At 35.3% G+C, this 59,325-nt stretch overlaps 1 protein-coding gene across 1 annotated transcript; it reads left to right on the forward strand.

Moving 5' to 3' along the window:
- Positions 1 to 3,689: 3,689 nt before the first annotated feature.
- On the forward strand, positions 3,690 to 39,076 carry LOC140243583 (uncharacterized). Its single transcript, XM_072323249.1, has 20 exons — positions 3,690 to 3,768; positions 4,810 to 4,929; positions 10,013 to 10,120; positions 12,789 to 12,839; positions 13,405 to 13,437; positions 15,918 to 15,950; positions 16,810 to 16,842; positions 18,006 to 18,047; positions 18,426 to 18,542; positions 19,120 to 19,161; positions 21,226 to 21,342; positions 23,410 to 23,451; positions 33,149 to 33,265; positions 34,229 to 34,342; positions 35,830 to 35,946; positions 36,427 to 36,543; positions 37,132 to 37,251; positions 37,954 to 38,118; positions 38,561 to 38,601; positions 38,954 to 39,076. Exons 1-20 carry the CDS (start codon positions 3,690 to 3,692, stop codon positions 39,074 to 39,076), a joined length of 1,731 nt encoding a protein of 576 aa, XP_072179350.1.
- Positions 39,077 to 59,325: the final 20,249 nt, after the last annotated feature.

Raw genomic sequence — 59,325 nt, forward strand, 5'->3', positions numbered from 1 at the left:
GTGTGCATTTTTTTCTTGATCCTGCATAAAGAATACTGTTGTTGGTTTTTTTTTCTGTTTTCTGACAGTAGAATTCTTATATTATAATATATCGCTATAAATAGTTTGAATTCATATAAACATGATTATAGTAATTTTCGACTTATGAAATGCTAAAGTAACTTTCAGTCAGCAGCAACTTCGATACATGGGTATGATTTTGATTTATTCAACATACAAGCAGTTTAAGGATAATGTTACCATCCATTAGAGTTGTTCCAATGGAGTCGCCAATCTTCAATGTGTTCCAATCATGATAAAGAGTGATCAGTGCTCTTGAAACACTATAACTTAGAAGCCTTCTAATGTAAAGTAAGATCACAATCTGATATAGATTATTTTCAATCGTAATTGTGTATAGCAGGATCACCTATTTGGAGGAGTTGCAAATTAAGTTTTAAGTGACAATCAAGAGGATTTTAATCTGTATCTTCTCTACGTGATGCATTGTCGTTTCATCTGCAGACTTTAGATACAACTGCAGACCTATAAATGCAAACACACAAAGACATACACATAAATATGGTTACATAATTGTCACGACTCAACCCAGTCACCACATCATCACATGCAAAATGTTCCGCTCCATTCTAGGCAGATCGCACCCAAACCATGCATCACAACAATGTCGTTAAAGACCACGATTGGGAAGCCATGTCTTGATCTGAGAACGATAACAATTGCTGCGGACCTTTTTATTGGTATTAGCCTTGTTCAAGGCGCATCACAATATATACATATCATATTTATATCAAACTGTAAAGCGTATTCTTACCTTGTACTAAAGCTCCCACTGATTTGCTTATGATAACAATAGTGTATTGTTTAGCATGGGCAGCCTCTTCAGTGTTGCCACTGCTCTACCAGAGCGCCCTGCAATAATCATTACCCTATAGCGTTGCCAGGTACCCATATACCTGGGTCGAGAGGGACGTGGTGGGTTAAGTCATCTTCTCAAAAACAAAAACAAAAACAAACAAAAACAAAAACATCAAGGACGTAAGCACTGGGCGGGAATCGAAATCGGGGCCTCTGATTGGGAGTCGGGAGTATTATCCACTATACCACAGCTTGAGAAGACACCGTCAGTAAACGTTAATTTCACACATCGCATTGCGCGCTGATTGTTGCTGGTTTTTACTTTGTTAGGTTATCAAAATTTGGTATGGTATGACAATTTGATTCCTGATAACACATCGGAGATACCCTTGAGGGCATTACCGTTTTTTATTTTGATATTGTGTCTCTATTCAAAGCAATTTTGGTTATATTATATAAAGAAGCGTATGTACGACGCTTCACTTCACTTCTTATGTATGTGGCAAACAAGCATGTGTGTATGAGGTACAATGATAGTCATAATATTGCATTTGTGCATGTATAGTGTATATATAAATATATATATATATATATATATATATATATATATATATATATATAGGCCCGATATATATGCACATAAACACATGTATGTATTTTACTCAAAACATCCATTCCATCCATATTTGTATGAATAGACAATAAAGCTGAGGAGAACCTTATATATATATATAATAGACAGAGAGAAAGAGATGGAGAGAAGTACATGTGAATAATGTATCAATAATTACCTTTAATTTGTATCTTCGCCTTGTACTGCCATTATTGCCATATAAAGAGAGAAATCACGCCGTTGATACAAAATGAAAAAGGTTATTGCACATGCACTTCAGATCGTCACAACAATATGAATTCAAAGACAGAAATCTCATCCCAGAGACGATGGATTTGACCATGACAATGAATTTTGTTTCTTAAAACAGCCCGCAATGGGACATGGAAGAAATGCAATAAGTATAGAACTATAGAATACATAGAAAAAAGAAAAGATAAATCTTTGGCAGTCAAAGCACATAATTAATCGGCAAAATTGAACAATAAATGTAGCACGTTGTGTCAACTGACACACTTTGCAGTTTACAACACTATAGTGTACAGCTAAACTTAAAACAAATTCCGACATAATTCCCTTTTAATGACAAACATCTTTAATACCCGGGTATTCTCTAGCGGCTATCCTGCGTCTACCCAGGTCAATCGCAGGGTGAGATTTACTTGGAGGCTATACACAAGAGGCTACCCGGAGGTTGCCCACTGTGTTGCATCTTAGCAGTCACAATCTTACCCGGAGGCTAACCGGAGGCTGCGCTGCTTTTTGCGGCCTGTTAAAGACGGGATATAGAACACTTCTTCTGCCCCACAACTGTGGGAAGAGCTGGCATGACTGCTTCCTTGTCTTCCTCACATTCTTTACAGCAAATCCATGATCCTAAGTTTTTTTTTAATGTTTGAGGGACAGGGTAATCATGTTGACTTGTTTTCTCATTGGCAGTTTGCGAAATGCTAATTATTGATCCGAGAAGTATCCCTGCTGAAAAGAACACAGTGTCCCACAGTGTGAGAGTCACACTGCGAACACAGTGTGAAATCTATTCATACTGTTAAATTCGAGCGTTTTAACAGTGTGAAAACAATGTGATTCGTCAATTCACAGTGTGAAACAAAGCATTAGTATGTGAACACTCTGTGAAAACCACACCACAGTGTGAAATCACCTTCACACTGTTAAATTCGAACGGTTTCACATAGTCGACTATGCGAATACACTGTGAACACACTGTGGGACACTGCATTCTTTCCAGTAGGGATTTCTGCTCCCTCATAGTAATATTTAGATAGTTGCGGAGATCAGAGATATCAACACAGCAAGCACGCGATGACAAATCGCTAGTGGTCTATATAAGACGCAGAACATTAGCCAGCAAGACGCCAATCTTTTGAGAGTAGTAGGCCCTATCCTATCTCAAATTACGAAAGAACTGTTTGGGAAACTCCATGGTTTGAGCGGCAGTTTAATTTCACCGTTTGTTTGTTTGGCTGTTTGATTGTTTGTTTGTTTATTTGTTTGTTTGCTTGACTGTTTGTTTTTTAGTTTTGGGGGTTTACTTGGGGTCACCGACAACAAGCATTACTTCCTGTATCTATCTCCAGATGAAACAGTTCAGCTAAAGCATCAGTAATGCCAACAGCTTGCCAACAGAGCAATTAACATTAAACCCGGGTATAATTGATGGAGAAATGTATGCTTTCTTTATTTGCCATGAGTGTCAATCGAATCAAATTAAACTTTACACAACGAAGTAACCCCCTGTTAGTAGAATACTTATGAGCTATACTTCAATGCATCAAGAAACACTAAAACTAACACACAAGTCGAGTTTATGTAAGCCCACTTTGCAGTGTAATAAAGGAGAGTACACTAAAGGTTCTAATTAATCATGATATTGATTGGACAACTTATAGTGTGTCAGATTGTACTTTCTTTAAGAAGAACCAGTGCGAGAATACCCGTTTCCTTTTGAAACAAGAGAAAAAGTAAGTCGATAAAAGTTTATATTAAACAGCCTCACTGTTTTAATCCTAGAGAAACTGTCTTGTAATTCATATCTGCAAGCAGCTGAGTAAATATACACTACATCGTTGTTGGAAGTGATTACTTTCGTATGACGTTAATTACGTTGTTACTAAAAATACTAAATACCCGAAGACATAAATTGTCCTGTACATTTGGGGTTACAACATTTCTTTCTTCTAGGCATCAAATGTGCAGAATGATGGCTTCACGGAGTGGATTCGTTTTCGGCGCAGTGGTCGTAGCTCTTGTGATATCAATCGCAAATGCTGAATCCGGTAAGGGAACCATGTGTTCTATTTCAATTTAATTTTCAATGTATTTCTGCAACTTTCTTTTCAAGAATACCATGATCAAACAATAATGGAATAATAATACGGAGATTGTGGTAACATGATTTTCAACCAAACTCGAGAAATCATTCAGCTACAAAAGTTATTAGATTGTTGATCCACGTTGCAGGCCAGGTAATTGCCCAGGGGGTCATTGCTCTTGACCCATATTTGATGAAGCTTAATGGAGCAACAGCCCTTCCCTTGTGACAAAACTACCAACGAAAATAAAATCACACTTTTGGGAGGTATTATAACGTCAGTATTCAGATATTGAAATAGAACAAAAACGTAATGTCGTCCTCATGCACTCAAAGTAAAGAGATGCAAACCATTCTCAACCAAAACCACCGTCACACACAGACATACAAACTAGAAACAAAAGAAATAAAAACAAAACTCAGTACATGTCTGAATTCCAATCGACGTGGGTGTTATCCTCTTGTCTACCTGTAGGTGAAACATATTATATTTTCTGCTATCTCATTTCGGTCATTTGTTTTACCCCATGATGACTTCTTTGTTTTTGACAGTCCTGACATGAGGCATAGTTAGAATTACTGTCAGTCATCTGTCGTGATTGTTGTGTATCAAAAAGTATCATAAAATGGGCTTTAGAATATCTTTAATCTGATTGGTTAATTATCATGCATTGAATTTTACTGATCCACACTGAGCCGTGCGTTCGGTAAAATCCGGACGCATGGTTCAATCCTTGTATAGTGTTGTAGATGTATACCGGACGCATGATGGGGAAAAAGATTGATTGTCATGAATTTAAGTGCCCATTAAAAAGAAAAGCACACCAATTATGCACAGGCCTATTTCGTGGATCGGTGAGAATTGGTATGCTCTCTTTTAACTTTGGAAAAAGTCTAAAACCCACTCGCTGCACCCCAAAGTTAAACTCGTGCATCCAATTCTCACCGACCCACACTGTCCTGTACATCATTTGTATATTGACATTTCATTATATTCCACTGACAGATTGTGTGGATGACAGCAACGATTGCGAAAGATGGGCCTCGGAGGGAGAATGTGATTCCAATCCCGGCTGGATGTCAAAAAACTGTCGCCTAAGTTGTGGAGTGTGCCAGGGCGTGATAGGTAAATGATTGTGTATTTGACTTTTCTGACAAGAAAGATTTTTACAAAAAGAATAATAATGTACTCAGAGAATGCGTTTCAATACTTGTTAAGTTATCTTTTTAAGACCTCGTGCTCGATCATCATTCTTAGCCGTCCACCTTATGTACCTTGTTCAGAGCGACAACTTCAGAATGTCATGTCCCTAAAATGAGATTCGACAGAGCTGCCCAACAAGGTCGTTATTAAATGCATGATATTCACATTCAAGGCGTGATTCATTCAAAACATAGGAAAGAATTGATGACTTGATTATAATGGTTAATAGTTTTCAATACTCTTTATTTCATTGTATTTTTCATTTCAATTCTGCACTTTCACAAAGTAAATAATAATATGACATACAGATTTTATTTTGAATATCAATCATACGTGGGACAAAATGCAATTATATGCATGTGTAATCGTGTGTATACACCAGTCATAAACTAAAGTATAAGCAAGCTGTTACACGACCGAGTGAAAAATCGTTGATTATTCAATCCAATTATTAGTAACAAAATGTAGGAGATCTCTGTGTTTAGCGTAAGCTTCATTTTGACTACAGCCTCTGAGAATATACGGTTTACTTATCTTTACAAATCGTTTCATATGTATATACACTCAGCAAAAAAAAAAGTAAACACTTTTTCAAATTCATTATTTCTCATAACATTTTTAGCTTAATATATATTGTTTTATATACCATGCTAAATGAAATTTAATTGGCAATCAACCTGGTAGGTCAAAAAGGGGGATAATTTACGCATGAGTGAACACATTCATTTTTTATTCCAAGGTACAAAAGTAAAAATTGCACAAATGGACAAGATGTCATTCATGCGTACGTGCTCTTCCATGTAACAATTAGAACAGAAGACAATCTTAACACAATAAGAAACACAAATTAATTTTCAAAATCAACCTTTGATCTGTGTAATGTCTTTGTAGCCCCAAAAGATAAAGAAAGGCAAAAAATAATGCAGGAAAATGAAGAATTTTCGGTCAAATCCAAATTCAAATGACAGAGACGAAACAATATTAACAAAAATGGTAGAAATTTGAAAGTTTCAAATTAAAGAAATTTAAAATAACATTTGATTCTTGAATTTGTCTCATGAATTTCTAAATTCCTAAATTAAACGAATGAAATGAAGGAATTCTGTCCATTTTGTCACCTTTTCGGCCTACTCCCTATGACATGTCATAGGGAGTAGACTGGTCCTGTATCTTTGATACAGATGATGTTAATTTGTCTTATGAATATTTTATGAAGATTTTTATCCAACATTTGGACATTTGTATTCCAAAACGTAGAGAAAAATCAGCTAATTACAAAAAAATACCCAGGCTCCCATGGATTTCAAAATCACTCCTGCGTTCAATAAATAGAAAGAATAATTTATATTACAGATTTAAAATGAAACGTACTGAGCAATCAAAGTTGAAATACACTAGTTACAAAAATACTTTGACGAAAATTATACGAATAGAAAAGAAAAAATATTATACTAATCAGTTACAATTTTACAGGCATGATATGCAAAATACATGGAAAGTTTTAAAGCAAGCCATGAATATATCAAATGTTAAGTCAAATATTACAAAAATTAGATTTGATGGTGAAATTGTTGAAGATTCTCAACAAATTTGTGATATTTTGAATAACCATTTTTCTTCAATTGGGGAAAGCCTGGCAAGTAATATTCCTCCCTCCACAAAACATTTTTCCGAATTTTTGGGTCCCCCAAATTCTAGTTCAATATTTTTTAATCCAACATACACTCAGGAGATAATTAATATTGTCTCTGATTTCAGTTCCAAAAAAAGTGCTGGACACGATGACATCAGCAATTTTCTTTTAAAGGGGGTAATATCGTCAATTGCGGATCCCTTAGCTCATATATTTAATCTATCCCTTTTTAATGGCACCTTCCCCGAAAGTATGAAAATAGCAAAAGTCATCCCCTTGTTTAAAAAAGGTGACAAATTAGATGTAAATAATTACCGACCAATTTCTTTGTTAAGTGCATTGTCAAAAATTCTTGAAAAAATTATTTATAAAAGAACTATTAATTTCTTTAAATTTAATAATATATTTACGAATTCTCAGTTTGGATTTAGGGAGAAACATAGCACCACACATGCATTATTGAGTTTTATAGAAAAAGTGGCACATGCTATCGATAAATCTTCTCATTTGATAGGTTTGTTCCTGGACTTCTCCAAGGCCTTCGACACCATCAATCATGATATTTTACTTAACAAATTACACCATTATGGAGTGCGTGGGAAGGCCTTGGAGTGGTTCAGGAGCTACCTCATGAACAGGAAACAATATGTTTCTTTAAATGGTTGTAATTCACAAATATTAAATATTAAATGTGGGGTGCCACAGGGAAGTTTATTAGGTCCACTGTTGTTTACTGTTTACATAAATGATTTTTGTAGATCATCAGATGTTCTTTCTTTTATTCTTTTTGCAGACGACTCAAATCTATTTTTTTCACACAATAATCTTTTTACCCTTGTTAATACAATAAATTTAGAATTAGAAAATGTTGCCCAGTGGATAAAAGCAAATAAGTTATCTCTTAATCTTCAAAAAACTAAATATATGCTTTTTAGCAATTCTACTGAGGCATTACCTGTTGATATTGTTTTAGATGGTACTCCACTCGAAAATGTTTCCCATATAAAATTTCTTGGAGTAACAGTTGACAATAAGCTGTCCTGGAAATTTCATATTGACAGTATATGTAAAATTATTTCACGTAATATTGGTATAATTAATAAGCTTAAGTTTTGTTTTCCTTTGTCGTCCCTGCTCGTATTATATTCATCCTTAATATTGCCATATTTAAGTTACGGTATTCTCGCGTGGGGAAATACATATAAAACATTCTTAGATAAATTACTTTTATTGCAAAAGAAATCACTCCGTGTTATATGTCATACTGCATTTTTGTCCCATACTGACCCACTATTTTATGAGCATAAAATATTGAAAATTAATGATTTGTATTTGTTTAATCTAGGACAATTTATGTATAATTATAATAAAAATAATCTCCCAAATATATTTGAAACAATGTTTCAAAGAAATCAATCCATTCATAATTATCCAACACGGCGATCAAATGATTTCCATTTGCCATTTCTGAGAACTTTGTTGGCTCAAAACACATTTATTTACGACGGGCCAAAGTACTGGAATTCACTTCCCAGTAACATTACTACAGCTCAATCTCTGAATTCCTTTAAGAATAAATTAAAATCATTTTTATTGAAACTTTATAACATCCAACAGAGTTAGTTTCCCTTTATCATCTCAGTCAAGTCATCATTCTTTTTTACATAAGTCCTTCTATTAAACTATGTCCCTGTTTGTGTTCTATATATAACGATGTGGTTTTTTTTTTTCTCCTGCATTCTTACCAACATAACTACGTATAAAAAATGTTTTGCATTACATTCAATCCAGCTTGTATTTTATCACTTATTTTACATTATGAAATCCAGATTGCTTGCGTCCACGATGGCACATGCTGTAGTTCCCTCTTTTTTCTCCCTTTTTTTCCTCTTTTTTTCCTCTTTTGTTTTCCTTTCCTTTTCTCTCTTTTTCCTCTTCCCAATCATTTTGATGTCAGTTGACATCGGTTCGTTTATTGTGTTTTATATTGATGTTTTGTGTATTTTTCTGAGGGTCCCATATCGTACAAGCTTTGCTTCTTAGTGGGACCCTCCACTTCCATCCTCATCCTTAGTTGACTTGTATTATACGCTTTATGTATTTAACAAAGATGTAATCACATCTACTTTTCATTTTCATAATTTTCTTATGTACCTTTTCAAATTTTGTTCTATATCACAAATATCCCGTGTATATGCAATGTAAATAAATTTCTTTGTTCATTTTGATGGAGGTGAAAATAAAGTTGAAATTGAAATTGAAAAAAAAAAAAAAAAGTAATGAGTTGACAGAAAATCCTTATTTTCCCCTTTAGCTTCCACTTTCTTTTTTGTTTGTGGATATAAAGAGATACAAGGGCACGAAAACTTATTTTTTGCTTTTTTATTTATGTCTGTAATTGTGCGAAACTGATCTTTTGTTGTCATTGATATCATGAAGGGCATTTGCAAATGAATGACAAAATGTCAATTTCTGTAGTTTTTACTTTTGTGCCTTTGAGGACAATAATGAATGTCTTTGATCATGAGTGAAATTTCCCTTTGTATTCATCTATTAGGTTGATAGCCAATTGAATAAACTTTGATATGGTATATGACACAACGATTGTTATCGAAATCTTCTACGAAAAATATTTTCTCGAAAAAGTGTTTTTTGGGTGTTTTTTTTTTTTTTTTTTGCTGAGTATTCGCATGAGTAAACACTTTCATTTTTGTCCTCTAAGGCACAGAAGTCAAAATTGCAGAAAGTGACATTTTGTAATTCATTTGCGAATGCCCTTCAATATACTACTTTTTATTGCCGGGTGAGGTGAGCAGAAACCTTATCAGTGCATGGATGAGTTTGGGTGCGTGAATGGAGATGCAGTTTTGTTGTTAATAACTTTTTTGTGTGTTGCCAACTCGAAATATTTCCACGTACGTGTCTCCAGGGTCCTGATTTCTATGGTAAGTCTGTGCCAGCATGTGTGGTGAGGACATTCATAATTGATTATATATTTGATAAAACGGGGCCCAGGAAGCGCAGCGTAAAAAGGAAATAAACAAATCGAAAAGAAAAAAATCGCCCTGAATGATATATTTATATATATTATATCAACCGATCAAAACAAGAATCAACGAAATGCCTATGTCAGCTGGGGGAAAATGGTGTGTGTGTGCTAGTGGGTGTGTGTGTGTGTGAGAGAGATGGAGAGTAGGCGCTTGTGTACCGTGTACAGAAATTAAAACCTCTAGTTGTAAAAATGCAACGAACCAAGGAAGGCAGAAAATTATGACCCTACAAGGAGTCTCTTAAATGAGGCCATTTTATAATGGAATTATCAACCCTTTTAAATCAAGCTTTCATATTACTATTTTTTCCAAATCGTTTTAGAGTGCATTGACAAACACCATAATTGTGCGAACTGGGCTGGAAGGGGCGAGTGTGAGACAAACCCGAGCTGGATGAAATACAATTGCAAAGTCAGTTGCAACCAATGTGGTAAGTTATCTACCCTGCAAATCACCATTATCCATTAAGCTTGTCATATTAAAGTATGTTAAAAGTCTATCATGTTCTTGTTCTAAAAATAAGGAAGAGAAACAGAAATACAAGGTAGTTAATAGTATCATGAGTATTTTTTAGAGAGCACTTTACGCGTCTTAATGATGATGAAGATAATGATAATGATAATGATATATACATATATATATATATATATATATGCACAATGTATGCATTTCATAGAGAAATGACGCATTTCATAATTTGATGATTTACTAAAGCAGGGCAGTATAATAGTGCTTATCAACTACATGACATCTTTTCCATCAATGGGCTAGAGCATCAGTAATAACTGTTAATAATAAAAGTTTTTTTTTTTTTTTTTCCTGGAGACATCCGTAGTAATAATCACATCGCATACAAAATTGATACAGATATATAAAGCAACGGAACGGAAACTATGCGGAATATTTTCCTTACAAAACAATAGCAAAAGTGTTTGAACTGAGTACAAAGAATAAACCAGCCACAGACCTGTGAATAGCTGTGATGTTCAAAGGGAGTGTAGTACTTCACTGTATTCATTATCATCAGAATTTAAGAGCAAGATCTGCGGTCATCATTATGAAGGGATCATTCAAAAAGGGAAATATATAAGGGAGACCTCAGGATGATTTTCAGATTATTACATTTGAACAACTATAAATTAGTTATACCGAGGACAGAGTTTCAGAATTTGTGATAATTAGGATGAAGAATAAGAATATTTTCAAAATCTATAGAACAAATTGCAATGAACAAGGATGATGACATGGCAGAGTCACCATAAGAATGCATGAGTTGGGGCTCAAGGAACCTGAACAAAAGAAGAAGGCATGCATAGATTATACAATGTACACAGGTGAACTCGCAAACAAGCGGTATTGTAATGGAACTACACTGCTACATTAATTTTCTGAAATATGTGAACCTCCTATGTTTGTTTGTTTGTTTGTTTTATTTTATTTAATCACGGGATAAAATGCCCTCGATCAGCCAGGTGAGGCTGTTTTTCAGAGAGGCCGTGAGTACAGTGTTACAGCAATAACAAAAACAACACAACAGTTAACAAATCAATCAAAGCAAATTAACAATAATTGCAAAAGAAAAACCCATAAAAAACAACAGGCATGACATAATGAAATACATTACAATATAGCAGAAACTAGATACCAAGAACAAAAAAGAAGAGGAATATAAACGTAACCACTAAACACAAACGCTACAAAAGAGGGTGACCCAAACAAGTTCACGTAAATTCAGTCAAATTAGCTCAAACATAGTTATGAAATCCACACTATAACACATACTCTAACATTCTTTCAAAAGCCTTCAAATTACTTAGTATTCTTACATTTTCGGGGAGGTTATTGAATATTTTAACACTGGAATAAATGCCTCCAAATTTCATGAAATTTGTTCTGGGTTTTGGAAGTATGATAATATTACTTGAATTACGTAAATTATATTTATCTATTTTAATAACTACTTTTTTACAGATAAATAATGGCAATAACTGGTGTAACAATTTAAAGATAAATATTGCCGCGTGTTTTTCCCAGCGATTCGTAATTGCTTCCACGCCAGATAATTCATATAAGGCTCGACTACTGAAACGATTATCTACTAAGAGAATGGTGCGGAGAGCCCTCTTCTGCAAAACACTTATTTGGTTTACTAGACTTTTACTGGCGTTCCTCCACACAATTGAACAATAATTCAAATGGGGCTGAATTAACCCTTTGTATAAAATAAGGGCGGTGTCTTGCGGAATATATGGCCTTATGTCATCATCCTTGTTCAGTGTAATTTGTTTAAGATTTTTCAAAGTATTGTTTGTCTACTCAAGATCCACAATAAATCCCACAAATCTATACTTGGAGTTGTCGATTTATGTACTACATGATGTGAAATTATGAAAATCGTCTGGACTGTCCCTTTAATTATTTGTTCGTAGGCCCACACAGGGGTTTTGAGTCTTAGAATTCAGTTTGGGTCATTCACAATAATATTGCATTGGATTTGATAAAATCATGATCTTTCCGCTTTGAATTTAAGAAACATTCGCCATTCATTCAGCAGTATATGGTTAGTTAATACTCATGACACGAAGCATTTCTATAGCTGCATTATGAATATTCAAGGTAGTATGTTTTGTATGATAGCTGCTCTGTCGCAGCCTACATGGCACGTGATAATTAGATTATGAGTTAAAGAAATCGTTTGTGATTGCCTGTACATCATTCTTCCCCTTCAAGTGACTAGGCCTGTGACCAATTAGTTTATTGATCGCGGGTGCTCTACAAACTAAAGCCCGGTCGTTTATTTAGAATCATCCAGCCACGCGACTCAACCTCCTGGACTGAAAACCATAATTGCATGATATTTTGCCAGTCCTTTGAAGACAGGTACTTTATCAATTGACATCCTATATGTCTGTTCACTCGCTTTTTGAAAATCTGGAGACTGTCATTTTTATTTTTCCCCCTTCATGCAGACCATGCAGTGTTTGAGAGTATTCTATTATAATCTTCTAATCCGATGTTTACTTTCAAGAATCCACATTTTCAATCTAATTGCGGGACTCGGCTTTGTTTTTTTAAATATCTTTTTTTCCCTTATAAAGTTCCAGGTTCTACCACTGGGAGTCCCTCCTACGCCACAACCATTATCATAGGTAACACAATTCAGGAGACATTTTGCATTTAACCCATGCATGCAGTAACGTTTTGTGTTCTGATATTTTAGTAAGTGTTCTTGGTAATCTTATAAAAGGTGGAGTTATTAATCTCTCATATACCGTCGTGAATATCACGAGCTATGGTTAACTTGGATTATTTTATCTTTTTTAGATCACTAGCTAACTCCGATATACAAACAAAGTTACGCGTCCATTTTCCTATATTGTTTCATATAATACTGGATTTTGAGAAATATACCTGTATGATAACAGTCGATTATAGTAGCTAAACCTGGTATGTATAAGCCTTTCAAATATACATAAATTACACAGGAGCAGGGAGGTGAGATTCATCTCCTTGATGAGAGCAAAGAATTATGTAAAGTATACCCAATCAACCCACTTTGGTAGTATAAAAACAGAATTAAGTTGGTGTTTCATTAAACCAGTAAGGTGTGCACGTAGTGACTGTTCCTACTTTCAGTTTTTAAGGCTATATGTTATATATTCCTGACACGATGTTTCAAATTCATTTTATAACGAAATGCATTTGAACTTTCAGATGATAGTACCACAGAGTACGCCAGTACGCCAGGTAAGTCATAATAATATTTAACTAGAGCATTTTTTGTATTTAATACAAATGAAAACTTTGTCATGCATTTATCCCCTATATAAGTAAGTTGAGCAATAGCTTTCTTCGGGCTCCTTGTATCTCATTCAGAGAACTACACGGCAGGACAGTATACCAGGTCAGCAAATCATCTGACAATTTGTCTTAACCTGATGGATATGAATAACAAAATATCAAGGTGCTCTAGGTGTTTAAGTAATGATAAATCATATTCGAAAAAAAAACAGGTCGTTTTTACAAACTTAGAAATTGTGTTACTGCAGATACATACATGTACTACCAGTCCTGTTTGAATAGCAGTGATTGTTTGCGAACAATTACCTGAAATGTAGTTAATATCTACATTCTACTAAGAATGTCAACTCTCTGATCTCACTTATATTACAGATTAATGAAGTCCTAATACTCATTAAAAAATATATTAGTTTGCATCAGATCGTATGCTAGACATAATTTGGTTACAGCTCGTTATTCCGAAGGTTCGTTATTCCGAAGGCTCTTTAGTCCGAAGACTCGTTAGTCCGACGGTTCATTATTGCGAATTTCATTTTCGGATTAACGAATCTCTATGTATAGGGAATTTGTGTGTTTCGGATTAACGAACCTTCGGAATAGCGAAACTTCGGAATAACGAACAGCACCCGATTTATTTAAGGCTCATATACACAAGTGTGTACTCTAATTAATTTTCTTTGCTTCATGTCACCATGTTTACCACAGAACAGAAGGTATTCATTGTAATTTCAGAAGTAGGGAGAGCACACAACTGTCGCGACTCAACGACAGTATCGGCACGCGTTTGACTTCTGACTAAACTTAAGAGTCTTCGGAATAACGAACCTTCGGAATAACGAGCTGTAACCAATAAATTGGGGAGGCCTCACCTCCCTGTGCCCACTCCTTTTCCTCTCACCTCCCTGAATAAATATACTGTGAAACAAATTGCCCCAGTGAAAAATGCTGCTGAACTCCTAACAAAAATAATCTCATTTTATCGAAAAAGCTACAAATTTTGTCAGACTATCAGTAGACAGTTGTATTAAAATGAAAAACTTTAGATCATTTATGGTTCTTTGTATCCCAAATTTAGTGATATGTGAAGCAAAATTTGAAAATGATAGCCAGCTGGAATGAAATGTGGTGCTTGCAAGCACATGGAAACATGTGCTTACTTTTTCCATGTGTGTGCATTTTACCCTTTACAGCGCATTAATTCAGACTAGCAGTACCCAGGGCAATCCACATGAATTATTGATTAAGCATTCATGTGCATGGGAGCTCGAGACTGACGCCTAGTCAACAGGTGGTTCAGGCATGTCCATTGTTTAGGGCCATTGTCAGCACACACTCACATACACATCATTGGTTCCTGTGCAAAGTTCAATTTTTTTACAGAGGGTTAAAATTTGACCAAAATCTAAAACGTTATTTCAAAATCAATCTTAGATTTAATGAAACTGATGTATGCTTTCACATTCAAATAACCTCCAACAAAATTGTACACTATTCAGCTATTACTCATATCAATGACAGTTATATCGAATGAATAGTTTTTGAACAATTAATGATCAAAAGTGGGAAATCTTTTTTTAACCACCTAGCACAATAGTCGGCCTGCTATGAATCGATTCTTTATTTCGAAAGAAAGAAGAGCTATATATTGGTATCCTGTTTCCTTTTCAAAGAACGACAAGATATTTTAAACTTGAAACAAATCATTCAGATAACATCATGTCAGAAAAATGGTATGATACGGCGTTTTGGTCTAAACCTGGTACGTATCAATTAAATGGACTTGGATCCGTTTATGTTTAAACAATGATAGACATTTCAGACAAATTATATTGCGCTATTGAACATTGTATATCTAACAGGACTTTCTAATGGGCTTACGAAACAAAACTTTTCTCGGCAAAAGCAAAGGATATATGATATTATCATTGTTATATTTCATTTGCAGGCGATCTCACTACTACAGATTTGCCCACCACAGGTAAGCTACGCAATATCCACAATACTTATTTGCTCAATCTGATAAGCTATTTTTGTGATAAAGCAAAAACAGTGTGTGATTGTGTTTTTCTTTGCAGTGAGATGATATGATATAAATATGCAAATTCATTTTTGTTCGTGAATAATTTCTTGCGATCTCCCTGAGGTCTTTCTCTCTAACGTCTTTTTCTTCATCAATAAATGATAATTAACGTTTATCTTTCGCAGTACTCCTTATAGATGCAAGTCCTGCCATCCAGCTTATTTTTTTCAAAATATCTGTATAACATCTTGCTGTACATATTTTGCGATGTATAATCATATTATCATACTGGTGTGAAAGATTATAAGAATGACATTTATCTCTCTTTAATTTTGTACTTTTTGTATGGAAATAGAATTCATGGTATGGTAGTAAAAGCAAACGAATAAATGATTTGAAATTTCAGGTGTTTTCACCACAAAGTACGTCACTACGCCGGGTGAGTTATTCAATACGATTTTTTTTATTTTTTTTTTATTTACTAATGATGATTTTCTTTTCTTATGAATATATGTCCTAGAAATAAGAATTTTTTCTCGGCATTACCTTCGTGCTTTTTTAATTCATTTTTTTAAATAACCAACTTAAGTCTTTGTAAATAAACTGCAACTTTGTTAACCGTATAATGCAACAACTCACACCACATCCGTTTCTATTACAACTTGAAGACACAAGTAACAATATATTTACTGCAACAGCTGATTGACAATTTGGCTTTCATCAATGTAAATAGTGTACAGAATAGTCATTGTATGTAGGGATGAGTTTATATTTTGTTAAATGGAATTGTAATTTCTGGAATCAAACTGAAAAACAACAACAAAGAAACAAATGATTTTGAACTTGCAGGTGTTTTCACCACAGAGTCAGTCACTACCTCAGGTAGTATTCGATACGTCATTTATTTGGTTTATACATGTACATTGATATTTTTTTCATGCGTGTATTTCCCAAGTATTTCATAACCGTTTTTAATTGTTCTGTATTCCCGATAGAATTTTCAGCATGTTTTCCTTACCACACATTAAGATTAGTCAAAAAATTAAACTGAAACGTTGTAGACCGTATAGATGCCGCAACTCAACTTGACATTCTGATAGAAAATTTGAAGAGAGAATAGTAACACTATTTTACTTGAATCTAATGGACAAATTGGCCTTCATCGACGTAAATAATCACCTACTAGTCAGTGTTTGTATATATGCATACTCTTACATTAACATTTGTTAAATTGAAATATGATTTGTGAAATGGAGTTAGCGAAAACTAACTAACAAACGACTGATTCGATCTTTCAGGTGTTTCCACCACAGAGTACCTCACTACCCCAGGTAATCTATTCAGTACATCTTTAATTTGGTATATATGATTTTTTTTTAATTCGTTTTCTAGCGCGAATCTCCAAGTTCTTTAAGGAAGTTTTGACTTTTTCTGAATTTGTATGTTTTCAATGTTTTTTTAATGAGACATTAAGCTTGTTAAAATGACCTGCTGCGTTGTTGGCCGTACAATGCAGTAGCTCAACCCCGTTTACATCTTGTTTTATAATTTATAATCAATAGACAACTTTAAAAAAAAAGTAACAACAATGTATTCAAACTGATTGACAAATTTACATATGTTTTATCCAACTCTGGTAAAATCATTCGTTTTGATTCACACAAAGCAACGGTTTATTTTTGCGAACACTCTCCATAAATAAGAACGACCCAAGTCCACGGAAGACCTTTTCGAGTAAACTTAAAAAAAACTTCATGTCTTTTTTATTTGTCCAATAATATTCTAATTGTGATGTAAAGGCAACATTGTATATACAAATCAGAACATATGTAATTATGACAATTAACATTTTGTGTGATGGACTTGGGTCGTTCTTATATTCAGGTCTTCAATTATTACAAGTAATAACTCTCATAGCTATCATTCGGTAGAGTTCAACTACTTTTCTCATTTCACTAATAGGCATGGACTGATGAACGCGGTACTTATATATGTATATTATATATATATATATATATATATATATATATATATATATATTGTTTTTGTTTTTGGAATAATCTCCTTGTGGTCTATAACCTGCCTCTGTACTCTTTGGTGCAAACCTGCAATGTTGTGTGTTCAGTTTCGCCACAGGTTCAGACAAATGCTGTCCTAAAAACACGAAGACAAAGATTAATTGTCAACTTAACTACCTGGCTCATCTACGTTCATTGATACAGGTACTACAGAGAAGAGGAAAAGATGGTTTTAAATCAACAACATGTCACACATAAACTCATGCAGTGACATCAAACAGATCACCTCCATGTCAGGCTTTCTTGGAGTTACGGCAACTTAACTTTATTCCTCCCCTCGAGCGCCAGAATCAGTCCGCAGAGTCCCGAAACTTCCTCTGCCCCTTGTGGGCTTAACACGTTACTCTAATTTGAATATCTTACATATCCATAACAAAGGCATACTATCCTTAATTATCGGTATTGCTTTTTTCTAGGCTATCCAACCACTGAAGAGCCTGATATAAGCACTACACAAGGTGAAACGTGGAATTTGTTGCATTCACATGTCGGATCGTGATTCTAGGATAAAATAGACATACAACAGACAAGGGCCATGAAGTCCAGATTGTGTGCATGTGTGCTTTCAAAAACAATATTATTTCAGAAATCCCTCTATGACATTCACTTCAAATCGCCAAAAGGCAAGAAACCTTTACATTCAAACTTTCAACGAAAACTGAATACAATATCACTGCAAAATCCAGACTTTTGTATAGCATCAACAATGAACAATTTCCACGTCAACGTACCGTATGCATTTCAAGTGTTTTCTTTATGCACATAATAATATTTGCCAAATACATTAACTGTATTCTTCTCGATAATTTCCGAACATAATTTCCATCTCTTGAAAGGTGTTCCTTCTTGCAGTGACTCGCAATTCGCATGCCCTAACGGTAATTGTATACCAGCATGGTGGGTTTGTGATGGGGACAATGATTGTGGCGATTTGAGCGATGAAAACAATTGTGGTAAGTTGTAAGCAACAAGCCTTATGATCAATATCCCTGTAGACTCTAGGAATCGATGAGCTTGGAACAATTACTTGAAACAATTATGCTATGCTGACAGTGCATAGATCCTGGACGTCGATGTTGGAAGAATTACATCTTTAATAATAGTTGGTCCTTTCAGGATATATCTCAACGTTGCCACAAAATTAAAAGACAATTCAGTGCCAGATTAATCTGGAGTTCAAGTAGATTACATTAAGATTTGTTGTCCTTTTAAAATCAGAAAAACATTACTTTAGGTCTGCACGAATTTTTTTTTTTTTTTTTGGCAAATAGTGTCAATCTCAGTGGATGAAACGTGTAACTCTCGTATCTATCGATACATACAGTTCAACTACTTTTTTCTTTTAAATAAAAGGACTTTTCGACGTGCTAGATATTTTTTTACTTTCTTGTAATCTCTTACTTGATAAGACAAATCAATAACTGTCATGAAACCACGAAGACAAATTTCCATTGTCAACTAAACTAACTGACTCATCTATGTTTATTGATAAATGCATACAAACCTTAAATACCACTTGTTTTTGCCTAGGCTATCTAACTACTGAAGAGCCCGAGATAAGCACTACACAAGGTGAGAACATGGAAATTGCTGCATTCATATGACGGAACGTAATTCTAGGATGAAATAGATATATAATAGAGAAGAGCCATGATACCCGGGTTGTATTCATATGTGCTTATAAAAACAACAGGATTTCAGTGATCGCTTTATGACATATACCTTCAAACCGCTGAAAAGCAAGAAAAAAAAAAGAACAAGAAGAAAAAAAGAGAATCAGCTCACATGATACCGTAAGCTGACATTAATAAGCGTTTTAGTTTTTCTCTTTTTTTCAGCGTTAGGTTTTGGTTTGCTATCTTTTTTTTTTTTTTTTACTTTTAAAGAGACACCAAAGTAAAGTCAACCTCTCCCCTGAAGAATTAATTAATCAACGTAAATTCATAAGAATAATTGCTGAATTTGTTGAAATCGGAAGTTTAATGATGATAATGCTCAAAATTATATATAATTTCTCATTCAACAGACAAAGAGAAAGGAATATAGTATCCCTCTGTGAATTCTAGACTTTTGTATAGCATCAATTATGAACATTTTCCAGGCCAACGTGCCGTAACCATTTCACGTGTTTTATTGACGCTGCTTATGACATTGATACAAAGAACCAATATCATGCACATAATAATATTTGGCCGATACATTAACTGCCGTCTTCTTGATGATTTCCCCAACATAATATTTATCTCTTGAAAGGTGTTCCTTCTTGCAGTGACTCGCAATTCGCATGCCCTAACGGTAATTGTATACCAGGATGGTGGGTTTGTGATGGGGACAATGATTGCGGCGATTTGAGCGACGAAAACAACTGTGGTAAGTTGTAAGCAACAAGCCTTATGATCAATATCCCTGTAGACTCTAGGAATCGATGAGCTTGGAACAATTACTTGAAACAATTATGCTATGCTGACAGTGCATAGATCCTGGACGTCGATGTTGGAAGAATTACATCTTTAATAATAGTTGGTCCTTTCAGGATATATCTCAACGTTGCCACAAAATTAAAAGACAATTCAGTGCCAGATTAATCTGGAGCTCAAGTAGATTACATTAGGTCTGCACGAAAAAAAAAAATTGTTGCAAATAGTGTCCATCTCAGTGGATGAAACGTGTAACTCTCGTATCTATCGATACGTACAGTTCAACTACTTTTTTCTTTTAAATAAAAGGACTTATCGACGTGCTAGATATTTTTTTTTCTAAGGAATAAATTTCTTGTAATCTCTTACTTGATAAGACAAATCAATAACTGTCATGAAACCACTAAGACAAATTTCCATTGTCAACTAAACTAACTGACTCATCTATGTTTATTGATAAATGCATACAAACCTTGAATACCACTTGTTTTTGCCTAGGCTATCTAACTACTGAAGAGCCTGAGATAAGCACTACACAAGGTGAGAACATGGAAATTGTTGCATTCATATGACGGAACGTAATTCTAGGATGAAATAGATATATAATAGAGAAGGGCCATGATACCCGGGTTGTATTCATATGTGCTTATAAAAACAACAGGATTTCAGTGATCGCTTTATGACCTTACCTTCAAACCGCTGAAAAGCAAGAAAGAAAAAGAACAAGAAGAAAAAAAGAGAATCAGCTCACATGATACCATAAGCTGACATTAATAAGCGTTTTAGTTTTTCTCTTTTTTTCAGCGTTAGGTTTTGCTTTTCTATCTTTTTTTTTCTTTTGTTTTGCTTTTAAAGAGTCACCAAAGTAAAGTCAACCTCTCTCCTGAAGAATTGATTAATCAATGTAAATTCATAAGAATAATTGCTGAATTTGTTGAAATCGGATGTTTAATGATGATAATGCTCAAAATTATATATAATTTCTCATTCAACAGACAAAGAGAAATGAATATAGTATCCCTCTGTGAATTCTAGACTTTTGTATAGCATCAATTATGAACATATTCCAGGCCAACGTGCCGTAACCATTTCACGTGTTTTATTGACGCTGCTCATGACATTGATACAAAGAACCAATATCATGCACATAATAATTGGCCGATACATTAACTGCCGTTTTCTTGATGATTTCCCCAACATAATGTTCATCTTTTCAAAGGTGTTCCTTCATGCGGTGCCTGGAATTTTCAATGCGATAACGGTAATTGTATAGCAGCATGGTGGGTTTGTGATGGGGACAATGATTGCGGCGATTTGAGCGACGAAAACAACTGTGGTAAGTTGTAAGCAACAAGCCTTATGATCAATATCCCTGTAGACTCTAGGAATCGATGAGCTTGAACAATTACTTGAAACAATTATGCTATGCTGACAGTGCATAGATCCTGGACGTCGATGTTGGAAGAATTACATCTTTGATAATAGTTGGTCCTTTCAGGATATATCTCAACGTTGCCACAAAATTAAAAGACAATTCAGTGCCAGATTAATCTGGAGCTCAAGTAGATTACATTAAGATATGTTGTCCTTTTAAAATCAGAAAAACATTACTTTAGGTCTGCACGAAAAAAAAAAAATCTTTCTCTTTTTTTGTTTTTAGGCAAATAGTGTCCATCTCAGTGGATCAAACGTGTAACTCTCATATCTATCGCTACGTACAGTTCAACTACTTTTTTCTTTTAAATAAAAGGACTGATCGACGTGCTAGATTTTTTTTTTTTTGTTTATTTTTCTTTGGAATAAGTTTCTTGTAATCTCTTACTTGAGAAGACAAATCGATTACTGTCATGAAACCACGAAGACAAATTTCCATTGTCAACTAAACTAACTGACTCATCTATGTTTATCGATAAATGCATACAAACCTTAAATACCACTTGTTTTTGCCTAGGCTATCTAACTACTCAAGAGCCCGAGATAAGCACTACACAAGGTGAGAACATGGAAATTGCTGCATTCATATGACGGAACGTAATTCTAGGATGAAATAGATATATAATAGAGAAGAGCCATGATACCCGGGTTGTATTCATGTGTGCTTATAAAAACAACAGGATTTCAGTGATCGCTTTATGACATATACCTTCAAACCGCTGAAAAGCAAGAAAAAAAAAAGAACAAGAAGAAAAAAAGAGAATCAGCTCACATGATACCGTAAGCTGACATTAATAAGCGTTTTAGTTTTTCTCTTCCCTTTTCAGCGTTAGGTTTTGCTTTTCTATCTTCTTTTTTTTTATACTTTTAAAGAGACACCAAAGTAAAGTCAACCTCTCCCCTGAAGAATTAATTAATCAACGTAAATTCATAAGAATAATTGCTGAATTTGTTGAAATCGGATGTTTAATGATGATAATGCTCAAAATTATATATAATTTCTCATTCAACAGACAAAGAGAAAGGAATATAGTATCCCTCTGTAAATTCTAGACTTTTGTATAGCATCAATTATGAACATATTCCAGGCCAACGTGCGGTAACCATTTCACGTGTTTTATTGACGCTGCTTATGACATTGATACAAAGAACCAATATCATGCACATAATAATATTTGGCCGATACATTAACTGCCGTCTTCTTGATGATTTCCCCAACATAATGTTTATCTCTTGAAAGGTGTTCCTTCTTGCAGTGACTCGCAATTCGCATGCCCTAACGGTAATTGTATACCAGGATGGTGGGTTTGTGATGGGGACAATGATTGCGGCGATTTGAGCGACGAAAACATTTGTGGTAAGTTGTAAGCAACAAGCCTTATGATCAATATCCCTGTAGACTCTAGGAATCGATGAGCTTGGAACAATTAGTTGAAACAATTATGCTATGCTGACAGTGCATAGATCCTGGACGTCGATGTTGGAAGAATTACATCTTTAATAATAGTTGGTCCTTTCAGGATATATCTCAACGTTGCCACAAAATTAAAAGACAATTCAGTGCCAGATTAATCTGGAGCTCAAATAGATTACATTAAGATCTGTTGTCCTTTTAAAATCAGAAAAACATTACTTTAGGTCTGCACGAAAAAAAAAAAAATCTTTCTCTTTTTTTTTTTTGGCAAATAGTGTTTATCTCAGTGGATCAAACGTGTAACTCTCATATCTATCGCTACGTACAGTTCAACTACTTTTTTCTTTTAAATAAAAGGACTGATCGACGTGCTAGATTTTTTTTTTGTTTCTTTTTCTTAGGAATAAATTACTTGTAATCTCTTACTTGATAAGACAAATCAATAACTGTCATGAAACCACGAAGACAAATTTCCATTGTCAACTAAACTAACTGACTCATCTATGTTTATCGATAAATGCATACAAACCTTAAATACCACTTGTTTTTGCCTAGGCTATCTAACTACTGAAGAGCCCGAGATAAGCACTACACAAGGTGAGAACATGGAAATTGTTGCATTCATATGACGGAACGTAATTCTAGGATGAAATAAATATATAATAGAGAAGAGCCATGATACCCGGGTTGTATTCATGTGTGCTTATAAAAACAACAGGATTTCAGTGATCGCTTTATGACATATACCTTCAAACCGCTGAAAAGCAAGAAAAAAAAAGAACAAGAAGAAAAAAAGAGAATCAGCTCACATGATACCATAAGCTGACATTAATAAGCGTTTTAGTTTTTCTCTTTTTTTCAGCGTTAGGTTTTGCTTTTCTATCTTCTTTTTTTTTTACTTTTAAAGAGACACCAAAGTAAAGTCAACCTCTCCCCTGAAGAATTAATTAATCAACGTAAATTCAAAAGAATAATTGCTGAATTTGTTGAAATCGGATGTTTAATGATGATAATGCTCAAAATTATATATAATTTCTCATTCAACAGACAAAGAGAAATGAATATAGTATCCCTCTGTGAATTCTAGACTTTTGTATAGCATCAATTATGAACATATTCCAGGCCAACGTGCCGTAACCATTTCACGTGTTTTATTGACGCTGCTTATGACATTGATACAAAGAACCAATATCATGCACATAATAATATTTGGCCGATACATTAACTGCCGTCTTCTTGATGATTTCCCCAACATAATATTTATCTCTTGAAAGGTGTTCCTTCTTGCAGTGACTCGCAATTCGCATGCCCTAACGGTAATTGCATACCAGGATGGTGGGTTTGTGATGGGGACAATGATTGCGGCGATTTGAGCGACGAAAACAACTGTGGTAAGTTGTAAGCAACAAGCCTTATGATCAATATCCCTGTAGACTCTAGGAATCGATGAGCTTGGAACAATTACTTGAAACAATTATGCTATGCTGACAGTGCATAGATCCTGGACGTCGATGTTGGAAGAATTACATCTTTAATAATAGTTGGTCCTTTCAGGATATATCTCAACGTTGCCACAAAATTAAAAGACAATTCAGTGCCAGATTAATCTGGAGCTCAAGTAGATTACATTAGGTCTGCACGAAAAAAAAAAATTGTTGCAAATAGTGTCCATCTCAGTGGATGAAACGTGTAACTCTCGTATCTATCGATACGTACAGTTCAACTACTTTTTTCTTTTAAATAAAAGGACTTATCGACGTGCTAGATATTTTTTTTTCTAAGGAATAAATTTCTTGTAATCTCTTACTTGATAAGACAAATCAATAACTGTCATGAAACCACTAAGACAAATTTCCATTGTCAACTAAACTAACTGACTCATCTATGTTTATTGATAAATGCATACAAACCTTGAATACCACTTGTTTTTGCCTAGGCTATCTAACTACTGAAGAGCCTGAGATAAGCACTACACAAGGTGAGAACATGGAAATTGTTGCATTCATATGACGGAACGTAATTCTAGGATGAAATAGATATATAATAGAGAAGGGCCATGATACCCGGGTTGTATTCATATGTGCTTATAAAAACAACAGGATTTCAGTGATCGCTTTATGACCTTACCTTCAAACCGCTGAAAAGCAAGAAAGAAAAAGAACAAGAAGAAAAAAAGAGAATCAGCTCACATGATACCATAAGCTGACATTAATAAGCGTTTTAGTTTTTCTCTTTTTTTCAGCGTTAGGTTTTGCTTTTCTATCTTTTTTTTTCTTTTGTTTTGCTTTTAAAGAGTCACCAAAGTAAAGTTTTGTTTGTTTTTTATTGTTCCATATTCCACATTTCAAGAAATACATAAAACATAAACATCACAATACAAAAGCCTGGATGAATTGTCAAGTACAGCTTATAAGACAATAAAACATGTGAAATATGAGGAATCTACATAGAAGCATTGCTTGTAGGGTGTAGATTCCCAGATGCGGATGTGAGATTATTTCTTACTTGGTATATGTAATTAAAGGAATGACAATTTGTGAATTGGAGAAATATAATCGCCAAAAAGTAAAAAGAAAAAGAAAAAAACAAAGAAAACAATGTCCGCGGCACAAGACTTCTTGAGAGTTGCGTGATCACCCGAGCGAGGTACAAGTCAGATGCAGTGTACAATAGCAGAGATACCAAATGTGTACAAAGGAAGTTCAGGAGATAATACAGAAATCACGAGCGAGGCACATGTTACATAATCGATAATGTCAGTAATGTGAAGCATGATCAGAGAATGTCGAGGAGGATTGAAGAATAGCTATAGATATGAATTCAGAAAAACTAGTTTAAGTTTATGCTTAAATGAATAGAGAGACTGGGATTGGATTATTTCTCTATCCAACTCATTCCAAAATTTAGGTCCTGTAGTGGTTATTGTTTTTAAAGCAGATACGGTCCGTACAGGAGAAAGATGAAAAGAATCTTTTTGTCTAGTAGGGTAAGAATGAACTTCAGTATTTTTGACGAACATCGAAGAAAACACATCAGGGAGACCACCTGAGTTTAACTGATACATAAATGACCCGATATTGAAATGATATAAATCCTGGATTTTAAGTGTTCTACTGGAAAAGAATAAGACATTAGTGTGTTCCAAAAATGTGGCGAAGTTAATTATCCGTATAGCTCTTTTCTGTATCAGTAATAAAGAATTGAGTCTAGTTGTACAGCAGTTTCCCCATGCCAGGATTCCATAACCTATATAAGGCAAAAATAGAGTAGAATACAATGAATGGAGAACATGTTTAGGAAAATACTGTTTTAACTTATACATAACACCTACATTTTTGGATAGTAATTTACGCAATGAATCAACATGAACTTTCCATGTCAACTTACAATCAATATAAAGACCAAGGAATTTTATATATTCCACCTGGTTCAATTCCACGTCGTTAACAACCAACTTACCCGGTAAAATATTGATTATATTACTAAAAACCATAAATTTTGTCTTGGTCAAATTCAATGACAATTTATTAGCCTTAATCCACTTAGATACTGATTTTAATTCAGTATTAATGGTATTCAGTAAAACATGAGGGTTTCGATTTGAATAAAAAATGCTGGTGTCATCGGCAAAAAGTAGAAAATAGAGCAGAGAGGACGAACTGCGAAAGTCATTCATATAAAGAATAAACAATAAAGGACCTAAAAGGGATCCTTGCGGTACCCCACAAGTTATAGGCTGTGAGCTGGACACATGGCCATTCAAACTAACAAATTGAGTTCTTCCAGTAAGGTAACTTCTAAACCACTCCAAGGCCCTTCCACGAATCCCATAGTGATGTAATTTGTACAATAATATTTCATGGTTGATTGTGTCAAAGGCCTTGGAGTAGTCAAGAAAGATACCTACTGTGTGACACTTGGCATCGATCGCTTTGATAATTTTCTCTAGCATGAGTAAAATAGCATGAATTGTGGAATGCTTTTTACGAAATCCAAATTGATTATCATCTATTACATTACAGTCGTTTAAGAATCGGAATACACGTGTGTACACAATCTTTTCAAGTAATTTAGAAAAAGAAGTTAATAACGATATTGGTCGATAATTTCCCAGTTCGTCCTCTCGGCCCTTTTTATATATCGGGATAACTTTAGTGATTTTCATCCTAGTAGGCACTACACCGTTCAGTAATGACAAATTAAATATATGGGCGAGGGGTACAACAATCTCATGTACAACATATTTCAGGAGATAATTAGAAATTCCATCATAACCAGTACTTTTTTTGGCTTTAAGATTATTTACAATGTCAACAATTTCGGATTCTAATACAGGCATAAAAAACAAAGATTGATTATTGCGATGACTTAAATACGTAGAAAACGGTATGTCCGTTTCCGGAATAACATCAGCTAAATTAGATCCAACCTTCACAAAATATGAGTTAAACGCTTCAGAGATTTCATTATCATCTCTTAACTCGATGTCATTTAAACAAATCTTATGGATATCCGATTTATTTCGTTTCTTCTGAAGAACATCATTAATGACTTTCCACGTGGATTTAATGTCCTTCTCATGGAGAAGAAACAGTGAAGAAAAATATTTCTTTTTTGCCTCACGCAACACAGAAGTAAGAACATTACGATAACTAGTATATTTGCTTTTAGCAGCATCAGTTTTGTGAGACTTGAATATATAAAAAAGCTTATTTTTCCTATTGATAGACCTCAACAAAGATTTCGATATCCAGGGGGATCGTGGTATCTTTTTATAATTTGATCTAGATTGTGATCTTATTGGAAAATGAAAAGAGAAAAGAGGAGCGATCAGATCAACAAACTTATCATATGCATCATTAGGCTCATTCGCATTGAGAACCACTGACCAATCAATATTTAACAGGCTTTCCTTAAATCTTATAATATTTTGTTCAGACATAACACGATCTGTAGAATTCATTTCCCAAGTTGCAGGTTTAAAACGATTTAGTATAAATGGACTGGAAGCAAACACTGGGAAATGATCAGACATATCCGAAACTATTATACCTTGATCAGTTGGATAATGAATATTAGTGAATATATTATCAATAATTGTATACGCTGAATCAAATATTCTGGTAGGTTTAGTTATACATGGCGTAAAAGCATATGAAAACATAGTGTCCACAAAATCCTGGCAGCAGGGCTTTTCGTGATACTGCAGTAAATCAAGATTGAAATCCCCCATTAAAAAACAATGTTTATTATACAAAGACTCAGAATTCAATACGGAATTCAGTACATCAAAAAAAGCAGTATGATTACAGTTTGGTGGTCTATAAATCTCACCAATCAAAATATTCTTTCCAGCTGGTATGTCGATTTCAATAAAAATGCTTTCAAAATCTTCAGTCATATGACATAAATTCTGAATCAAATCAAAATTGAATCCTTTCTGAACATAAAGAGCCACACCCCCTCCATGTTTATTTACTCTATTATTAAACACAAGAGAATATCCATTCAAATGAACTAGGGGAAATGACACGTCAGACAGCCACGTTTCGCACAAACCTATAACAGAAAAATCCACATTGTGTAAATTCAAAAATGTCTTCAGTTGGTCAAGTTTCTTATACAAACTTCGTATATTGAAATGAAGAATAGAAAAGTTGTTCTCCATCTTGAAAAAATCACGTGTACATATGTCCTGAGGGGAAATATAGTCGGAACCTCTACCTCGCAGTAATGTATCATTCTCATCATAAGACAAGTCAAATTCTGGAGTTTGTTTGTTTAACCTTTTTATAACATGTGAATCAGAGATCTCATTATCATCACCATAATAATGCATATCCATACGACTGGTCATTAAGTCACTGCTCTCTCCATTAGTTACCATAATGGAGGAGTAAACCTTCGGATTTGAAAGACATTCAAGATAGGTGAATCAGGGAAACAGAGCTGAATAAAGTACCTCGCCAGATGAAAGAAAAACGTGTGTGTGTAATTACATAACAAATGGCGTATATGGAATAACTCGCTCGGGTGACTCACGCATACCGCTAGGGATGATTGACCTTGTATATGCACAGCACTATATGCATTACAAACTGTGTCAAAAGGGTAAATGACATAGCTGAATTCACGGACATGTTTTGACAGAAACTGAGACATTGATAGGAATGTGAACTTGAACATCGTTTCAAAAACGGCTACGAAACACAACAGTAAGTGCATACATACGTATGCATTGTACACTGAAAAAAATCTATTCCACGACATTACTGACATGACTGAGTGAACCGGAGGTTACGCCTGAACTAACACTGCCTCTCTCCTGAAGTCAACCTCTCTCCTGAAGAATTGATTAATCAATGTAAATTCATAAGAATAATGCTGAATTTGTTGAAATCGGATATTTAATGATGATAATGCTCAAAATTATATATAATTTCTCATTCAAACAGACAAAGAGAAATGAATATAGTATCCCTCTGTAAATTCTAGACTTTTGTATAGCATCAATTATGAACATATTCCAGGCCAACGTGCCGTAACCATTTCACGTGTTTTATTGACGCTGCTCATGACATTGATATAAAGAACCAATATCATGCACATAATAATATTTGGCCGATACATTAACTGCCGTCTTCTTGATGATTTCCCCAACATAATGTTCATCTTTTCAAAGGTGTTCCTTCATGCGGTGCCTGGAATTTTCAATGCGATAACGGTAATTGTATAGCAGCATGGTGGGTTTGTGATGGGGACAATGATTGCGGCGATTTGAGCGACGAAAACAACTGTGGTAAGTTGTAAGCAACAAACGTCTTGATCGATATACTCGTAGACTCGTGATATCGATGAGCTTGAACCTTTACCACAAACAATTTGCAGTGCTTACATATGACAGATCCTGGAAGTCCGTATTCAGAGAACTTCTTCAAAATGATAATTTCTGGATATGCCTTTAAGTTGCCACAAGATTAAAACAACAATTCAGTGCCAGACTGTTAAATTTGGAATACAAGTAGATTCAAACAAATATTTCCGACCCGCCTTGACAAAAGAATCCGAAAGTCGTTGACGGCTGACTAGAGAGAATCGAGTTTAAAGTCCGATCTTCAAAATCGGTCAAAACCGGTCTAAACCATCCAATTTCTATTTCGGCATAAGTCTGCAGTCTAATGTTTCGTCTACCATCTGCTGAAATTTCAAAGCTAAATGATCAAAGGAGAGGCAAGATATTGGCATTTTTCTAGTCCATGATTTTCAACGGAACAGAAACGTGTCCGAAGATTTGGACTTAGCGCCGCCGATAGACTCTGCCCCTAGCAACGAGGGAGTGATCTTATTGGTCAGTGTGTGGCATCCTGGTTATGGGCCAGTCACAAATCAGTTGCGATGCGTCGGCGATTGGTAAAACCCGGGAAATTTTAACAAAATCTTGAGACGGATCTCACGATTTTGCACCCGTCGGAGGCGCTCTCCGGACGCCTGCGGCTTGTCGCAGATTTTTTAGGCATCGCCACACCCGTCGCGGTCCCTAACTTTGAACTTAAAATTGCAAGATTGCTCGCAAGATTTTTCACCCATTTTTGGCATCCCAGACACAATATCCGATGACCTACGATGCCCTCCGATTAGTCGGAGGCCCTCCTCCGAATAATCTGAGACTAGTCGCAGGAGTCTGTGTGGGATTGGAAATTCAGGTTGAGATTCAATGTCTGCGAGTAGTCTCCGGCGCCCTCCGACTGAATCGGAGGCGCCCTGCGACGATTCGTACGCTTTCTGTGATCGTCTCCGACGATTCGTACGGTGGAATCGTAGTAAATCGCCTTGAGAGAGAAATACAGATGACCGAGGTCAGAAAACCCTCCTTTCCCCCCACATATACCCAGGGGGAAAAAAATTAAAAGAAAAGACGATCGCAGATATCGTCTCCGATCGCCTCCGATGCAATCGGAAGGCGATCGGAGGCTAATCCCACGATTTTTCGACAAAGCCGGGTCAAAATCCTTGAAAAAATCTCAGACAATGTGACTGCTCCACTTTTATTAGGATTATCGTTAGGATTGTTCAAGGATTCTTTATTTTCTACGACAACCCCCGGCCGGTCGACAGATCGCCGACATTGTGACTGGGCCATTACTGATTGGTCGAACGTAGACCACTGGCGCTAAGCTTGAATGAACATCGCGGAGGTTGCTAGGAGCACGAAAAGTGTCTTACTTTCCCTTGATCACGAGTACGTCGGAAGGAAATCTTGAAGGGGGCTTTTCTCGAAATGCTGGTTTCTTACACCACTCAACATAATCTCATAAAATTGTTGATTTCTCCGCAACCGAGTACATTAATGAGACATGTTGTATATGAAATAAAAGCAGAAGAGTAAGGAAATAATGCAATGTCATTTTTAGAAAATCCACCTCCCCGACTTTCGAATCCTTTTGTTGTAGCGGATCACATTTTGTTTTCAACTCAGATAAGTATTTATGACTATACAAAAGGCAACGGTTCATTTTTTGCGAACATTCTCCATCTCTTATATTAAAACCAATATCTCGCATATCTATCAATATGAACAATTCAACTACTTTTCTATTTTTTTTTTGTGTGTGTATTTGAAATAATCTCCTTGTAATTCATTACCTAGATAGACAAAAACTGTCCTGAAACAAAAGGAGACAAAGTTCAGTTGCAAGCTGAACTACCTGGCTTATCTATGAACATTGATAAAGACATAGTATATTTATATATCACTATTGTTTTTGTTTAGGCCATCTTACCACTGAAGAGCCTGTGATAAGCACTACACAAGGTGAGAACGTGGAAGTTGTTGCATTCATTTGACGGAACGTAATTGTAGGGTAAAATAGACATAATAGAGAAGGGCCATGAAGCCCGGGTTGTATTCATATGTGCTTATGAAAACAGCAGGATTTCAGTAATCGCTTAATGACGTAAACATGCAAACCGCTAAAAATCAAGAAAAAAAAAAAAGAACAAGAACAAGAAAAAAAGAGAATCGTCTCACATAATAGCAGAAGCTGACATTAATAAGCGTTTCAATTTTTCGTTTTTTACCTCCGCCAAGGGAGGAGGTTATGTTTTCGTTACCGTTGGTTTGTGTGTTCGTTAGTTAGTTAGTTAGTTTGTCCGTGTGCAAAATAACTCAAAAAGTAGTTAACGGATTGGGATGAAACTTGCAGGAGAGGTTAAGAATGACACAAGTACCAATCGATTAACTAATTTTTTGGGAATTTATGAAGGATTTTTGATATTTTGGCAGGTAGGGTCAATGAACTTGGGAGTTCAGGCTGTGCGTATTTGGGGTTTGCATGCGCGCACTAAAGTGAGTGCTCTAGTATACTATACAAATAATGACTGCTATGTGGGGCACAGTTAAAATTATGGGCCCAAGGTGATGTGAAAACCGTAACTATGCCAAGTAGCAGTAATTATGTTTAAATATATTCATGATCAACTTCCATCATCGTTTAATAACATGTTTTGGTTTAATACTTCTGTCCACTCGTACCCTACTCGTATATGTAGAAATTTCCATCTTTTGAATCCCAAATTATTAGTGACACATAAATCTATCAGACATTCGGGTCCGGACATTTGGAATAATCTCCCGGACATTATAAAGTCTTGCCGAAGTATCTATTCTTTGAAAGCTTCATTAAAACGGTATTTGATACAATCATGATTTTATTCCCCCCACTCATTAAGATAACAAATATTTATGGTGAATGATTGTTATTTTTTTTTCAATCTCTATTTTCTTCCTTCAACTGCATCTTGCACTACACCTGCAACTGCACTGCACCCAACTTATCTCTTTCCTCCAAGAGAGTTGTGTCGTTGAATAGTCCTTTTATGAGGCCCCCATCCATTTCAAGCTTAATCACTTACGATGGTGGTCTCCTGCATCTTTTATCAATTATCTTTGTCATTTACTGAAAAATAGTGTATATTTTATTTTATGTTTTTGTGTATGCATACTGCTCAATGCAATCGATTCATTTCACTGCACTTGCTATTGTTTGTCTTTGTACTTTTGAAATTTGTATTCAATTTGTATCTGATTGAATGCAGAAATAAATCAAATCCAATCAATCAAATCAATTATGAAAATATTCCAGGCCAACGTGATGTAACCATTTCACGTGTTTTATTGACTCTGCTCATGACAATGACACAAGGAACCAATATCATGCACATAATGATAATTGGCCAATACATTAACTGCCTTCTTCTTGATAAGTTCTCCAACATAATGTTCATCTCTTGAAAGGTGTTCCTTCTTGCAGTGACTCGCAGTTCGCATGCCCTAACGGTAATTGTATACCAGCATGGTGGGTTTGTGACGGGGACAATGACTGCGGCGATTTGAGCGACGAAAACAACTGTGGTAGGTTGTAATCAACAAGCCTCATGATCAATATCCTTGTAGACTCTTGGAATCGATGAGCTTGAACCTTTACCACCAACAATTTGCAATGCTGACATATGACAGATCGTGGACGTTCGAATTCAGAGAATTACTTCTTCAAAATTATCTTTTCAGGATATGCCTTAATGTTGCCACAAGATTAAAACAACAATTCAGTGCCTGACTAATTTTGAATACAAGTCATGCAAGTAGATTCAAATAGATATTAATTTTCAACTCAGGCAATGATTTAGGTCTATACAAAAGGCAACGGTTCATTTTTTGCGAACATTCTGTATCTCTATACATTTAAACCAAATTAACTCTCATATCTATCAATATGGCCATTCAACTACTTTTTTTTCATTTCACTGATAGACGTGGACTGATCGTCGTGTGGATATTTTTGTTTTTGTTTTTGGAATAGTCTTCTTTTGATCTATCAAAACATGAAGACAAAGTTCAATTGTCAACTAAACTACCTGTGCCCTGATTTTTGAAGAGTTATAATTGATTATATAGTTGATTTCTACCATAAATTTATGGCAGCCTGTATGGTAAGGAAATTTGTAATCGATTGTATCTTTTGATAAAACGGGGCCCTGGCCCATGTATGTTCATCGATAAAGGCATGCTATCCTTAAATATGACTATTGGAAATCGGACGTCAATTGATGATCATGCTCAAGCACACACGATTTTTTTCATTCAAACTGTCGAAGAGAAATGAATACAATATCACTTTGTGCATTCTAGACATTTGTATAGCATCAATGATGAACATTTTCCAGGTCAACGTACCGTATGCACTTCCGGTGTTTTCTTGACGCTGCTCATGACAATGATAAAAAAACAAACCAATATCACGCACATAATATTTGCCAAATACATTAACTGTCTTCTTCTCGATAATTTCCGAACATAATTTCCATCTCTTGAAAGGTGTGCCTTCTTGCAGTGACTCGCAGTTTACATGCGATAACGGTAATTGTATACCAGCACAGTGGATTTGCGATGGGGACAATGATTGCGGGGATTTGAGCGACGAAAATTGTGGTAAGTTGTAAGCTTATTATCAATATTTTTTGGTAGACTCCTGATATCGATAGGCTTGAACAATTACTGTAAAGGTATTGTATAGTTTTGGTTGAGACCTAATTTCAGGTTTCTAACATTTTTTGGTGAGATAATGAGAAACCTCTTATAAATATAAAAGAGCATATAATTCCATGAGGAATTCAACGTTTATTTGATGAAAATTGGTTTTGAAATGGCCGAGATATCTAAAACAGAGCGATTCTAATAAGTATGGGACCTACACTTCATTGCGATCGCTTTGTTTTACTTTGTTTTTGGATGTTTCAGTTATTCCAAACCTGATTTTCATCAAGTAAACTTTGAATTACTCTTAAAGTGGTATGCTCTGTATACTATTTCATAAGTGTTTTCTTGGTATCTCGCGAAAAGTTAAAAGCACCTTTCTCATCTCCACCAGTACTGTACCATCCCTTTAAGAAATTTGCGGTGCTGGCAATGGATAGCTCTTGGACGTCGATGTTGGGAAAATTACATCTTTAATATAGTTGATCTGCTCAGGATATGTCTCAACGTTGCTCCAAGATTAAAACACAATTCAGTGCCAGATTATTCTGGAGTCCAAGTAGATTCCATTAGGTTTTTTTAAATGTCCTTTTCTTTAAATCAGAAAAGCATTTATGATTGGAGGAAAAAACAACTTTTTTTTGCGAGTAGTGTCCATCTCAATGGATCAAACGTATAATTCATATCATCGATACGTACAATTCAACTACTTTTCTCATTTCACTTAAAGACACGGGCTGATTGACGTGATAGATATTTTTTTTTAATAATTTCCTTGTGATCTCTTTAACTTGAAAATGGAAAGTCTGTACTGAAAACACAAAGACAACGTTCAATTGTCAACTAAACTAACTGACTCATCTATGTTTATCGATAAAGTCACACTATCCTTAACTATCATTATTTTTGCCTAGGTCATCTTACCACTGAAAAGCCTAAGATAAGCACTACACCAGGTGAGAACGTGGAATTTGTTACATTCATATGACGGAACGCAATTCTAGGTTGTATTCATGTGTGCTTACAAAAGCAACAGGATTTCAGTAATGGTTTTATGACGTATACCTTCAAACCACTAAAAGGCTAGAAAACGAAAAAAGAAAAAGAAGAAGAAGAAGAAGAAGAAAAAAGAGAATCGTCTCACACAATACCAGAAACTAACATTAATGAGCGTTTCAGTTTCCTTTCTATTCTGCCTTTGGGTTTTTTTTTTCTTTTAAAACAGACACCTAAAAGAAGTCACCTCCTCCCCCGAAGAAGTAATCAATTAATGAGGATAATAGATGAATTCGTGGAAATCGGATGTTCAATGATGATAATGGTCGAAGACATATAATTTTTCATTCAAACTGACAAAGAGAAATGAATACAATATAACTCTTAATATACATTAACTGCCTTCTTCTCGATAATTTCCCAACATAATTTTTATCTCTTGACAGGTGTTCCTTCTTGCAGTGACTCGCAGTTCACATGCAATAACGGTAATTGTATACCAGCATGGTGGGTTTGTGATGGGGACAATGACTGCGGCGATTTGAGCGACGAAAACAACTGTGGTAGGTTGTAAGCAACAAACCTCATGATCAATATCCTTGTAGACTCTTGGAACCAATGAGCTTGGACCTTTAGCACAAACAATTGTTTATAATGCTGACATTACACAGATCCTGAACGTCGATGTTCGGATAATTACAATTTCAAGTTGATCTTTTCAAAATATGCCTCAAGAAATATGCCATCCGAGAATTAAGCAATTAGGAAGAAAGATAAATGCGTGGAGATCGGATGTTTAATGAGGATAATGCTCGAACACATATCTTTTTTTAGTTAAACTGTCAAAGAGAACGAATCAAATATTACTCTGTAAAATCCGGATTTTTATACTCATTGATGATGAAAAATGTCCATGTTAATCGTATTTATTTCATGCGTTCCCTTGTGACAATAACACAAAGAAGTAATATATTATTATTTGCAAAATATATTAGTTGCCTTCTCCATTATAGTGTCCGAACATAATGTCCATCTCTTCAAAGGTTTTCCTTCTTGCAATGAGTGGCAGTTTGAATGCGATAACGGTTATTGTATACCAGCACAGTGGACTTGTGATATGGACAATAATTGTGGCGATTGGAGTGACGAATACAACTGTGGTAAGTTGTGAGCTATAGACTTCATGATCAACTAATGAGATTGTCGCTGTCATCTTGTGCAGATTCGTAAAATCAATGAGCCTAAAGATTTAACAGTAAAACACACACACACACACACACACACACACACACATACACCCACACACTTTGTTATCCTATAACATTGGCAGATTAAAGAGACACGGGTAGTCGGTGTAGAGAGAACTACAGTGCACTGTATCGTCAAGTTGATTCTTTCAGGATATGCCTCGAGGTTGCCACTAAGGCTGACGCCATACTTTAAATGTCAGATTCATTTGGAGTTTTGATATGTTCGAATGGTACACAACTTTACTTCTCTACGAAAATAAAACCACTAGATTGAATTGATTCAGGCGAGAATGATTGTTTGATAAAGTGATATTCACTATTAGATAGTTGGGAAAGGAAAATCCACGTGTTTTATATTTGGAATTGATAAATGAAATGGAAAGTTTAAACTACAGCCACGTTTAAGAGGAATTGTGTAATTATGTCCATACATGGAATTATTTACACATAGATACGAAATCTAGGCCCTATAATCTGCATACATAATGTTTTGCCCAGATCCAGGACATCATTGTGGGTCAAGCGAATTCCAGTGTACCAATGGTCAGTGCATACCATACTACTGGGAGTGTGATGGGTTCAGTGACTGTTCCGACAACAGCGACGAGCACAACTGTGGTAACTCCAAAAACACTCTCGTTTTCATCGTCATGTCAGGTTTCACTCTGCAAAACGCAAAATGAAAAAAAAAAGAAACCCTAAAGGTTTCAAGGTTAATCGCTTACACTCTGCCATTATCAACTTTCAGGAAAAATACAAAGGAAAAAGAACGACTTTTGCTTCAGTATTGTGAATTTATGTCTTCGAATGTTCTCAGTCATCCAGTTAAAGTACGTCGCAACTCTAAACACACAACAAAGTCCAACTGAATAGATTATTTTTCTGACAATATAGTTCATGATATTATGAATTAAGGCTGAAACTGCTGCAAACTATGTTTCTGTATGACTGCAGCAGCTTCATCTAAACATACCTTTAATTATTTCAAAACATGTATTTAATGACAGTGAATATGACGGGTTACTACGTGATAGTATCTCTCTATAACAACGTATGCCTAGAAACTTTTGATTTTATAGGTGCCCTCAGTATTAAAAGCTACATCAACGAGGGATTCTCCTCAAATCTTGCTTTATGCTTCTTTGGGAAGAAAATGAAAGCTACAGTTTACCGATCCCTGGTCTTACTTTTTTGTTTGCCAGTCATGTACAGGATCAAATAATTATTCATCCGACACTGATCTGAAACAATATTGTCAGATGCTCAGTTGTTGTTGTTGTTGTTGTTGCTGTCGTTTTCATTCCCATCCATACCAATTAGCGACATACACGGAGCCGATCCCCTACGAAGGAAGTTGCAATGGCTTTAGCTGTAATTGCCAGGGAACTGACTGCCGGTCATCGAACTGTTACTGCGATACTGCGTGCTCTGTATTCAACGACTGCTGCAATGACTACAGTTTTTACTGTCCTGACAATGCACTAGGTATGATGGAATAATCGATATTCATTAGTCATTGACATCGTGGGTATAAAAAGTCACAGGTGAAGGTTCATAAAATGTCAATAATTATTGAATTGAATTGAATTGAATAATGGTAGCTTACAATTCAGATAATCATTATTAATAAATGTTTACACACACACACACACACACACACTCACACACTCACACCACACACATACTACATTTATTTAACGGAAATAAATACCTACCTACCTACACACACACATACTTTGTGTATATATATATATATATACATATATAATACATAACAAAACGTTAATGGTTCTAATAGTGTGCTAGAATATCACGTCGTAAGTTCAATCGGTAAAATGCAAATATACATTATGACGGCACCGCCCTAGTAAAAGTAAAGAAAATATCGACATCAAATTGCACTCTTATTTTGTTTCATTATGTGTAGTGAATGGGATATACCTTTTGCAAGCTGTGGACTCCTTGCCGGTAAGTCTGAATAACTTACTTCCATCTATATCAACTCATACACACATCAACAAACAAAAACAAAAACAACAAAACAGATATGTGTTCCTTGTTTTGTTGTGCGCTGTTTGTTTGTTTGTTTGTTTGTTTTGTTTTGTTTTGTTTCGCTTTTTTTTTTTTTTTTGGGGGGGGGGGGGAGGGGGGTTATGAATCGTCTACAAGAGCAGAGACCCAACTGATTTTTCGTATTAAGTGTATTTTCTTCAAAACATCAAAATTGCAGTATTGCCTTACGTGGGCATAATATAAACATCTATCTGTGAGCATAAGTCAATTCATCCCTATCATTATTATCTTTCCAACGCACTCTTAGGTCGAAGTTCGACGCCGACGTGAAGTTGCTGCCGTAAGACGTCGAAAACGTCGGGATGCTTTGAAGGAAGGTGTCGATGACAAAAACAAAAATCGTCGTCGTAGACGAAAGGCTGTTGTCTGAGATGTTACGTACCAAAAAGGAACCGAAATACAGTACCGCATCTGACTTAAATGTGTATGAATGAATCTTAGAAGGGCTAGAGTCGATATATACCTCAGAACTGTAACAAAAAATAATCAATATTTACACGTAATTGTATCTCACTTTAGACGTAAATGTTTTGTTGTTGATTGCGGCAAAATGATTTTGTATCAGTAGCTTCTCAGTTCACAAGTACAAGTTTAACATGTTTCTTTGCGATAACAGCAATGTGCCTTCTAGGTATATTATTTGCATCACACTTTATTTCTTTTCAGTGTGGACTATCAAAGCAGGCTCAAGTCAGTAGAGATAAAAGTATCTCAGCGACAGAAAGAATAAGAAATCACAGCGGTATGTCTTCAACATGCCACACACAGAGATTTGGAAACATTTGTAGATCAGCATAACGGCAGTCGCTACAATGTTTTGCAAAAAGAAAGCAATGAATATAACCATTTGTTCCTGTCCTAAAACCCCTTTGGGTAACAAAAACCCAACTATTTGTTCGCTATGGTAATGGCAAGAAACAGTGAGAGATATCGACATGAACCGTCATGCTGTTGGCAAGCAATATTATTTTTTATTTTAGGTCTTTTTATCGAGGAGATGGCTTGTAATTCCGCATCTCTAGTTATGTTTTAAAAGAATGTATTCCATTTTGTGTGTGGTGGTTATTGTTGCTTTTGTTTTCTTTTTAAAACTCCTTAATACAAGTGGATATCATTTTCCCCACTTGGCAGTTTAGACAGAAGGGAAACACATTAATGACTTGTAATGCAAAATCAATCAATAAAATGATTTTGAGCATCACGATCTTGTTGTTTTCTAATTTTGTGTTCTATACATCAGTCTGTCTTTTTAAGGTATGCTGTCTGGTATTACGCCATAAGGGAAATATACAAAGTGCAAGGAAAAGTTCTCAGCAGTCATAGCTTTTAATACCGAGGTCACTTTTTTGAGACCCAAGTCATATTTTCCAAGCAGCTGCAAAGTAGTACATTCGAATCCAACCAACTCACTTCCTTGGTATATGGTTGTGTAGAAAATACTAACTGCCTCCATGTGTGACATAGAAAAGATCATACGGCACAAAAACAAGAGTTACAGAATATAAGCTTGATAGCAATTAGTATCCTATCGTTTAAATCCCCACTCTATCCTTTATATACAGGTGTATGTATGTGGGTATATATATATATATATACACTGTGTATATCATTTTATATCATGCACGTGTGTGTATGTGTTTGTGTGTGCGAGCAAAAGAATAAAAGAGGTATTATGTAAAATAATATATACATTATCAGGTTTGTTATATAAAAGATAAAATATTGGAGAAGCCGTAAGGTTAATAGATGATATGTTGTTGTTTTTTTTTTTCATTCTTTCACCAGAAACAAAGGTGTTTTTTTTTTCTTCGTTTTTTTTCTGTTCCTGTAGACTTTGAAAAGGCTTTTGATTCGGTGGACCATAATTTCTTACTCAGAGTCTTATAGGTTTGGGGAATCTTTCACACGTTGGATAAAAGTCATGTATGAAAAAAAAAATGTTAGCAGTTGTGTTACGAATGATGGGCAATGATCTGGATATTTTGAAATCAAACGGGGTGTTTAGACTTGGGGATTCGTTATCATGCTATCTCTTTTAGTTAGTCATTAAAATACTGGCTCTGGTAATAAAAAAATAATGATAGTAAAGGAGTTAAGTTCAGGGAACATGACATTAGGCAAATATTGTAGACAGATAATATTTCTCATTTTGTAAAAGACAAACTATCTATTGATAAAGTGCAGATTATTTTGTGAAGAATTTGAGAGAATCAGTGGCCTTCCAGTTAACTAAGGGAAGACTATATTGTCTTTTTTTTTTAATGGATGGGCAGGATTTGTGATGAGCCTGACATATCTGTAGGCCGACTTGGAAATTTTGTTCAGGTGTTTGTACTTAAAGAAATGTTAAAGTGATAGAGGACTTGAATTTTAAAGAGATATTAAGTAAAACTAAAAAGATGTTAGGGTGGCGGAAAGAAATTCATTTAACACTTAAGGGGAAAATAAACTTGATTAAGATATATGCATTGTCAAAATTGAACTATGTGCCATCACTCATATCAGTTCCACAGTGGGTGTTTTCTGAATAGAAATAATTTTAGAATTTTTTTGGTATGGAAATGTATCAGAATTATGTATATGGGGGTTAAAATGACAACTTTTAGGATTCTGTTTACGTACAACGAATAATGTGGTTAAAGCGTCTGTTGTACAGGGAAAAAATGCCGGATGGAAATTGTATTTTGATTATTGTTTTAGATCAGTCAGAAGATTTGAGTTTAAATATGATTTTGAGTCGTCTATTTAGACATTGAAGGCTCCATCACTTTATTTGGAAATTATAAAGGCTTGGAAGGATATAGAGAGTCGCAGAAAATTTGGAAGTGAAGCTATAAATCCTGTAATATCAAAATAACAGGAATATATGTATAAGACGTATTTTTTAATGATTTATATGAGCTCGGTATCTGTCAGTTAACTGATAATCGGAGCAACATAAACATACACACCCTTCAATAATGTTCAACATAAGAACCTTACACTTTGTGAATCATATGATTATGAAGTACTCAGTTAAGGCAGGACAAACAGTTCCTGGTCCTTCGTTTCCAATTTAACAAATCATTTCAATTTTTAAATCTATGAAATTCTTGCCTCGAGTTGTTTTTCATTGCAGTTGATTAACAAGTTGTTCTGTATCGACGTAAATAAGCACAGAATCAATCGGTGTTTTAGTAATAGCCATGACAAAATAAATCATGGGCATACATACTCGAGAAGGATTCGAACCTACGACCTCTGAATTCAAATTCATGAAATTCTTCCGTCGAGATGGTTTCATTGCAACTGATTAACAAATTGCCCTACATCGACGTAAATAAGCACTGAATTGATCAGTGTTTTAGTAGTAGCCTTTTTTTTTTTTATCAAGGCTACTACTAAAACACTGATCAATTCAGTGCTTATTTACGTCGTTGTAGGGCAATTTGTTATTCAGTTGCAATGAAAACATCTCGACGGAAGAATTTCATGAATTTGAATAACAAAGCAGTACCCGCTGCATGCTATAAGGATTAAAACCAACACTTGCTGTCGGGCGAAAGCTCGGTGGTCTAGTGGAGATGACGCCTGTCCGGTGATCAGGAGGTCGTAGGTTCGAATCCTGCTCGAGTATGTACGCCCATGGTTTTTTTTTTTTTCAAGGCTACTACTAAAACACTGATCAATTCAGTGCTTATTTACGTCGATGTAGGGCAATTTGTTGACCTCTGAATTATTTCAGTTTTGCCTTCTTTTCAATGAAAGATGTATAGGCTACCAACAGTGTTTATTTATCTATTTGGATACATCAGCATGAAAGAGAGCAATGGAGAACAGGATATATTCTATACTATTACCACACGATTACCTAAAACTGAACGTAGTGAAAAAAAAAAAGTTATCCGTTCACAGGTTTTAGATGCAATTATCTGAATAGCATAATGAAAATAGAGACTGTTTGTATATCTATTTGAATGGTTTTTCAACTTACCATAATACAAAAGTGAATGTATATATTCATGTATATATATATATATATATATATATATATATATATATATATTATAGGCCTATATATATGTTTTACTGATGCATTTATGCGCAAACAGACAAGCATACACACATAGATGTAAAACATTCATTATTATCTTACAAAGACAAACTCGTGAGCCATGCAAGTGTGTCACTCAAATGTGTCACTGAAAGGGGAGTTCAGGCTATTTAATTGTAAGATAGGTTTAATCGTGTCTCAGCAAAACGGCGCCATATTATAAACAAAGCGCATGCATCCTCTTCCGAGAGATGAAATATAAGCAATATTGGTGTGATTGAATTTTCCTGTTACTATAATCTAAAAAGGATGTCGCAAGTTAGAGTAATGTTAAACGCTGATAAAGTCCTTGGAGAAGGTATTCTTTCCCAAAAATATCCCTGTAAATAGTTTTGCACTAAATATTCAGGCCAGGCGATACGGTGCAATTAACTCTTGCGATAAGACGCAAAAAAAAAACTTTGGAATTCGTAACGGTCAAGGAAGCAGTGTGCAAAGCGAAGAACCATAAATCTCCAAAGTTTACCTCCTGCATTTCCGTCAATCCCTTGAAGCTTCATTTATGTATCTAATATGAATATGTCATTTTTCAGATGAATTTTGGGCGAAAAAGCAGATGCATCTTTTGAGATATTTGTATTTTTCTGTTTGAGTCGATTGCGGGAAAGTGACAAGATTATTTCCCGACACAATTCTGTTACAGCATGAATATGCATTTATAGTCGGTTTGTCAATTAGTTTCCGTTGGGAAGCCTCGTCTGCGGTTATCGAAAGAAAAAAAAAATAAGTTCCTAATGACAGAGTTTAGTGAATAAAATTGAAATATCAAGGAGGAGATACAAAGAAAACCGACCAGAATCGTTGGAAGAAAAATTCTGGGCCTGTTAATTAGTTTTGTGATAAGAGAGAATACAATTCTAAAGGAACAAAACTGCTAACTTGATCAAAGTGGATAAATTGTACAGAAACAACAAAAACATACTGTAAGATATCATTTATTTTCACAGCTGATCTGCATAATATGGTAATGCGTAAGCTTATACGAATTAATTCTTTCTTTTTACACTAACTACTAACTTGGAACCAGTCGGGAACCCCCCCCCCCCCCCCATTAAGGGAAACGAAACACACAACACACAGCCCTATCTGTTGGTAAACGGCAGACAGCCCTGCTGAAGAAGAAAATAACGGTGTCCCACAATGTGAAAGTGTTGACACAGTATGAACACAGTGTGATAACTCTTCACACTGTTGAACTCGAGCGTTTTAACATGGTGAACACATTGTGAATTAATTCACGTTGTGGGTGAAACAGAACATTACCATGTGAACACTCTGGAAAAACAAAACAAAACACAATGTCAAATCATCTTCACACTATCAAATTCGAGCATTTTCACATGTTTGACCATGTGAACACACTGTGAACACTATGTGACACTGTGTTCCTTCCAGCAGGGAGGGAACGGGGGGGGGGGGGGAGGGGGGCTCTTGGACCTGGAGCTGTGAAGGATGGTCCCGTTTATCTAATTCGAAGCAGGCATACTGCTGATTGTTACACCTCCTCTCAGAAAAAAAAAACGAATTTAAAGGGCCCCTGAAATCCAAATGCATTTTGATTTGTGTTGATTTATGATACCCTCGCCATGTCTTTTGTTTGTCACATTAATATCATAGAAACATGCAAGTTATGCTGAGTCGAGGGGAAGGTGCATTCCAATGTCTTTTGTTAAACATTTCAGTACTTTAGCAATGATTGACAGATGCGGTCATCTGAGGAATATTGGTTTGGAAGGATTTTTTGTGGGCGTTCCCAAGTAATCTGAAGAAAAATAGAAGAAAAAATCGTTAAAAATGTATGGGATGTTTGTGGATATTCGTTTCACCACAAAAGTGATGTTGAGGGTATCATAAATCAACACAAATCAACATGCATTTGGATTTCAGGGGCCCTTTAAGCAGTTACAATTTTTTTTCTATAATATTATTTTTAAAAATGCACATAGACACACACACACACACACACACACACACACACACGCACACACACCTACACACGCAGCCTGAAGCTTGAATTACTCTCCCAAGACCATAGACGGCGTTATGGAGAGGGTTACACTGTGCTTTGCTGTGCCTAATTGCTCTGCTGCGGTTGACGTGCTGGTGCATGAAGATCCGTGAGTTAATTGTACAGAGTAACGGTATGGCGCCCATGTTTAGGTGTTGGCTTCTCAGCTACATCATTCTTAAACACACACACACTCACACACACACACTCTCTCTCTCTCACACACACACACACACACACACACACACACACACATACACACGTATATGCTGCATCTTACATAACATCAACATATAATTCTCACTCGAACGTACCGACCTTGTCTGGACCAAAACGGCATTTATGAAGCAACGGGAACAGGAATTCATGTAGACAGAAAAAGTATCTTTATTAAATAGTGATTAGATATCAACGACGTTGATGACAATGTTGTTACATGTATTTCCTGTATGATACAATACGACAAGCCAGAAACCTTGATAGACTTCTTTAAGAAATAAATTTGTATAGGACAGCCATATTTCAAGAGCCGGATCAAGAGCTTGTTAACCGGCAGCCATCGGTAGTTGTCAGTTCATAGAACTCTCATTAGACAGCTGAGACTGATGATAATTTATTCAGAGTTTAGGTTCTCAGTATATCTTTAATATAGATTCTTTCATTCTGGTACATCTGGCACATCACTTCGAAGGAAAAGAAGCTCTTGACATGCGACCACGAACAACATAATTACCTATCTAGTTGAGGAAGCACTTGATATGGTTAAAATAACCTTTTTGAGACACAGGTTCATGCAATGTGACGGAGAGTATGGAGTCAAGCTCTTCTTAACTATTAAGTACATCAGCTTTGTGTATCAAAGAAGCTAGATTCGGTGTACAGAATTCAAAAGGTAGCAGTCTTGAGACCGTAAAGTTTATGAATTAGAATGAGATGGGAATATTATATGCGAAGTTCTGGCTGCCTAGATCTAATTGCCACAAAGTGAAGTAATTCCTTAATCACGGTCACACTGATATGATGGCGATGGATAAAACAACTTAATTGCTAGACCATTCATCTATTCTTTTTCTTGGCGCTTAGCTTGCGCGCTTCGCCGTTTTCGGTTCAGACGGGCGCGGCTCAGCTTTGCGCTTGACTTTTTCTCTGATCGGCCACGGGAACGATCTCCAGCTCGACGTCGTCTGCGTGACTTCTCCGCGCCCTGTGCATCTTTGGCAGCCGCGGTGCGTCTGGCTCGGAGGAGTTCCTCTTTCTCCTGGGCGTTGACCATTTTCCCTTCCACTCTAGGGTCATCAACTGCTCTCTTTGTCATCGTTCCTCGGTTGCGTTGTTGTCTGGCTTCTGCGCTTCTTCGACGTCGGGTAGGCACCTGAAGCAAATGCGGCATTGAGAAAAATGTAAATAAGCTATTGAAATAAATCCTATATTGATAACTCCTTGCGGATTACTACATTACTGCACTTTTGCTATAGTTACGTCAGTCAAACATTTTTAATACAGCACACACACACACACACACACACACAAACATACTTTATATACATATACAAATTCTACCACATACACACACACACACACATTTACCCAAAAAAAAATGCCGCTTCAAGCATCTGCTTATATTGGCAGCCCATCTTCTGCATAATTTCTTAGGTAATTGTTTGCAAATCTGGTAATACAATATATTTTGGTAATGTAATCAATGTATACATATTTTTTTTTCCTCTGAATAATGTCCGATGTAATTAACATATTGACTTTTTCTAAGATATTACGAAAAGAATTCTGATTCATATGAAATTATGTTGAAGAAAAAATCAATCAAATCAAATCAAAAAAAAAAAAAAAATCCTGCTCACCGGTATGTCCTGCATCTGCTCGATGTAGACGATCCAAGTATTGGGTGCTGAAGAAAAGGTATACATTGTATAATATTGTAGTACAAAGAAATCATGGTAACTGTCTGCCATGAATTATCTACATTGTTCTAGCTGGCTGCGAGTATTGGCTATTTAAAATCACAGAAGAATTATCGTATTACATTTTTGGCACATTATTGGCAAACGCACATGTCAGTTACAATACGGGATATTCTTATCAATGGTTTTTGTCTATTTTTGTACTCCGGCGGGATCCTGGCCAGGAACCGTGGTGTACGCCTGCCTGTCGCTTTGACAAACGCTTCAATATCACACTTAACTTTTGAAATTCCGTGGCCACCGGCGGCCTGGCTCGGGACCCCTGCAGCTGGAATGCGGCTCCTGAACTGTATTCTTTTTCCGAATCTTTTACAACGCGTGTGATAAATTTCTTACGTTCTAAATATGTATTTATGGCATCCTGACACGCCAAAAACACTCACAGTCGTTATTTCCTCAATGTACAGACTTGTTTGTATACAGACTTGTTTGTAAAGTTTTACTCGTATTGTTGCATCACGTGGTTTCATGCTTTTATTAACAGTAGTTTGAGTTGTTTTTTACTCTAATCATTTCCCGAAATCATATAGTCTAAATAAATATCTGTGTTCCCTATTTCTCTGTGAGTTGACATGCTTGCTTTTACGTAGGCCCCATCATATTTCTCGTACTTTTAACCCAACAATACTGTAAACATACCTTTTGTGTTTAATAGTGAATCAGACTGTCGTTTATCCAGGTGGAGTTTTACCTACTTTGTGTTTTGTAATTTTGGTATCGTATTGTATTTTACTCTGTGCCATTTTCAATAATATGGAAATATGGAAATGACTCGAGATTGAAATTGAAATTGAAAACTTCGTGTAATATTATAATGACCTTGTAAATTGTCATATATTAAAGAGAGGAGTCAATGAAGCCCTACCTCCCCGTCAACACTGATTATATTCTCTGTGCACTTTTTGGTACAATTGCTACATCTTGTTTTGTTCCCTAAGAATCCGTATCATGAAGAACCATGAATATCGTTGTGTTTTCATGTAAATATTTAAGTCAATTTTGTTATCAATGTAGACGACAAATGATGTATGGAATGGATCAACACTTTTCAATGCTCTTCAAATCACAAGGTGAAATAAATTGGTTGTGTAATATAGAAGAAAAAGTAAACTACATTGAATGGTTTGAACTGTATAGATTGCAATAATCAAATCATTATCAACTATCCCTCTTTGGTATGGATTTCTTGCCCACATAACAAAGGAATGGCAGTGACGTAGAATGTAAAATTTGACCAATCGACTTCATCGATGTCAAATTGCATTTTGTATTGAGTTGTAAGAATTGCATTCAGCTTTGTTGAAAACGATCTGAATGCCATTGCGCCCTCCGTTCGTGGGAAACAAACCAACTCAACTTAGATGCAGCAGCGAGATCCAATGCAGCAAATTTGAAAACATGAGGAACTGAAGGTATTTCACGACGATCAAATGCCATGACATTAGTAGAACAATAACACTAAAGCTCGAGTTCTTATTAGGTGTCGATGCGACCGGTAAACTTTACTTACATTCCCCTATTTACTATAAGTCAGTGATGACATTAGAGCATAACAATACCTATCCACTTACTCTCTTGTTCGCAGACATCGCCGTAGTCTTCACAACAGTCGAAATTTTCAAGGCAGAGCGTATCACAATAGCAGCCCGATACTGGACCTTCACTTCCGCAGCCAGCAGCGGCGCAGCTGCCTTGGGATGTCTCTTCATAGCAGAGTATAACAGAAACGAATTACATGCATATATTTTTGCACATTGACAGGCACACACGTCATCATTATGGATATAAATGAAGAAAGATTTCAATTGAAATCCAAAGGTGCCGTGGGTTGTTGGAACAGATTATTGTAATATTTTAGCGAATTTGCAGTTGTATTACAGTCGACTCCCGTCACAACGAAGTCCTCGGGACTGGCAGTTTTCTTTCGTTATATCGAAATTTCGTTATAACCGAACAAATGAACAATAAAAAGTATAGAGATGATAATGTTGGGGGCCTGAATTTATACGTCGTTGTAAGCTGAATTCCGTTATAACCGTGTTCAAAGTTCAAAGTTCAAAGTTCAAAGTTCAAAGTTTATTTCATTTTTCAACAAAAAAATATGTTTCACTTCATTTAGTAACAGAAAATAAGGTAAATAGAACATAGTGAAATAAAAAGACTACAACAATTGAGGACCTATAGTAATCATACATTGTATTGCAAGAAAGAAACAGAAGTGATCAAAGTGAAATACATGTATACCGTTGTTTTTTAAATGCGAAAAATGGAGGGACCCACTAAAAAGACAGAGCTTGTAGTATGTGGGTCCCTCTGGAGAAGAACATCAACGAAAAGATACATTGAACCGTCGTATATACAAAAAAAAAAATAACAAAGTGGAGGAAGTCTGCTGTGTTCGGTATAACAAGAGTGTTCGGTATGTTCGTCGAAGTGTTCGGTATAACAAGAGTGGACTGCAACTGGTGAATACTTCTTCAAGATAAGAAGCAAAGAAAAAAAAAATCACAATCTATACCAGGCACGGTTAAGCCCTTTGTTAAGGCCGGGGCTCTGTATGAAAACTTAACTTATGAATGGAACGTGACTTCCCTTCCGACTACCTTTACTGGTTTTACTCCAAAGTACAGATTGTTCTCGCGTTAAAGACTGTCATTTATGTTCTTGGCACTACTTTTGTCTCAGAACTTTAAATGATACTTTATTTTCACGTCATATTTCTGTCACTGTCCGTTTGTGATTGTTTCTAATTCTCTCCGATTCAGTCATTCTCTATTAACATGGCTCATATAATAAATGGCCTTGCATGAATAACATCCATACTTACATATCTATGGCCCATTATCTTGTTCTTATATAATCAATGCAGTGCTTTTTGGGAAACTTAAAAAGAAAATCCTTACCGCAATACATTTCGTCACTATTATCGTAACAGTCTGAGTAGTCATCACAGATCCACTCGAATGGAATACATTCTCCGCTTAGACACATGAACTCAGAACATCCGTAGTAATCTTCCATATAGAAAGAAACAGTACATGGAATTAAGTTAAAACAAATGATAGCACAAGTGCCATTTTGAGACCGTGAGAAACATCTATTTTTACAATTAAAGATTACAATATCAACTATCGATGAAGATTACAGTATCAATAAATACACTTTAACACGTTTCCACGATCTGAAAAATGCCGTAAGTCATACAATGAGAAGACAAATTTGAAGTATATCATCAGGTAAGGCTAAGTAATGATGCTGCAATTATTAGAGAATGTGGAGGGAAAGGTATCTGTTTTATGAGGGGAAAATACGATGAGAGTCTAAATTGCATCGTAAGAAATGATTTTTTTTTTTCGAGGAACATCTATAATCTAAGACATGGTTATAAGGATCATTACCATTGAAGCATAACCACAGTTGCTCATAAAAAAAAAAAAACAGAAGTTCTTGTGCTTGTACATCTTGCCCAATTCATTCAGGCAACGCCTGCCGTCGTCTCACATTGACACAATGTCATGTAAGCGAGCTTTAGGTCTGTGACGCGAACGATAAGACGTCGCTATTTAGCCCCTCCCACCCCCCCCCCCAAAAAAAAAAAAAAAAAAAAATGGTGTTCTGCACATGCGCGAGACAGCTGTTTCCGTTGTCCGACCCGGGAGGAAGCGTTGTCTTAGCGTTTGCCTTGCAGATCTAAAGCTCGTCATTAATACAAAACGGCGGAAAAGGCATTATTGGTTCGAGAGACTCATTATTTTTGACATGAGATGTAGAATGGAACATTCATACCTGAATATGAGCTGAATGAGGAGAAATACCAAGATGGTTCACCTGTAATTGAAGAAAAAATCACACAAAAAAGTTCCAATACTATTTTGCTACTGTCATTTTCTGTGTATTTTGAATAATCACTGACGATTACAGCACAAATACATACTCAAACATGCACCTGCCTACCTCCATTTAAATGTGTTATATACGCACATTTGTGTGTATAAAATGTATGCAGAGGATAATACATGTAGCACACACACAGACAGACATACATATAATACATTATATACAGACGTATATACATACATTCAAGTTCAATGATATTTAGGCCTATTTCCAGCAAATATGAATATATTTCTAAGTTGTTTGAAAAGATTTTATTTTCTGCATTTGATATTTTCTTTCAGAATAACAAAAATAACAAAGGCAGGTTCAATTACACAAATACAATTCTGAAAATTATTGACATATTACATAGTAAGTCATATTTTGTATGTAAAGACAAATGAAACGTTAAATAACATACAAAATGTTTATATGGCCAATAATGACTTAATTCACAGTACAATATATAATATATACATATGATGCAGAGGGCCGCCGTTATAAGCCGTGCTTGAACAGACGGACAGCCAGAGTTAAATTACGATTTTTTATTGTACAAGTAACATGCGGTCAATTTGAAAATGCTGGGGGCTCATCTCTGGAAGTACAAAAACCTGTGACCAGTGTGCCCTTAACATAATTAATGAGTATTACATTCAGTAATAATGATGCAGTATCATAACAAATGTATAGAAATACAAAACCGAGGTAAGGACAAAGACATAGACAACAATAGAAACAAAAACAAATACATACATGTGATCGTATAAGTCTTGTTCCTATTGTATATCTAAAAGGGGCTCAGGATCGACTATAAGGAGCTCATACATTACCACTTTGTTTTGTGGAGCTGTTCAATTAATTCAAGCAGTGTTTATTAATATCCATACTGAGAAAGATGCTGAATGACCTGCAACATTTACAGATATTTCCAGTTTTAGCTGTGCAATATAACACTTGAAAACCCCGCGGAAGTTATGTTAGAGTTTCTCACAAGACACGTTATGATATATTACGTTGTTACTTGTAAAGGAAGACACACAAAACATTTTCTCACTGCAGTATGCTTCGTCAGTAAAGTCCCCGCAGTCATCAAAACCATCACAAATCCACTCGTATGGGATACATTCTCCATTCGGGCAGGTATATTCTGGACATCCGTAAATATCTGTCAGTATAGAAAGATTAAAATCAAAGGTTTATGTGTCAGTATAAAAGGAATCAGATAAAATGTTTTGGTTACGCTTCATACAAAATTGAGTTGCTTTCAGATGATAAACAAAGTGATTACATGGGAGAGCCTTAATCAAGGGAAAAGGAGTGAAAAAAAAAATATATATATAATAATGTGTGTGTGTGTGGATTTCTCTCGGAAACTTCAAGTAGATTATGAGATAAATGACACGGTGTTGATACGATGTGAAATTCAACATATACCGCGAGTGAATTCGATACTTGAAGCATATACTCACCGCAGCCTATTTCGTCACTGTTATCGCTGCAGTCAACGATACCATCACAGATCCAGTAGTTTGGGATACATTTTCCATCCGGGCAGGTATACCCTTCACATCCGAAATCTGTCATGCACCGAGGAATAGTGAGAGAGATACTTATATCGGTTACCTGACTTCCAAACTTAAAGGGGATGGCTAGTAACTGATCAGTGGGAATCAGTGGGAATGCTGGGGAATGATTGTTCCAATCCTTGTGAGATTCATTTCAGAGTACATTATATATCTATTGTTGTGTGAAAAGTATTTGCTTCAGAATGGTCTCATATTCAAGTAATCGTTAACGGTCCGTTAACGATCACCCCGTCACTGTACAGGCATGCTAACCTGGAAACATTAAACTGCACATTACTTGAATATATGAGACCATTCTGAAGCAAATAATTTTCACACAACAATAGATGTATAATGTGCTCTAAAATGAATCCCACAAGTATTGGAACAATCACCCCCCAGCATTTCCACTGATTCCCACTGATCAGTTACTAGCCATCCCCTTTAACGTCTAGCTAAAATATACATTTCATATATGAAACCATCATCATCACATCTCGCACTTCCGCCTGAATATCTTCGACGATATCATTCATCGTAATTAATTACATCTTTCTTTCCTGGGAATAACCAAAATTCATAAAATTCTACTAAGCGTTACTGTAAGAAGACATTTTGAAGACACCATGATGTTTTTTTCCCCTTTTGCTACCATCAAAATCCTGGAAAGAAGTTGATAATGAATCGTACAAATCATTGTGTGAATTTGATATCACAATATCATTTGGACAAGGTTGTATAAAGAAGGAATCATGAGTACCTGAGTCCTACAAATGAAGAGAAATAATGAATTATTGAAGAATACCTGTATACGAAGACAAGGAGCTGGAGAAGGAATCGGCTGTGAGCAAAACGAAAAATGAAATTTCCTTATCCTTTAGAATGTCATAAAACAACGTAAAATGGTATAAATGTCTTAAAAAGAGACAACAGTCACTTTGCACGCTTTGGATTGAAAATCAAACATTCACTAAATAAACGACCTGCCGGATAGTGCACATAATATGGCAATGTAGGACGACGCACATGTGCCACTAAACACACATAAGTAATAAGTGACAAAATTTAAGTGTTTAATTACGATAGTTTATCAATTTTGATCAACAGTACATTTAGTCATCGCTGAGGTCAAGATATGCCTACATGGATTGTTCCCTGCAGTAAAGTTAATTTGCGTAAATTTTTCTCTACCGTGCTTCATTGGTGTCTACATTCAACATGACATTGCCTTAATATGTCTTTACTTTCAATATTTTCTCATGTATGTACGACATGATAATAGAATCGCTGATTATGGTACTTAAATACTCCCAGCATTTTGTGATCTTTTGTATTATTGCATTAACAATGGAATGCAGAAATTAGACTAAACAAAACTGAAATGAAAGGAGCCCGACAAATTATGTCTATGTCAACCAGCACAGGTGTCATGTTGTGGTCTATGGAAATAAATGTTCAAATTCCGGTTCCTGTCAAAAACGTGTTGCTCTAAATTGTCTTATTTGTAAACTAAATCGCTGTAATATCTTGCATATGAGAAGAAAACAACAGAGACCCTAATTCCAATAACTAAAACGATGATGATACTGACAGATCAACAAGAGAGGACAACAATTTGTTTTTATCCGTCTGTACAATTAAATCTGATGATATGCCAAAAAAAGACAATTTATTGAATAAGATGGGGGTTTCTTTGATAAGCAGCTCACTTGTGAATTCACAGTACATGCCCTCGAAGCCTTCGGGACAGAAGCATTCAAACGACATTAAGCCTCCCTGGTCCATGCATAGGCCTCCATTCTGGCAAGGGCTACTATAACAAGGTGACACTACGGATAAAGCGAAATGTGGCAGTACAAATAAAACACATAAATAACAACCCATAGATGATGCTATTCATAAGGTGACAAAGAATGAGCCGGACACGCTGTTCGAAAAAAAAAATCTAATGAAACCCATTTTCCTGGTATATTCTGAAATAGAGAAGTTCGACTGCAATTATGATCTTATGAATGCATGTTGATCTTCTTACGATCATCAAGCAAACACTTCGACGTTTCGTTATGATATTGGAAGGTAATGAAATCATAATACTTAATGAATTTGCAAATATGTCCAACCTCAAAATTAACGTAACTAAAACTCAAGTAATATGGATTGGGAAGAACAGAACTTTCAAAAAAGAGATTTTACACGAGTACAAATTAAACTGGATATCTGAAGGATATTTCAGGTACCTGGGCATTGACTTTTCAGTTAAATTATCTGAAATGGTTAATCACAATTATCAAGAAAAGGTTAAAGACATAAAACGTCAGATAGCGATATGGCTGAAAAGAACATTGACTCCCTTAGGGAGAGTAACGATAGTAAAATTTTTATTGATACCCGAACTGAATTATTTGCTTTTATCTCTTCCAGAACCAAAATTAGAAATTATGAATGATGTTAACCGATTTTTTTATAAATTTATATGGCACGATAAACCTGATAAAATAAGTAGGAAACAAATGTGCCAATTATACAGTGATGGTGGGGTTAAAATGACAGATATTTTTATACATTCTAAATCACTCAGAATATCATGGATAAGAAGATTATTTTGTTATCAAAGTAACGAAAATCTCACTTTACATATGTTCCAATCATTCTTGCCTCCATCATACACATCTCTCCACTTATTCATGGGGGCTGAACATTACAAAGAATTAGCCATTTCAATGCGCAACCCATTTTGGAAAGAGGTATTATTAGCCTTTTCAGATCTAACTCAGTCCATTGTAAATAATATCGCATGTCAACCCCTTTGGAACAATCCTAGAATACAAGTTAATAATAATGTAATTTATTATTATAAGTCATGGTGTGCTAAGGGAGTACGTTTTGTTAACGATGTTCTAGAAGCAGATGGAAAATTTCTTTCATATTTTGATTTTCAACGTAAATACAATGTACAAGTAAACTTTCTTCAATATTATGGTTTGTGTAATGCTGTTCGATTTGGTTATAATAAAAATGTCATACCTAAGATTATGGAACCTACATGTATTATCCCTGAAACATTGTTTTTAATACTGAAAGTGAAAAAAGGTTGTGCACATATCTACCAGGCCTTTTTGAAACATAAGACAAAAGAATGTAAAGGTCTTATAAAATGGAAACAGGAGTTTGATTTTGACAATATCATTTGGAGTTTTTATTACCAAATTCCCTTTTATTCAACTGTCGATGTAAACATGAGATGGTTTCAGTTCAAGATGCTAAATAGAATTCTTTATATGAAAGACGCTTTATTGAGATTTAAATTAGTAACAGATAACTTATGTACTTTTTGTAATAACAGCGAAGAAACAATTATGCATATATTTTGTTCTTGTATATATTCAAACGAGATATGGTCAAAACTTGAGCTTTGGCTGTCCCGTAATGCTATTCATATTAAGCTAACAAATCAAAATAAATTATTTGGTTTTTATGGACGTAATAACAGTGCCCTCAATTGCATTATGATTATAGTAAGGAAAGAAATTTTTACAGCCAAATGCAAAAATTGTTTGCCAGTTTTTGAACAAATCATGTCAGCGATAAAAAGTTATTATGATATGGAAAAGTATATATGTAAAACAAATCTGAAAGAAAAGAAATTTATGAAAAAGTGGTTACATTTTACTAAATGTTTCTGATTGTGTTTTCTTATGAAATGATTTGTCAGGTAATTTTCTGACACTTTGAAAAGAATTTGCAATTTGTAATTGATTTTTGTAACTGTTTGCTGTTCTCATTGTATTTAGAATGGCCAAGAATATCATGTGTTAAATCTGCATGTACATACATATCTCTTTTTGTATATATTTGTGTGTATGATATTATTTAATAAAGGAACCCTGTGGAAGGGGAAAAATATCAAAAAAAAAATCATAATGCAATTGGCAAGTCGTGTGAAGACACTTGAACATTAAATCACCGCAGCCTGTTTCGTCACTGCCGTCGTCGCAGTCAACGATTGCATCGCAAATCCAGCTGTTGGGGATACATTCTCCATCCGGGCAGGTATGCTCGTCACATCCGTAATCTGTAATGGACGGATGATTAATTGTATATGACAAATGTATTCGTTACCTGCCATCAGAAAAAACAACAACAACAAACAAACTGCAGATTTCAACTTTTCCTATCATAGTGCCGATTATAAATATATGCTATGTTCCCATCCCACACTCCCTTCAGAATAATCTACTGCGAAAACATGCAGTGTATCATGTATGCTCATTCCAAACATCACGAACATAACAGAACATAACAATGACCAGGCAGACTGGGTTAAAAAATCTTAGATGCGGTCAAGGTCGCATGGGAATAGACATTTTAACAATAAACGAGCAAATCCACCATTTAAAAAAAAATCAAAAGTACTATACTATGAACACGGATTTCATAGGTGTTGAAACAATATGAACAAAAGCTGCTTAAGATATTCAGATATTATGTTAATACAAATATGTATAACTTTCCAGTATCGTCATATCTTTTACTATTCCTTCGCTTGGATGTTGATACCAAAGTATTGTTGTGACTTTTTCTTTTAAAGTTATTGATCTTCTCTCGTTGAATGATACACCTTTTTCATTTCCTAGATCAACTGTCATCAGATTGCAAAAAAAAAAATAAAAAAAAATATGAGGGTAAAATCGTAATAGGTACATTCGTAAACATATATTTGTGTCAGAAATACCATACGCCTCTCTAATTTTACTGGCATCAAAATCATGCATACCAAGGAATGACTAATAAAAGTTGGCAGATCCATAAGATTCAGAATTTAATTCCGACAACGTTTTCCAGGAAAATATCATATACGCAAGTAGTAATAATACTAGTAATAACAATAGTAATAATGATTAAAAAAAAAATAACTGGAAACTACAATACAACCGCAATAGGAATACTAAAATATTGGCCCTACCTGAGTACGAGTTGAATGAAGAGAAAGGGAAGCTCGGGTAGCTTGGGAAGGAATCTGTTCATGGTATAAAAAAAAATAAGATTACATAAAGATAATGTATTCTGACATAGTATGTTAAAATCTTACCAAATTTCTAAACAAAACTGAGGGTATGGGTTGATCGCAACAAAAGCTGCTATATTGTGTGCGTGCGTGTGTGTCTATGTGTTTGTTTACATACTTCTCTCAGCATTTTTGCAGTTCACCGCTGTTTTCGACGATACTAAAGTATTGTTGCGATTTTGTTTAAAGAAATGTAAATAATTTCTCCTTGTGGGAATAACCTTGGAAAAGTTCATATTTTGAGATCGTAGCTTCCACCCAGACGCCAAAGAAAAGTTATGAAGTTACAAACATGACATTACAGAAAGGCTCAAAAACACCGATTCTTCTCAGGAGAACAATACATCTGTGTTACATTTGTTGTCATTAGATTGAAGACGGGCAAATTATGACGATTGTGTATGCATGATTCAGACCGTCATTCAGCAATGCAGTATCACCACAGAAACAATCAAATTGAAAAGACTTTATTTTCTCGTTGAGCAAACTAAAACCAGGCTAGTAGGATTGCTAAGTCATACCTGAATACGAATAGAATGAATAGGACGGAAAGCTGGAGAAGGAATCGCCTGGGAAGGAAATAAAAAAAAAGAACTCAATATCATACTTTTTCTGTAATAAATACAAGGATACTTTGGATGGGTGAACACATGAGAAGAAGAAATTATTGCATGCTGTGCGAAATATTCTAATCTTCATGATCAAACAAGATAATATTGCTAACATTCTTCATGAAAAGATGCAATCGTAAGACGCACTGAATCGACATTAACTCTACCTGGTCACTGCATATTCCTCCATTCAAGTACGGTTTACTTGCACAAAGTGACAGTATTGATTAAGAGAAAAGTATCTATCGGAGAAACAAAAATCAATAACGGTAAATAAATAAAGCTAAATAAGATGATAAAGCATTTCATGTTGTTTCAATACTGTTTGCTCATTTAATGTTCTCCAAAATTATGTTATGTTATTATTATATTCGCTTACGTATTTATTTATTTATATATCAAAATGTGTTTATTCACAATATCTGGTTAACACTGACGAAACCGCAATGATGACGTTTTATTGAAAAGTAGAATTGCAATAATTATAATGCAATTAATTAGGGTCACGTTTACACGTTTGGAACTTAAATCACCGCAGCCTGTTTCGTCACTGCTGTCGAAGCAGTCAACGATGGCATCACAAACCCAGTTGTCGGGGATGCAATGTCCATCCGGGCACATATACTCGTACTCCGCACATCCAAAATCTGTAATTGAAGGATAATTAATTCCATAAAGTTGATATTTTTCTTGTCAAGTGCCATCATAAAGACCTGTAAGGGTAACAAAGTCCAAGTTTTCATTTTCCTGATATGTATGGCAAACACTTATATGAAAATATGTAGTGATGCAAATCCACACACTAAACGTGTTATAAAACACAATCGGTATCGAAGTCGAGACGAGGCCACGTGTGCCGCTGGTTAAGCATATTTTCAATTTTTGTTTTGTTTTTTATATATATATTTTTTTAACGAAGAGAAATATAATACGACGACAGTAAGAACAGTGGAACATTGGTCCTACCTGAATATGAATCAGATGAATAGAATGGGTAGCTAGGGAAGCTGGGGAAGGGATCTGTTCAAGAAATACACAAAAAAAGATGAAATTTCATACATTTTTACATAATTAATCGTAACTTCATAACAATTTCATAACAAAGGTAAGGGTAACTTGGAATGGGTTTACAAGGTAAAAATGTTGCAGGATACACCAAATTGATATGTCACTATTCAGTATTCATCAACAAGCAAACTTATGTTGTGTAGCTGGTGTTCTTTATGTGAAAAAGCAAATTCATTATGACATCATAAGAAATTGCATTGATTTATATTTTCAAACACACACACACGGACAAATCATTTTAGTCTATTTACTCTCCAACTGTAATAAAGATAATCATGATAATCATGATACCAATTCCCAAGAAATCCCCAAATATGTACTGTACTTGCCTGCTTGTCTTCTCTTCATCTA

The sequence above is a fragment of the Diadema setosum genome, chromosome 20 (genome assembly GCF_964275005.1).
Source record: "Diadema setosum chromosome 20, eeDiaSeto1, whole genome shotgun sequence".
Classification (NCBI taxonomy): Eukaryota; Metazoa; Echinodermata; class Echinoidea; order Diadematoida; family Diadematidae; genus Diadema; species Diadema setosum.

Coding starts and splice junctions, on each gene's coding strand:
- LOC140243583 (XM_072323249.1), top strand. CDS start 3,690: ATGATGGCTTCACGGAGTGGATTCGTTTTCGGCGCAGTGGTCGTAGCT. Junction 23,452..33,148: donor CGAGATAAGCACTACACAAG/GTGAGAACATGG, acceptor ATCTCTTGAAAG/GTGTTCCTTCTTGCAGTGAC. Junction 35,947..36,426: donor GAGCGACGAAAACAACTGTG/GTAGGTTGTAAG, acceptor ATCTCTTCAAAG/GTTTTCCTTCTTGCAATGAG.